Raw genomic sequence first — 72,089 nt, forward strand, 5'->3', positions numbered from 1 at the left:
TTGAACGAAGACGCAGAAGAAGAAGCCATCCTCCTCCTCCTCCTCCTCCTCCTCCTCCTCCTCCTCCTCCCTGTGGCTCACTGTGGCTATGACTTCCTGATTGGCCTCTCAGCTTTCTAGTTTATCCATCTTTCCTCAGCTTGCAGCTGGTGTGATTGCTTCAAAATGAGAAATTGTTAATGTCCCCTCCCCCATTTCCCTGCACGATCTCTTTGCATGGCTTTTTGTCACTCTTAAAATAGTTTCCAGCCCTGACTACAAAGGCGCATATTGTCTCCACCCCTGTCCAGTCTCACCTTGCCTCTCTCCTCCCATGTTCCTCATTCTTCTCTGCTGGTCTGCAGGACAGCTGGTTCTGGTGCTGTTCAATCCACAGGGACTTTGCACATGCTTGTCCTACTTCCAGATAACTCTCTACCACTTGCTCTGCTTCTATGTCCCTCAGTTAATTCTTACCCAACCAACAACTCTTAGCTCAGCCATCTCTTTCCACAGAAAGCTTTCTTGATGCCCCTCCCCACCGTCCTTAATAGTACTCATGTCATGTTTTAATTGCACACTATTTATATAATTTCTCCCTCCCACGTCTGCTCTCTCTTGGGGTGTGAGCTTCATGAGAGCAAGCACCAGGTCTGCTTTGCTCACCACTTATCTTCAGCTGGCAATAGAGCAGATACCCCAGACATACCTACTGTATAATTCATTGGAAAATCCTTAATCAATGGTAGCCAGGAGAGGGGATTTTGAGAGATGAATGTCTAGCTTTCGACAGGAAGGCTGTCCAGGATGCATCAGGGTCAGCTTACAGCTGCCAGTGATGCAGGAGGCCCTGGCATAGGAAAGCTCTTAACCTGGGAACTCTCACCTCTCTTCAGTGTAGGGTTTTGTGACCTGTTGGGGGTGGAGTTACATGTGAGAAAGGGTCAGACCTGGGGGCCAGACAGGAGTTCCAGAAGCTGCACAGCTTAAGTGGCTGTGGTCCTCCTGGGAAAGATGTTTACTGATTGATAACTTGAGCGAGTTTCTGCTCTTGCCCTAGCAGTCTTAACTATTTGTATAGTCATGCATTCCTTCATTTGTTTGGCCATTCATTATTTCATTTCTTCTTGGGCATCAATTATATGGCCAAGAGGGAAGATTTGTGTTCATTGAGTCAACTTCTCTACACATTATGTAAATTTGGATGAATATTCTTGTTTCCTTGTAAGAATGAAATAATAGTTTACCTTTTTGGAAGATGATTTGAAATGCAGTCATAATGAAAAACCAAACATCTTGCTAAACTGTCTTCCTTTTGCTTGAGAGCTGACATCTGGCTGACGGAAATATGGTCTCATCAGTTACCTGTCCTAAGATCTCAGGTTTATGCTGACTTGGCTGTCCTAAACCAGCTAAATGTTTAACACATGTCCAGTTCATTTTATCTCCTCAGTCCCATTACCATCTAATACCAACTTTCCTTCATTAAAGGGGTTTTCTTACAGTGCAGAATACTTGGGTGGACTAAGTTGTACAGAGCAGTGCTTCTCAACACTATCAGACCCAATATCTCCTTTGTAGACAGTATTTTGAAACATTCCTTTTACTATACTGAAATAAAATTCAAAGATAGAATGAATTACCCATACATATAATTTTTTAAAAAGTCAGTAAGCCCCAACCATAATAACTGTAGTAAAAAGGAGAAATAAAAGGAAAGCAATCTATAATAAAATGCTATGCATTATAATATGTAAATGTCAGACCCGACTCTATTTGAAAATATAATGAAGTTATCAGATGTTTGCACCTACCTAAAATGGATAAATGCGGACGAAGAGAAAGGAGATTTTATTGAAGATTTTTCTTTATGTTTGACATTTTGAAGTAAAGGATACAGAAGAATAGTTATATATGAAATGTACTTATTCACAGAATTGCTGTGACAGCCACAAATTCAGATGTATTTGGGTGTTCTGTGTTGGAGATGACTTATACACCTTGAAGGGCATTGCAGTTGATAGGATATTCCCCAAAGAGCAATTCTTCCCTCAAGTCACATGATCATCACATTTGAAAATTCATTGTGTATGAAACTGGGTAAATATACTTTTTGTCTGTATGATGTAAAGTTCAAGTAACAAACAGGTCTATCCCCTATTTGAATGTCCAGCAGCACATTTAAAAGGTTGGGACTTTCTCACGTACTGCAGAAGGGTCACCAATCATACGGATAACCCCAGGCACACCCAAAGTTCTAAAATCCTCCTAAGGAGCTGCAGCCCCCATGCATAGAACCACTGATGGCAAGAATGGATGTCAGTGTGGCCCAGAGGGAATGGTGCCGGGTTAGGATTTTGGCCTCTGCCTCTGTGTTGGCCCCAGAGGCTGTGAGACAACCACACCGGTAATAACAGTAATAGGACTCAGAGCACTCAGTGCCTGCTGGCCACTGTGGTAGCTGCTTCACCTACGTGATTAACCCACAACAACCCCTTCAAGTTGGTGCTATTATTCCCATTTTAAAGATAGAGACACTGAGACTCATGTTAGGCAACCTGCTTAAGGTCTTAATTCCTTACCTTTCTGATATATCAAAAGAGGAGAATGACCTCTATGTATTTTCAACAGAGAAGGAACAAAGGCAGTGGATATACATGTGTTCAACTCAATGGGCTATGGAAGTTCTAGTATAGGTCTTAAGCATGAAATAATTCAAGAGCAATTAATTAATTCCCTATTGTGTGTGGCTATAGGATATATCCCTGGTGATCAAGAGCATAAAGAGATGTGTTTCATATTACAACCAAGAATTGACTCTTGTAAGCATTTGGAGTTTAAAATATTCTTCCTGTTCTGACAGAAACAGAGACAGTGGAGGATGCCAATGGGCTGTGGAAGAGCAAACCCTTGGTTTGGAGAGACATGGAGTGGCAGCCTTGGGGAACCATCCTCTGACAGCACAGTACAGAGCTTGCTGGGGAAAACTGCCCTCCAAGAAACTGACTAACCTTTAGCACTCTATTTTGAGCAAGGGCATAGACAAAACCTAAGAAAGTTCTTTGAATTGTGATGAGGAAGCGAATTAAGAAGTAGATACTCAATAGGTCACCACTCACAGCACACTGGTAGCCAAAACACTCTTTGTTAACTAGTGCTGCTCTTTCTTTGGCAACTTCTGTTTAAATGTCCTCATCGTGTCTTTAGGGAAAGGGAACTGGAAACTGATATAAACTATAGAAACTCGTTGAATGTGTGTGTGTGTGTGTGTGAGAGAGAGAGAGAGAGAGAGAGAGAGAGAGAGAGAGAGAGAGAGAGAGAGAGAGAAGAAGAAGAAGAAGAAGAAGAAGAAGAAGAAGAAGAAGAAGAAGAAGAGAAGAAGAAGAAGAAGAAGAAGAAGAAGAAGAAGAAGAAGAAGAAGAAGAAGAAGAAGAAGAAGGAGAGAGAAGGAGGAGGAGGAGGAGGAAGAGGAGGAGGAGGAGAAGAAAAGAGAAGAGGGGGGAGGAGAAGGGGAGGGGAGGGAAGGGGAGAGGAGAGGAGAGGAGAGGAAGAGAGAGAAAATATTCTACTTGACTTAGTTGAGGAATCTCTTTGCTGGAAGGAAGATCTCTGTTAGTTGATGAGGTGTGTTTTTTTTTCTCTCCACTTACTCCTCTTTCAGTTCCAACCAAAGGAGCTATACACAAAAGATTCAAGACTAAATGGAAAAGCAAAAATATTTATTACCAGTTAGACAGTCCCCCACCCTCTGTATCTGCCTTCTGTTTCCCCAATGCACACACTTTGGTTAGCAGGCCCAGAGCACCAGGCTGGGTAGGACCCAGCCATGACAATATCCTGTGAAAAGGCAAATGTGAGAACTAAATCTGTCATATTGGAATCCCAGGCCCATCTGGATATGGGATACTGGGGCTGAGTGATGCCCTGAATGAAGGAATGTCCCCTCACAGCCTGAGGATCCCCTTCTGGGATTCGAGTGTACATGCACCCCAGGATGCACAGCAGCAGCAAAGTTTTGAGTCAGTCTGTATGAGGAGGCTTGGAGGAGGCCTGGGGTCTCAGTATATGCTTCTACATCTTACTCTGGGCCAGGTTAGGATAGCCAGGCTTTGACTTTTAGATGTAAGGGATCAGCCCTGATGTTCTGCTGTATCAAAGGAGGGGATTTTGAGATACTTTTTGACTGGGAGAGAAAATGAATAATAATTAATAATAATAATAATAATTTGAAAAGTAGATAGCCACAGTGTTTGGTTAGAAGTTGAAGTTTGGGAGGTCTGCCTGTCTCAAGCATCTTTGGAGATCTGTGATGTTGGCAGAGACCTCCTGATCACATGATGGCCTCAGAAATAAAGGCTGGCAAATCTCATCCCAGTTCATTGCCAAGGCTCTGGAATGATGATTTCACCTGACTTTCCACAAGGTGCATCTCTACTGTTCCTATGACAACAAACCAATGAAAACAATCAAATCTCATACACTCAAAAAGGGATGGGAAAATTTTCTCTTTTAAACTCCCCCATGTGCCTCAAGAAGCAGAGATGAAGCAGAGTTGCTTTTGATTTGCTGGTGAGAAGCAGGGATATTTTAAATGACTCTGAGCACAGATGTTTAGTGTATGACTAGGGATTCATGTATATGCACACATATTCAACAAGGACTTATCCTGCACTCATGTGGCCAGGCACTGTGTTAGGCAGTGCCTACCCCATTGAGAGACTATTCTCTGTGGGTCTCTCATATTTCTTGTGAGTGAGGCATGAGCTGACTTTTGTTCTGGGCAATCTTTTCTTGGATGTTTGTATAGCGAGCAGCCCTGGAAGATGCAGATAGTTCCTCCAGAGCAGAAGACAGGCACCTTACTGCCCATCAACCAAGACTCTGGTTCTCTTAGCTCAGGGCTTCTCTTCTGGAACTCAACCCACCATATGGGCAAACATCCACTCGGCCATCTAAGTTGCTCACTGGGACAAGGAGGATAGAAGCAAACATGCTGATGTCCATACGTGTGCTGTGCTGTGAGTGATAAAGCCCCTCTTCCTGAGCAAGATGTCCATATCTTTTGTCAGCATTCATGGAAAATGTCACAGGCTGACTTGTTAACTCGCAAGCAGGAAAAATCTCCATGCCTTCATAATTACTGACAAGCTTATATCCTTATTGAATTTTATACTCAAAACACCTTACAATTCAAAGATTTTATCTTCATTTTGTTCATTCTGTTTTCCGAAACAGAAAAGTTAGGCCACTCTTCCTAGGTCACAGAGCTAGTTTATGTCAGATGGGAGATTTTTGTTCAACTCTGTCCGATGCCAGAACCATTCTTTTTTCTATGACGTGTGGACATGTTAAATTGCAAACATGAAAGTGCCTGTAGTTCTATTTGTGGCGCTGGGCCGGCTAAAATCCTGTTCGTCCCAAAATCCTTGTTGCTATGATGATAAAAAACCTCAGGCAAAAAAAAAAAAAAAAAATGGAAAACATCTGAGCAGTGTCTCCTCCAAAGGAACATAAACAGGATGCAATCATCAGGAGTTCCTTCCACTGAGGAAAAGTTTCTTCTCTCATATTCACATGACAGTTGGCTCAAAGCCTGACCTACTACCTTGTTCTCTGGTGAAAGAATGAGGTCTCTTTCCCAGAAAGCAGGATGAGCTGGGTCATGTGAAATCTAGACTGACTAAAGGATGGGGAAGCTGGAGTAAGGGGTGTGCTCCACAACCAGATGTCTCCACCCCACACCATGATAAGCTTTTAGAAGCTCCCTTGTACACTTTCATAGTACATTTCCATCTTGAGTCCTGTTTAACTTGATCAGTGCATATCTTTATGACAGAGATTGACCCGTTCCTCCAGGGACTCCCTATGGCTTGTAAGGCAGTCTCATTTCTTAGTCAGGGGCCCAACAGACTTTGTGGTCAAGCCCTAGTCTGCTGTGAGATGACCCAGCCCTCCCTTCTTCTCTGAAGCCTCTCCTAAGTCCACCTTATCTCCCAAGTGGAATTGCCTCTCCCTCCTTGGTGTTCCACACTGATCTGTGACACTTCTCTCATAGCATCTATAATACTTTAGGGCTGTGTACTTCACATGTTTACCTTCTCATCAAGCACAGACCCCTTGAGACAGGGCCTGCTCTATTCAGCAAGATCATCCCTACATTTAGATTGGTACGTAATACATGTGTGTGGATTGCAGCTGTATAATCAGACACATAGGTACATGATCTATTTGTCTCTGGATCTGAAAATTCATTATTAAATATTGTTTTGGGATTGAGTACTTTGTTAAAGCACAGATCATCCAAGATGAGTCAGTACAGATATCCTGACATAATGTCATCTAGCTGATCATTTTCTTCTTTGATAATAATAATTGGGTGGCCAGCTTCCTGGGTGCTTGAGGTGTGGATGAGGTACGATTGATCTGAAAGCACTTGGCATTTTTATCCTGCTAACCATCCTGCTAAGGACCAATAACCCAGGACTCCACTTGGGCACCAACTCCCATCACTTAGAGCTGCCTCTGTTTCCTGACTAGCCCTCATGGAAATGGGCATGTTGGCACAGGAGCCCAGGTCACCACTGCCCAGGTCTTGATGGCAGAGACCTGGTCTGGGGTGCTCTGACCCGAGAATCGGGCCGGGCCATTCCAGCAGCCCTGAGTCCTGGTGCACCTGATCTGCTCCCATGAAGAGCTCCTGTGGATTCATCTCAGCCTGTGGAATGAAGAAGGCTCCTCTCTCCAACCTGCTAGTGTTTTGGGCCTAAGAAGCTGTGTGACTTCTAACAAGCCCTTCAGTCTTTGTAAGCCTCAGTTTCCACAAGTCTAAAGGGAGGATGAGGCCATCCACCTGTGAGAGTTACTGAAAGGATTAAAGGTGGAACCATGTACAAAGAGCTAGGATTTCACAGAGTGTGCTAGTTCCCCTTCCTTCTCCTTCCAGCCGCCTTCTCCCCGACTCTCTTTTTATCTTCCCCTCTTCCTTTCCTCTATACTTCCCTCCTTTCTCCTTCAGAGGTCTTGGAGATTTGATATGAGCATTGTTGTGCATGTGTGTCCCAGTCAACATCTGTTGTAGGCATGCTGAGAAAAACTTCAGAGCACTGTTGAGGAGGAATCAAAATGAGGAAAGTGTGCTCCTTGACCTGAGGGGAGGGGGCACCATTTACTTGCACATCAGTGTGTTTTGGATGCCTGTGTGTGTGTGTGCGTGCACGCACGTGCACGCATGCACACATAAGCATGCTCATGTATGGACATGCACATCATCTAAGTTGCTCTACTCATGGTAGAACAACTACCATGTGTGGTGGCCTTGCCTCTGCATTTAGCCTTTGCCAGCTCCCTTCCAGATGGCATCTGGACTGGCCACCTTGGACAACCTGACCTTGCAGCTTCCATGTCACAATGCATCTGACTCTGGCTTGGACTGGGGACCCAGTGGACTGGGAGCAGGCTGTGCTTCCATACAGTTTTCCAGGACACTGGATAGGCAAGAGGGTGAGGACCAGGGGATGTGAGGAAGACAAGGTGAGGGGCCAAGAAGCCCAGCTTCCATAAGCCAGTTTTCAGAAACTAGTCAGTTCAGAGGGCTGCTGGACCAGGTGAGGGAGGAAGGAATGACCAGTATTTCTCTTCCCCACAAAGGCACCAGCCCTCAAGGAGGCTCAGGGACTCTGGGGTGATTCTCTCCCAGGAGCCCTTTTAAAAGAAAGCTAGGCATGTCTGCTTGGGGGTTCTAGGTGCCTCCTCTGTGCCCACTGGACAGTGATCTGTGCTTACAATCCTTGAAGATGAAGCCATATACCCATATATTCTCAAAAACCTGAAGTTATATCAAAAAAGAAAGGAATGTTTGAAGTCTTTTAGTGCTTCCCAAATGTGTTATGAGGAACTATGGGCCCACAAATTTGAAGTAGGTATTCTTGAAAGAGAGGGGCTCTCTGGCCAAATACACTCGGGGAATGCTTCATTAATCTCCCTATCCCCACCCCTGAACTGCAGCACACACTGGAACACTAAAGGTGCTGGAAAGACTTGCATTGCTTTAACTTGGCTCAATATGTCATTTTCCAAACCTACTTGCACGTGGAACACCCTTTGTGTTTGGGCCGTTTATCACAATTTTGCTTAGCTGTGTTCTATGGATCAGAGTTTGGGGCATATGGATATAGCCAAACTCTTCATTTTAGACAGTGGAGAGTCAGTGAACTCGGGTTACCCAAGGAACGGTCTCACCTTTTGGCCAGGTTCTATCCCCTGTTTCTTTTCTTTTTCTCTCCCTCATGATAGCCCTATGGCTCCCGGCTCCTTTGGTTGGTGGCCATTCTTGACTGAGTTTGGATCTAATTTTCTGCCTAGGGAGAGGGACTAGGGATCTTTTTGCTGACTTCCAGCAACTTTCAGAAACCTGAGCTCTAGGGCAGCCAGGCTGCAGCCTTCACTCTTAGAGCTGATGGTCTCTGGGTGGTTGCTGAGCTGCTAGGGGTCTTAGAGAGATTCTCGTGAAAGAGGATGGTTAGTAAGTTCACCTTCCTTCTCTGCTCTTCATTTTAAATTATGGTTACTGCTCAGGAAACATATAGAAGTGGTGCAATGAGACACTTCTGTTAACCAACACATGGACACTATCTATCCCGAACCACTTATCAATGTCAGAAGACAGCAGTGAGCACTTGGCACATTAATTCCTGCAATCAACCCTGAGAGTTGGTACTATGAAGGCATATCCACTAGAGAGATAAGAATGTCAAGGCCAGACAGCTCAAGAAAGCTGACCAAGGTTCCAGAACCAGCAAAGGAGAGTCAAGGCCCAAATCAAGGGAGTGAGGCTCTGCAGTCTGTGCTCCAGTCACTGTCACGGAAAGGACAGGGTTCACTCATATTTGTTTAACAGGTCTTTGTTTTCTAATAACTGTGCATTAGAGAATCAATGCTTCAGACAGTGCCCTGGTAACTGGGGCAATCTATTTCTAGAGGGACATTCCACCTTTACATTTGTTTCATGAAGCTGGTGCCTGTGTGGGGAAAAAATTGCTGGTCACTGCTCCCTCCCCATCTTGGTGGGCCCAGGAGCCCTCAGTGCTGGGATCTGGCAGTAGAGCCAGAAGGGCCATCCCCCCACGCATGCGCACACACTATCAGAGACACACAGTCACATCAGTGAAAAGCCGGTCCTGGGAGGAGTTTATTCCTCCTGAGAGACAATTATAGTAGTGCTGTTTGACTCTGAGTGCTCAGTTACATTTCAAATTTATTTCCAATCACTTAGAGCTGGATCAACAAGAGACAAAGGTACCTTTAGCTCTGTCCCTTGCTATTCTTCCAAATGTCAAGGACTGACATTTGATGCCATTGTCCCCAGTCAGCCTACTGATGACTCACTTTCTTGCTTCCCCTGCTCCCAGGCCCACCTGCACCATTCACCCCCAGTAAGTACTTTCATATCATACTGACAACAAACCACTGCCCAGAAGGACACTTTCTCCCTCTGGCCAAGCAAACACTGGCCTCCTGGATGGTCACTGCATCCTTGGGTCCCTGGGAGAGGCCTCTCCTGGCTTTACTCCTCTATTCCTCCCAGCTCCCTGGCCTGGCACCTGGTGTTCCCAGGACTAGCGCCTATCTTGGGCTGAGAAGGGTGCTCTCGCAGTCTGCTTGGTGGGGCAGGTGGCAGAGTGAAGTCATGGAGTCAGAGGAGGCTTTGGGGATGGTGAGGCCTGGTGCCCTTTAGATAAAGTACTCCTTTCTGCTGTCATCACCGGTCTCTTGGAGGGATGGGTCACCCTGCAAGGCTGCATCTGCACTCTCAGCAAACTCCGTGCCCTTGGCCTCATTGGTGTGGTAAGTGCCTTTGTGCCTGTACATGTAGTGTATCATGAGAAGGAGGAGGCCGACCAGGACGATGGCCACAGCGGTGATCACACCTGCAGGCAGGAAGAAATGCACAGCTCTTTTTGGAACTGGAGCAGGGTTTCAGGACACACAGGGGTGGTGCCAGGACAGGCACGTTGCTACAACAAACACTAACTCCATACAGCTGGCTCATTCCTGCCGCTCTTCTCCCTGCCCTGTGTGTGCTCACCTCTCATCTGCACCCATCTGAGTTACCCCTTCTCTCCCCTTTTCTCTCCTCCTCCCCCCTTCACGCAACACTTTGCAGACTAAGGCTGGAATAGTCTCCCAGACTTGATCCCTCCTCAGGAGAAGGCACGCAGTGCATTGAGCAAGACAGAACTATGGACATGATTTCTAACTATGTGGGTATGCCTAAAATGAGGGGTTCAGCAGACCCAGAACTTCCATTTTTAAAACCTGAACAATCCTTACAGAGGAATTTCCTGGGGCATGGAACTTGAAGTGCTAAAACCAGAAAGGTGCTAGAAAATTAAGCAGAGTTGAGTGCCCTATTCAGGGGGAAATGCTAGGGTGATGGCCTGCACCTGAGCTGGGGCCACCTGGGACAGTTGAGAGAAGTATGGTTTCACTGCTCATGGCCCCAGCCCATCTCCTCTGTGGTCCTGGAAGGTGGGGTCTTCAAAGTCTGCAGAGGAGCAGGTGGTGACCAAGCAAAAATCTGGATGGAGGGGATCCTGGAGGATGTGTGTTAAGGGCATGGGGTGTGGGGAGCAGTTAGTCCTTAGTTTCTGTTTGAAGTTAGAAAGGGTCAGGAGGTGAGGCTTGAGGGCTGGTCAGTAGGACCAGGTCATTCAGGGCCTTGGGGTAATGGGTGAAGGGGGATGATTAGACAGTTTGAGTAGAGCTAATGGCCAGCCCTTGGAGGGGGCATTGTGAACTTAGGTATAGCTTTGAAGTTACAGAGCAAGCCCTCTGCCTTGACTTAAAATGTAGGTTTATTTGGGGGCTTGGGAGGCTGTTGGAGAATATGGGGAAGTTAAAAGTTTTCTCAAGTCCCCCTTTTGAGGAACAATTTCATAAACTTCCTGCTGCTCTCAGGAGAGCACTTCTGTTTGCATGATGTTAACAATCCTGTCTATGAACAAAAAGGGTTCAGTGGTCCAGTGAGCTGGAGAATTAAGAACACCAGGTTAAATAGAACTGAGCAGGAGTCTTTGAGGGCCTGCTTTTACTCATTTATATCTAATTATAAAGTACTCGAGCTGTTAATGAGCTAGGGAGACATGTGAATCTCAGGGGGAAACAGCAGCCTACACTCCCTATTGGGGTCACAATTGTGACCAGTGGGGCCAGTGTAGGGTTTAGAGCAAGGATAGAGAAGCATCACATTTCAAAACCACCCCTGAGAGAAGGAAAGCACTGGCCATATCCTGTCCCTGTGCCCGAGTCTTCAGGTGGCTTCTTCCCTGGGCATTTCCTCTGACCCTCTTGGCTGTTTGAAGGGTCCCTGGACAGCTCACCTGCGATTATGGTGATGTCTGTTGGGGTCCAGGCCATCCCAGCGTCAGACTCTATAAACAAAACAGAGGAGCCTAAGTTGAGACAGGAAGTTCCCCCACACTAGCAGCATCTCAGATGAACCTGCACTGTCTGCTCACATGTGAGCAGCTTTATCAATGGGCCCATAGTGCATAGTTGCATGGACAGGCCTCTGGCCAGGTGTGCACAGAGCTGAGTCCAGGTTTTGCTTGGCCACTGGAGAGCACAGTGTGAACCATCAGTGGGGCCAGACACAGTTATGGCACCTCTGGGACTACGCAAGTGTGTGAGGATTGGGCTCCCTGTTGTATCCTTGACTGAGAGTGGTGCTTACATCTGGTAGATGCTCGATAGACACCTGAAGTGGCATGAAAGTGGCCCCCGCTGTTGTGTTTAGTGTCTATCACCATCTGTCTTTCGGGCCTCAGTTTTTCTCACGATAATGGTAAAACCAGACCATTTGTGGGGTGTCCACACATGTCAGATGTTGGTTTATTGCCTTCCGTCTGTCGTATCACATGGTCTTCACAGCAATCCTATGACGTAGATGGTATTATTATCCCATTTCACAGATAGAACACTGAGGCTCAGAAAGTGACATGCCCATGGTCACACAGCTCGTTCAGTTGCAGCCGAGACTGAGCCTGCACCCTCACTTCTGGGGTGCATTCATTCTCTTTTGTCTCTCGAAGACCCTCCCAGAGGGCTCCCATCTGGAGGTCCCTCTTTGAGACCCCTCTACAGGTCTGTGCATCCAATCCTCTGTGGGAAAGGATACCTGTGGCACTCTGGAAGTTACTCAGGGCATTTTTCTGAAGCTTAGTGGTCTGGCCAGAGGCCTAGGATCTCGAGTAAAGCAGGAATCTGCCCATTACCTTGAGCTGCTGCACAGTGTGTCTCCTCTCTCTTTTGGGAGATAAGTGATAGGAAGGATTTAATAGACTATGGAATATCAATGTTAACATGGAAATCCCATGTTCCCATTACAACTACACATATTAAAACAGAGAGGGCTACTTCATAATAGTAGTCATTTCTGCTCAGATAATCACTTTAAATATAGTGCATAAAGGTCATTCTCCCCAGCACAGCTGACAGATGACTCTTTATGATAAAAAAGAGGCTGTTGGTGCCAGAAGGGACAGTGATGGGAGTGAAGCAGAGCTTCAGGCTGGAAGACCTCATGGAGACCCAAGCTAGGGACTCTGGGGCAAGCATGGAGCCTGGAGGTGGGAAGGATAAATAAGGCCTCAAGTCAGCAGAGAGAGAGAGCCGGCACACACCAGGAGTTGAGGCAGTGGGAAGGAGACACAGGCAGGAGGAAAGCTGGGCATTCAAAGCTCTGCACAGTCGTGAGACTCCAGGCAGTGGATGATGGACTCTGTGATCCAGGGTGGACAAGTGCAACATGTCATTTAGCATCAAACACATAGTAGGTAATAAATATTTACTAAAAGCATGATTGGAGGAATACATGCACACATGCAGGAATTAATGGACTCAGAGACTGCTGTTCTGGACTCTACTGAATCACTAAGCACCTCACAGTTCAGGAAGAAAGAACAGCACTTACTTAAGTGAGCATGGGTGGTTACACAAGCCCAAATACCCAGGATGCCATTAGGAATTTTGAAAAAGAGACTTTTTTTTTTATGATCAGATCTGCATTTATTTACTAAAATTTATTTTCAGTTACAGTTGACATACAATATTGTATATTTCAGGTGTATAATATAGCGATTAGACATTTATATACCTTATGAAGTGATCACCTGGAAAAGTCTGGTATCCTTCTAACCCCAGTTATTACAATATTATTATTCCCTATGCTGTATTTTACACCTCTGTGACTATTTTTATAACTGGCGATCTGTACTTCTTAATCCCTTTCACCTTTTCACCCTTACCTCCAACTCCTGTCCCATCTTGTGTGGACCAATTTTTTTCTGTATCTATGAGTTTATTTCTATTTTGTTTGTTCGTTTATTTTCCTTTTTAGATTCTGCATATAAGTAAAATCACATGGTATTTGTCTTTCTCTGACTTATTTCACTTAGCATAATACCCTCTAGATTGTAAAGGATAAAATATCATTCTATTTTATGGTGGAGTAATATTCCTTTGTATATATGTACCACCTTATCTTCATCCATTCACATATAGATGGGCACTTAGGTTGCTTCCATATGTTGGCTATTGTAAATAATGATGCAATGAACAGAGGGGTGCCTATGTCTTTTGAATTAGTGTTTTGGATTTCTTCAGATAAATACACAGAAGTGGAATGCTGAATGATAAAGTAGCTCTATTTTTAATTTTTTGAGGAACCTTTGTAGTGTTTTCCATAGGGATCGTACTAATTTACAATCCCATTAACAGTGCACCAGGGTTCCCTTTTCTTCACATTCTCCACAACACTTGTTTGTTGATTTATCGATGACAGCCATTCTGACAGGTGTGAGGTAATATTTCATTATGGTTTTAATTTGCATTTACCTGATGATTAGTGATGTTGAGCATCTTTTCATATGTTTATTAGCCGTTTTTACGACCTCTTTAAAGAAATGTCTATTCAGTTCCTCTGCCAATTTTTTAATTGGATTGTTAATTTTATTGGTGTTGTTGTATGTTTTTTTTTATATGTTTTGGACATTAACCCCTTATTGGATGTATCATTGGCAAATATCTTCTCCCATTTAGTAGGCTGTCTTTTCATTTTTTTTGAGGTTGCTTTTGATGTGCAAAATCTTTTTAGTTTGATGTAGTCCCATTCGTTAATTTTTTTCTTGTTTCCCTTGCCTAAGGAAACATATCCAAAAAAATTGTACTAAGACCACTGTCAAACAGTTTGCTGCCTATGTTTTCTTCTAGGAGTTTTATGGTTTCAGGTTTTGCATTTAAGTCTTTAAATCCATTTTGAGTTTATTCCTGTATATGATGTAAGATAATGGTTTGATTTCATTTCTTTGCATGTGTCTGTCCAGTTTTCCCAACATTATTTATTGAAAAGACTGTCTTTACCGCATTGTATATTCTTCCTTCCTTTGTCATAGATTAATTAACCATATAGGTGTGGGTTTATTTACGGTCTCTTCTGTTCCATTGATCTATGTATCTGTTTTCATGCTGGAGCCATGCTGTTTTGATTATTATACCTTGTAGTATAGTTTGATATCAGTTAGCATGACACCTCCAACTTTGTTCTTTCTCAATATTACTTTGACTATTCATGCTTTTTTGTGGTTCTATATAATTTTATTTCTGTGAAAATGCCATTGGCATTTTGATAGCATTGAATCTGTAGATTGCTTTGGGTAACTTGGATATTTTAACAATATTAATTCTTCCTATCCATGAGCATGCTATAGCCTTCCGTTTATTTGTATCATCTTCTAGTTCTTATTTTAATGTCTTAATAGTTTTCTGAGTAATTTTACATCCTTGGTTAAATTTATTCCTAAGTATTTTATTTTTTCATGCAATTGTAAATGGAACTGTTTTCTTAATTTCTCTCTCCAATAGTTTATTTGTGTATAAACATGCAATGTGCTTTCTGAATATTAATTTTGTATCCTGCTACTGAATTCATTTATCAGTCTTAATGGTTTTTGGGTGGATTCTTTAGAGTTCTCTCTATGTAATATCATGTTATCTATAAATAATGACAGTTTATTTTTTCCTTTCCAATTTGGATGCTTTTTATTTATCTTTCTTGCCTGATTGCTGTGGCTAGGCTTCTCATACTATGTTGAACAAAAGTGGTGAAAATGGACATGTTTGTTTTGGTCCCGGTTTTTTTTTAAAGTTTTCAGTTTTTTGCCATTGCATGTGATGTTAGCTGTAGGTTTGTCATATGTGGCCATTAGTATGTTGAAGTATGTTCCCTCTATCCACACTTTGCTGACAGTGTTTATCATAAATGAATGTTGAGTTTTGTCAAACATTATTTTTGCATTTATTGCTGTGATCAAATGATTTATATCCTTCATTTTATTTATGTGGTGAATCATGTTAATTGATTTGCTGATATTGAACCAACTTTGCATTCCAGGAATAAATCCCACTTGATCATGGTGTATGATCTTTTTAATGTATTGCTGAATTAGTTTTTTAAAATAATTTGTTGAGAATTTTTTTTCACATATGTTCATCAGAGTTATTGACCTATAATTTTCTCTTTGTTTGGTTTTGGTATCAGGCTAAATCTGGCCTCATAAAATGAGTTTGAGAACATTCCCTCCACTTATGTTATTTGGAATAGTTTGAGAAGGATAGGTATTAATTCTTCTTTGAATGTTTGGTAAAATTCACCTCTGAAGCCAGGAGTTTTGTTTATGGAGAGTTTCTTGATTACCAATTTGATTTCATTAGTAGTCATCAGTCTATTTAGATTTTGTTTCCTCCTGATTCAGTCTTAGAAGTTTGTATGTTTCTAGCAATTTATCTATTTCTCCCAGGTTGTCCAATTTGTTGGCATGTAGTTGTTTGTAGTGTTTTCTAATAATCCTTTGTATTTTGTGGTGTCAGTTGTCACGTCTCTTCATTTCTTGTTTAAATGTTTGTTTAAAATTGAAGAGACCCTATACCCAAACCTATACAATGGCATACTGGAAGCACTCTGAAGACCAACCAGGCTGGAGGCAGATGGGACCTGGGACCTTTGAGGGATCATCAGTTGAGCCTCCCAACAAGACCTCCTCTAAGCTCATGTCCACCAAGGGGCATAGTGGAGAGAAAAGCTGCTATCCATGCCCCAAACTCCTCTAATTTTTGCTCAAGTTGCACAATGTGATTGATTCTAGGGTAGTGATGCTTCAGCATGACCAGAACTGCCACATAGATCAGAATTGGCACAGAAGCTCTGGCCTGTCTGGGAAGGCGGGGATGATATAAGACATCAGTTCTCAAAGTGTAGTCCCTAGAACAACAGCATTTCCTGGGAGGCTGTTAGAAATGCAAATTCTCAGGTTCCACCTCAGACCTACTGTATCAGAAATGCTGGGGCTGGGGCCTAGCAATCTATTGTAACAGGCCTCCAGGTGGTTCTGGTATATGCTCAGTGTTGAGAGATACTCGCATAAGAGAAGCCACATCAGAAGGGAACTATCAGGATCAGCCCTTGAAAGATAAACAGGAGTTTGCTACAGACAACAATGTGAACTTTCCAGGCAGAGACACTCTAGTGCTCGCCTTTTCCTAGTTCTCAATTTTCTCTCCAAATGTCTGCTCACCATCCAAGACACTGAAGTTCTATAGCCTGGATTTTTATATCTTGCCTCTGGAGATGGTAAGATAAGCACCCTCACTGGTTACATCCCTTTGTGCTGTTTTAGCCAGCAGAAGTTATACTGGATATTTGGAAAGGCTATTGGGAATAAGCTCAGATTCCACCCAGGAAGTTGACAGGTTAGTGTGTGATTGAATTAGGAGCCTAGAATGGAAGTTAATCTCTGGCTGGGGTTGAATAGTAAGTATGTGCTTGGGATTAGAATGATACTGAGCTCAGGAACTTGGCCGGGTGGGTGAAGGTGGGTCAGTTGGCAGCAAAAGGGGTATGTTTATAGCAAAGCAAGGTGTTATTTATGGTCAAGTGTAAGTCTGAGATCAGAATTAGACAACTGTCTATCCCGACATTGGACAGGCATGAGGGGCATCTACACTTTTTGTAGAAACCCAAAATTGCTCATAAAACTATTAAGACATTAGCTCTCTTTAAGATTGCAATGCCCCTGACAGAGAGAAGCTCTACCAGTCCCAGAACCACATGGAGCTCACAGCCCCATGTCCAGCATTGCACTGTGTGCCTGGCACTGAATGTCAGTTGTTGAATGTTACTTGAAAGCCTGGACCCTTCTAGGGAATTGAGAATCAAACTGTACCTTGCACTGTCCACATTATTGTGATGACAGCTTTGGTTAAAATCCTGGTTTGACCATTTAATAGCAATATAATCAGCAAAATGTTTGTTAACTTTAGTTTCTGCATGAATAAAACAAAGATAATAGTACCCACCTTGAGGAAGGGATTAGAAATAATAAATATATATACAATGTAGATAATAACTACAAGGCACATAGCTTGGAATAGGTGTTTACTAAGTTGTAGCCACTGTTTTGATTCTGATTCTTATTATTATTCCTTTTTGCATGTAATTCAATGCTGATCACCTAAGCGACCAATTGACAGATGTTGTGAGCTCATGCAGAGGATGGACACTAGTTATGGGTTTCTAGCATTGTTCAGCTGACTAAGAAACAACACCTACGTGCCTAGTGTCTCTGTGTTCCCACATTGTTGCAGGGATCAGGGGAAGTTCCAAAAAATGAAGAGTGAGTCTTTGACCTTAGGGGCTTATGGTGTCTCTGGGAAATGTGACTGTGACATATAAGTTCTATTTAGAGCAATGTTTGTCAAACAGTAAGTCCCAACTCACTGGTGGGTCTTAGTTTGTGTGTGTGTGTGTGTGTGTGTGTGTGTGTGTGTGTGTGTGTGTCTGTTTGTGTGGAGAGAGAGAGAGGGGGGAGAGAGAGAGAGACAGAGAGACAGAGAGACAGAGACAGAGACAGAGACAGAGAGAAAATGAGAGAATAGCTTAGAAAGTATCAGCAGCTTTCATACACAGGGTACTGTTTGGCAGAGCTTTGATATATGCACACACTCCACAAGGAAAAGGTCCTAAGTCACAATGTAAAGGGTCTTTCTTACTAAGGGTTGCACTCATCATCATGTTCAGGACCATGATTTACAATAACAGTATAAGAGGGAATAAACCAAATCCTTAGTCCTACAGTGTTTTGTTAAGGGAAGCCCAATGAAGAGATCGAACAATGAGCAGGCAGATAGAGAACAAAGCCCAGCTTCATGCAGAGGAAAGCTGATATGGGTGATGGCAGGAAAGTGGCTAAGCTGTGGAACAACTCTAGGCTTCTGAACTTCCGATGTGGCCACCCAGCTGCAGGCCTCTCCACAAGGTCAGGTCCATGGCCACATGGCTAAGTGCAGGGAAAACAGATGCTTCCCCTGAGATGGTGGATCCTGAGAGAGAGAGAGAGGAAAGGGAAGTGCTGTCCTGCTCTTTGACTCACCACTTCCCATAGGGGGCAGTGGAGTGCAAGGATGCAGGCCGGCACAGTCATGGAGGCCCCTGGGAAATGCCAGCTGTGGGAAAAACATTCCTGGACTTTGGAAGTGACAGTACGTGTCCTGGGGGCAGAGAAGAAAGCACTGCATTTGTTCTCTGTGCATTTAGTCGGTGAAGGCGCTGGCCGTGGCTGCCACTTATGCTCCCTTATTTAATCCTATAGCAAGCCAACAAAAGGGAATGGGTTCTTTTTTCTTTAAGTTACAGATAATAAAATACATGCCCAAAGAGGTCAAGTAATTTGTTGAAATCTCACAGCCCTAAAGGGCAGAGCTTGTGTTTTAACCTGGGATTTCCTAGCACAAAATATCCACTGCCAGGGCTGGGAATGGCTTTTCTCTGGTGCAATCTGCAGTTTGGCTGAAGTCCAATCTCTGCTGATGCTACAGGTCCACAGGGTGGCCAGACGCCTGTCCTCTGGTCAAAGGCAACAGTCCCTGGGAGGCATCAGGGTGCATGGGTACTGCCCTCCACGTAGGCTGACATTCTCCGCTCCAGCTGGCAGCTTGGGCTCAGCTGACAGGATGCAGGAATTCGGCAGCAGCTGGGTCCTGGGGGAGAGGGGAAGTGGTGCTTCTCAGATGCTGACAGAGCAGTGGTCAAGTGCTGGCTCCAGGGACAAAAACTGACCCTCCTCTGTGGCCATGAAGACCCTCCCTTCTCCTTTGTTTTCTGATGAAGCTGTGCTTGGAAGTGCTCTTCTTTCTTGCAAGGCTCTAACTTCATACCTCCCACCCACAGCTAATGGCTTTTCCTTCTGCCTCAGGGTGGTGGAGAGAGTACACACATCCTGTTTCCCATCACCCACATAGTCCAGCAAAATTGAGGAATTCAGGCATGGGGCAGAGGACTCAGGGGAGTGAGCTCCTCTAGCGGAAAGTGAGAATGGTTTTAGACTAGGAGGCCTGGGCATTCTGGAAAAAGAGAAATTATTCTAGCCTTAAATCATGAAGGGAAACAGGTTTGTCATAGCATCCTTTGAGAGTTCCTCACAAGACACAGTGTCCATGACAGCTGTGCAGTGGCAGCCACATCTATTTCTTGATGATTTGCCAAGCTCTGTGCTACTCACCGAGAGCATGCTAGTTCAAGGAACTTAAAGATTTGCTCAGAAAAGTCACTTTACCAACTTCTCTCAGGTGGAGATGCCTTGGAGTGAGTCTGATTTAGGTTCTGTAGGAAGACAGCTACTGGGACAGGGTCAGGAAGAGTTCTTGGCTCACATTAGAGTTTCTTGTTTCTGCTCTAGATTCTGGCTTCAAAGTCCTCATGCAAGTGAAATAGAAATCACTTGACATTTGAAGTTTATTGAAGAGATTTTCTTTCTGGTAGGAAAAAGGTCAAATACATTTACTTTTCTTTGATGGTTTGTTGTTATCATGCTTGAAAAGATAAAGCATTCAAGCTACAACTAGGAAAGAACTCAGGATATAAGTGCTCAAAGAAATAAATGAATAGCTTATTATTATCCATCCATCCACTTCTCTTGTAAGCCATCAGTGCTGGCTGAGCAGTGAACACTTGCCTAACCCTAGACTCGAAGGGAAGTGGAGAGGATGGGGTTTGTCCTCCGGAAGCTTATGACTTGGGTGAGGAGATGCGACATATTTGTATGAAAGGTTAAACCTCTGTGTGATAAAGTGTCAAAATTAGCAATACAGATGTACCTGGGGTGTTAGTGGGGGACTCGACCATTAGCTCCAGTCCCAGGAAGACGCTCGTGATTCTGTTTGCTCATTACTTCCTTCAGCAGGCTTTTCCCAGCACTTACTACATTCCAGCAATGTGCTTCTTAAGGATAAGACAAGGATCCTAACTTCAAGGAGTTTACTATATAGTAGACAGAGACAAATGCATCTGTGGGTAAGTTCAGAAGGTGTAGTTCTCTCTTGTTCTCAGGAAAGGCTTCCTTGAGGAGGAGGTCCCCAGGCTGGCCTATTGAAATCTCACAGCCCTAAAGGGCAGAGCTTGTGTTTTAACCTGGGATTAAAACACAGAGCTGGGGTCCAGCAATGCCAACATGAGAACTGGGCACAGTATTAAGCAAAGGACGTGAGAGAAAGTTCATGTTGGAGTGATCAGCAGGACTTCTGGGCCTACCTGCCATGATGCCTGGCCATTGTCTGTCAGGGGCTGGGCACCAGGCGGTGGCTGGTTGTATGCTGGAAGACTTAACCTACTTGCATCCTCCACCCTTCCTATCTGTGCAAAAAGCATGCACCCATTTACCTGGTTTGCAGACTGGATTCACAGGACAAAGTGGTACCTGGCCAGGCAAGGCTGATGTGAATTTGATAACCTTGGTCAGGATGTGCCTGCCAGTCTGAAAGTCAGTGATTGTCCTTGTTGTCTCTGAGTATCACCTTATAAACAACTTCCCCATTCCCAGAGCCACCAAAATGCTATGAAATGTAATGATGGTGCTCTGACACCCATAAAACGATCCAACTACACTTTCTTCCTCCAAGCCATGTTCCTGTCTTCCCGGTTGTTCCAGTATCTGCTGCTACTGTATGAAAACTGGGATGGATGTCTGGCAGGTACTGAAGCCTTGCAGGCTGCAACACACTCACCACATCAAAACACTACATGGTAGTTAAAGTGCTGAGGCCTTCCAGGCCAGGAGGCAAGGAGACGTGGCCTCTCTACTCCAGAGAATAAGTGTTTCATATCCAGGCATTTGTTTTTGGGGTGTGCTCACTGGAGGGGACTGGAAAGATAGGTGAGGAAGTCATGACTCACAATCCAAAGTATCTGATTCCAGAGTTTTTCCACTGATAGCTCCTTGCTTTCATCCCTAATGTTTTTCTAACAGAGCCTTATTTGAACAAAATGACAAGTCTGCCTCGGTTAAGCCATGGGGTCTAAGTAATAGGAAAGAATGCTTTGTCTCCATTCTTGGGCCAGAGTACAAAAAAAAAAAAAAAAAAAGAGTATGACAACATTCATAGGACTGTGCTAAATTATGGATAAGAAGAAAACAGATTAATGTATTTACTATCACTGAGTACAAAACACAGGCCCTTAGGAGCAAGGAATTAAATACCCTCAGGAGACTGATTAGTTTTCTCAAGTGGCACTGTGTTCCACCTTCTCAACTTGAGGTGAGAGTATACCTACAGTGTCAGATGGAATTTCTCAGGCAAGTGACCTCAACTCTGGATCCTCCTTTTCCTCATCTGCAAAATGGAGACAATAAAACCCCAGCCTAATAGGGTTCCTGTGGGTTGACAGCTATAGCACTAGCTCTCAAACTTGAGTATGCATAAGAATTGTCTTGAGATTTCTTACACCACAGAACACCAAACCACTGTCCCCACAGATCCAGATTCTGAGTCAGCAGGTCTGGGTGGGCCCAAGAATGTGCATTTCTAACACATTCCCAGGTGATACTGCTCATCCAGGAGTCCCCTTCTGGAGAACCACTGAGCTTGTGACTGTAAGAGTAGATACAGTCCCCGTAGCTCTGTTCAAATGCTATTACACAGCACCCTTTTGCATAAACTAGGAGGCCTGGTACTGGCTCAGCAATGTAACTAAAAAGTGACAGTCATAACTGCCCTCGCCAAAACTCTGAACTCAGTGTCTTTTCTTCAAGAGTCAGCTAATATAGTTGGAGAGCTGGCACAGTAAATTCTGAGCATTTGCCACTTCTGCCAACTCCCCTGCCTTTGCTGACCCCAGAATGATCAGGGTGAGGGTCAAGGAGCTTTGTGCCAGGGTCAGGTAGGAGCACATGACCTCTGATCAATGACTGACCAATGGCTGCAGTTGTCGCTGGGCTATCATCTAAAAAACTGTAATGTTTCTCAATACCTAAGCTATGTAATCAGCTATGCTTGTTTATAGGAACTGAAAAAGATTTCCAACCACAAAGAACAAGGTGGTGAAGGGGCATCTGAACAAAGAGGATGGTGCGCAAAAGGGCAGAGTGCAACAGGAGAATAACCAGACATGCCTAAGAGCTTAATCACTCCACGCCATAGCCTATAAATTCAGAAGCCTCCTCCAAGTTGGGAGGAAAGTGCCATTACAGCATGGACTCACATTTCTCTATTCCTTAATCAAAAAATAAAGTTTCTGCTCTGCTTTATTGAACTTAGTTTCCTTCTATTGGAGTGAATGGCACTAGGCAGAGAAGGACCTTAGTGTGGGTCCCTAACCCAGAAGAGTCAGTAGCAAAGTTTGGTGACTATGGAAGAACTGGCCTTGGCCCACTGGCATGACCCACTCCTCACACCCTGGGGTTTTGTCCAGCTCCTACGGGAAAAGCAGTGAACAGTGGCAGTTCGTCTCAGGCTAATTCTCCCATGTTTCTGAGCAGCCTTGGGGAGCAAGTAAGGAGGGCCCATGGACAGAGAGGGACCATGGCAGTTCTGTCTGTTATCCAGCTGTCAGAATCATGCCACTGACTATCATGATTAGGCAACTGTGGCCGCACCGGGGGCACTTGTTCTCTGCCACTTCGTGAGGGTTTGCAACACACTGGTTCCATGAGCTGATTAAAAAATTACTTTTGGTTTAGCATCAGAAAGGATATAGGGCAAAAGAAGCCCTCACTGAGGTTCTAGATCCAGTCTAGATGGGATGGGTTAAGGGAGGGGAGAAGCCCCTCCAGAGAGGAGAAAACCCTTGAGAGGAACTGACTCCATCCAGTGCGGATGAGTCAAGGAGAAAGACAAGCTTATTGTAAAATAACTCGTTCAGTTCAGTGGGGACGAATTAAGGAAAGGGATGCCTGACCCAAACAGGGAAGCATCAGGGACGCCTGACTACAAGTATAAGATAAGAACAACCAGTCAAAGGGTCTTTTGTTTCTTCCTGCTTGCCATTCTGGCATCTCCTTTGTGTCCTGTTTGTTCCTTTCCCTTCAAATCAGGAGGGCTCTGGGAGGTCCTCTTCTCTCAACAACACCTACTGAAAGTACAGTCTTCTCTGAATGGAGAGACAACCTACCCAATGGACCTGGTCAGAACTCCTTGGGAGTCTCGTCTCTCACTAGTCCTTGTCTGGTGAAGGGCCAGTGACCTCAGGTTCACCAACCAGGGCCAAGGACTTTCTGACCAGATCCATTCCCTAAAAGAGATTACCAGCAGAATATTAGGTTTAGAAATCGGGTGATTAAATCAAATTCAGCCTGAAATTATCCCTTCCTCCTTCCTCTGGGACACCTTATGCATGAAAGGCATCAACATCTCAGATGTGGGGGTATGTGGCAGAAGAAGTTTGTTTCTAGAAATCCCTAACAGGCAATCCAGCAATCCCTGGTTCTTACGTCTGTTGTCTGGATTCAGTCCCAACATCCACACTCCATTTGGGATGAACCTCAGGCTTTGTGGGTAGGTATCCTTATTTGGGTTAGGCCATGTGCCATCTGCATACCCACAGATCATAAGAACCTTCTTGTAGGGAGTTGGAGGCAAATCCAAAACAAAAGATCTAAGGTATAAGGTATCTTCAGGTGTCAGTCACCTGAAAGAGCAACCCCTGGGCTGCATCCTAAAACCCTGGAAACTATTCAGTTATTATCCATTAACTAAAAAACAATTTGTCTTTTTCTGTAACATGGTCTGGTCCTAATCTAAACTGGAAGACAGGGAAAACATCGCCCACTAAAGGGTCTCTAAATTATAATACAATCCTCCATTTAGGCTTGTTTTGCCAAAGAACAAAGAAATGGGACAAAATTCCTTACATTCAGGTTATTATGGCTCTCTATTAAAATAAGGACCTACAAAATCAATGCAAATTAGAGTTCACTACTGTCATCCCTAAAGAAAAGGAGTCTGTCTTGCCAGTATTAGATTCTCTAGCCAAGGATCTTATAGACTGTCTTCTGCCCGCATGACTGTGATCACCCCCTGCCAGTCCAGGTACTTCCACTAATTCCTCCTCTATTGCCACCTCTCCCTCATCACAGTCGGGAACCCTGTGTCCTGGTCCTATATTATATCCACCTTTGCCTAAACTTTCTACCCCATGGCCTACTGCCCCTCGCCTTGATGAGTCCCTGCTGGGTCTACCCCAACTCAGACCCCATCAGGCCAATACTAGGAGTGGAACCAATTATCGGCCTGGGGAAGAACCAATTGCACCCCTATGGGGAAGTTCCAAAACAGCTAACTGGCTTATAGTCATATAAGTGGAACCTGCCTCCTGGTGCTCCCAAGTAAGACATTTGTCCTGATATACCAATACAGACCTTGACTTTAATGAGCCTGTTAGTGATTTCACCTGCCATCCCTATTACATAAAAGGTTGCATGGAATGTACAAATTGCCAACCTTTAGTAGCCAGTAAAACAGGATTTGGTGATCGCTGCCAAGTAAGCACTGCAATGAGTTGTGATTTCGAGAAATGGGATAGACAGGCTAAATAGGCAGCCTGGTACCACGGAGAACACTACATTTGGACTTGAATCCTGAGGTGCCTTGGACATGGCCCCTAGGACTCAGCTTTGTGGCATTAGTCCAGTGGGGACGAATTTGTAGGTTCCTTGTGAGTAGGTGAGTGCCTAGTGCAGCGCCTGCATAGATTGGCTATTTAAATATTACTTCTTATCATTGTTGACCATGTTGACATGGCCTTAAACAAACTGGGAATCTCAAAAATGAGCACCTTTAATGCTGCTGTACACTATTGGGCAAATGTGTCACCCTGAGAATCAAAAACTCCATTTCTAGTAATTGATCCTACAGAAAAAATCTGAAATGGAAACAAAAATTCATGCTCAGGAAAGTGTATTGCAGTATGGTTTAAAGTGGAAAGTGAAAAAAGAGAACAATTTAAATGTTCCAAGTTAGAGATTTGGTTATGTAAATTACGATACGCCCATGTGATTGACTATTATGCAGCTATTGAAGTGAAATATGGAAATTCTTACTGACAAGAGTAAATGCTTACAGTATGATCTAAGGGAAAGGAATAGGATTGGTAAATGTAAATATTGTTAATTACTTTGAAAAGTTTTAGAAAAAACAATGAAAGGAAATACATTTGAGATGTTGAGGTGGTGGCTTCTGGGTAGTGAATGGGTGTTTGTGCTCCTCTACAGTGTCTCCCAACAAGTCACCTGGGCCATCATCGGACAGCAGGACTGTGGCCACATTCTCTGAGTGACCTGAGTCTTGTGTTCCCACACCCCTTTCATTGCCTTAACTGGGAAAGTAATGCTTTAAGTAGACATTTTGATTCCAGTCATGAAGTGCGCAGTAGGGAAAGAGCTGGTGCACTCAGTGATCAGAGCTCCTCCCTTGCTTCTTCACGGCTGCGCTTGTGGATGAGGAATTGGGCTGAGGCCTGACTCGAGAAGTCCTCACATGGATGCTTGTTTCTGTAGGTGGAGACCAAGGGAGGCTCTGGCCTCTCGGGGATCAGGTCCAAGGTGTGTGTTAGAAATCACAGGGCTGTTGGCTATACGTTTGCTTCTCTGGAACTCTTTGAGGTCACCATGGAGTCCTGCTCAGCTGGCTTCTTCAGGATCCCCAGGTTTGAGTATCTTCCTACAGAAATTGGAAAGGTTTCGCTCACTTCCTAGACTGTCTGAGAGTCCTCTGGCCAGAATTCTGGGGAGGCCTTCACTATCCTTTTGATTTCAGTCTCAGGGCATAGAATCTTATGCACAGACTCAGTTTTTCCTCTTGGCCTCCTGTTTCTTTATCTCCTCCATCTCTTCCTTCTTCTTTATCTGTTGCCAACTTCAATCTCTTCATCCTCATCTATGTAAGGGTTCAGAACTAGTCACTCCAAGATATGCCTTTATGCTATGCAGATTGTTTTTGAGCTAAAGGCAACTGAGACTCTGCGGGCTCAACAAAAACTTCTGCCTCCTTAACTACCTGGAGGAATTTAAATTAGAGGCCTTGCCCATAATAAGAGATTATCAGAGGTAATCTTTTTTGACCTATCTTTGGGGCAGAGCAAACTACTGAACATCTGCTCAGTAATTGCAATGATTTCCTACCCTCTGAAGCCCAAGCTACCTTATCTCAGACTGTCATATATACTTCTTTTTCCCTTTCTGTCTCTGAACCTCTCATGTATGTGATGCTTCTGACTCTCTCATGTATGTAGGGTTCCCATATATACATGTGTAATTAAATTCGTTTTGTCTCTTGTTAATTTGTTTCATATAGATTTAATTATTAGACTAGACTTAAGAACCTTGACAGGTGGAGAAAAGTTTCCTCTTCCCCTACATAAATATCCTTTCATTTTCAAGGTATAATGAATTTCCTAACAATGATTTTGTCCTACACTTTTGGAATCTGTGTTTATTTCCATATTTATCAAGAAGTAGTTGGGTTTGCCCTCCCAAAGCGGTAACCTCTGGGCGTGCCTACAGATTGGTGCACTAAGCCGAGTGGGCATCAGAGAACATAGGCTGGAAAGATCCTTATCTTCTTTGAAAGCCAATCATTGTAACCTCAAGATTGTTGGGATTGTACCTCAAGGTCAAAGAATGTCTCCTCTTTTACAATCACAGGGGAGTAGAGTAGGCTTAGAGAAGTCAAAATGATCTAAGTAACAGTGTAGTGAGCATGGGTTTATCAGTGGCTGGGATCATAGCAACTTTTAGTTGGAAATGACCTTGGACACTCATCCTGGCCATCCTGGCCTGGTCCTTCCATTGCTCTACAGTCTCCTTGCCACAGCCTTCTACCATGTCCACAGATTCCTCAGTCCCTGATTCTAGATCTTTCCAACCATGCTGGGTGGCTCTGTGCCCCTGGGACCCACTCCTTCCTCTGGCCCTTGTCTTAATTACATTATCTGTCTGCCGAGCTCAACACACTGGCCTGGGGCAGCCATCACTCACTACTTTTCATGCTGCTTTTGAGTAAAATGTTATACAAATGGACTATAACAAGGCTTTGTTAGCAAGTAAATTTTGCACACCTCCTCACCAAGTTAAGTACATGGGGTGTCAAAGCAACTACTTGTTTATAATTTTATTTCTATCCTGGTCTCCTACAATCATGCCAATCGCAGAGAGGTGCTGAGATGAGCAGGAGCAGAGAGGAGGGAAGGCAACTGAGGAAGAGGACGAGGCCCTGTAATGGGGGCACAGCTTCTCCCCTCCCCTCACCACTGTCAGAGCACGTTCTGTGTGTCTGTCCCTGGCATGGTGTGTGGATTCTATCACTTTCCAGTCCCTTCCAGGGAGAGAAAAATCTAGTCAAAGCAAAAGTTTTGGTCTCACATCCATTTTATAGCTCCTAAGCAAAATAAGCTAGGCATAGAAAAACAAATGCTGCATGATTCCACCCATGTGAGAAATCTGGAATAATCAAAGTCATAGAATCAAAGATTGGAATGGCGGTGGTCGGGGGCTGGGGACAGGGGAGTTGCTAATCAAGGGGCATGAAGTTTCAGTTAAGCAAGATGAATAAGTGTTCTCAGCACAATAAAATAGTAATAAAAAAAAAGAGCCCCCACACCAACTTGTGCTCAGCCTTCCCAATAGGGGAAAGTGCCCTCCCAGCTTGCTTTCCTTTCCATACCCCTCCTTCCTGGCCAACTCTGAGCTAGGGCCCTTTCTGAGCTGCAGGGGGAAGAGGATGCCAGGAAAGCGGGAAACTTCTTTCTGCTTAACTGGTGGTATGGTTGTTTCATCTTGGTGGGAGGCCTCTGGTGTGCAGGCCCTTTCCAAGGGCATAGTGATGACCACAGGCTTGAGGTGGAAAGAGACTCAGAGTAATTTGGAGAGGCAGGAACAATGTTGTATTGTCTTCTCCCACAACTGCCCTCAGGGATACCCTGGGTGGCATTTGTCTAGAGACAATAGTTTATGGCTGGTACACATTCAACTTAGGATGTGACTAGTGTATGTTTTGACTGTGAGGGTACTTATTACTCATTTTCCTCTGCTTTAAGTCTTTCATTGAATTCTTACAGTAGAAGAGACCCATTTTGCATTTTGTTTATACACAGAAATACACATGTACACACACACATATGTCCATGCACACAGACACACACTGACTTTTGTGTTGTGCAGCCTTGGCAATGGCCACCCTGGGTTGAAGCAAGTGCTTCTCCAAGGCCTAGCCTGGCACTCATGGCAGGACTGTGAGCATCTTGGGTCTGTGACTATTGTGTCACAGCATAGTGTCAAGCATGTTGCATGGTGGGCAAGACTCAGGCGTGATGCGAAGATACTTCTGTAAGGATCAGCTGAGCCTCTTAGTGAGATGTGGAGGTCCAGAAGGACTGCTTGACCTGGAGATGCGCTAGCGGTGCTTTCCCCAGTACTGAGTTCAGGGTGGGGAAGAACATGGGGACAAAGGACCTGATTTCTCTAGCCTAAGATAGAACAGAGGCCAGTGTTATAAGGTCTCTCCCTGAGGGGGCTCTGAACATCTGGCTGCCTCTGAAGCTTTATCCAAAGAGAATGTTACCTCTCTCAGGCTCCCCTGAAAGCAGGACCCTGCCCTCTCGGTTGTCTGCGTGGCCTTTGTTTGCTCTCCCATTCATACTCTGAGGCCTGGGCCACCCCTCTGGCCTCCACTTCCCAGTGACCCCTACTGCCTGAGGCGCTCTCTTCCCACTGAAACTCTCCTTTCCTGGCGTGGATAATGATGTAATGCCACCATTTTGGGGCTCACTTTACAATTGCATGTATGTTTTCAATTTTTCTCACAAGAATCATTGAGATGGATATTGTAATGCCTTTTGCTTCATAGTTGAGGAAACTAAGGCCCAAATAGGTTGGGTAACTTGACAGAGGTCGCACAGTGGTTTGGGGTGGAATTCGAATGGAGTCTGATTCCGAAGCTCATTCCAGAATCATCCATTCAATAAAAGTTTGCCAAAGGCCAATTGTGTTCCCATTTTAGAGCCTTAAGATCTAACAGTGGACAATGCAAAGCCCTGCCCTCAGGGGCTTCCATTTTAGAGAAAGGAGTGGGTGACAGTGAGTCAAAAATGTGGATCCATGAAGTAAGGCCAAATGGTGATAAATGCTATGAAGATATTAAGAAAAGAAAAGGGGAGAGAGGGCATGCCTTTTCAGAGAGGGTGGTCCTAGAGGCCTCTCAGAGGAGCTCTCATCCGGACTGTATTATAGAGTGTATTCTCCCAAGTCTCACATGTTGAAACTTAACCTCCAATGTGATGGAGTTAGAAGGTTATTGAGAGGTCATTAGGCTGAGGGTAGAGTCCTCATGAACGGATTTCTGACCTTAGAAAAGAGACTTTAGAGAGCTTCCTCAGCTCTTCCACCACATTAGGATACAATGAGAAGATGGCCATCTATGCATCAGGAAGAGGCCCCTCGCCAGGTACTGAATCTGCTGATGCTTTGATCTGGGACTTCCTAGTCTCCAGAGCTATAAGAAATAAATGTCTGTCATTTAAGCCACCCAGACTATAGTATTCTGTTGCAGTAGCAACAAAAGACGAATAGTGTCTGAAATAAGGGAGGGAATGAGCCCTGCAGATATCTGAAAGGAGTGTTCTGGGAAGACATAAGCCAGTAGGAAGGCCAGACTGGGGCAGGCTGGTGTTCCTGGTGAGTCAGAAGATCACGTAGCCAGAGCAGAGCAAACAAAGGGCACGACGGACTAGATGGTGTGGGCCTCCAGCCACAGTGAGAAGCAAGGTCTTCCTCTGAGAGGGATGAGGGGTCAGGGATAATCTCCAGCAAGAGCTGTATAAACTGTGTAAGTTTGAGAAGCATCACTCTGGCTGCTACGGGTAAAGATGGGAGAGACAATGGCCATGGTCCAGCAGAGTGCTTGAACTAAGACTGTGGTGGTGCCAGTGACGAGAACAGTAAGATTGAAGATGAACCTGAAATGTGAGGCCAACAGGATTTGCTGATGGATTAGATGTGAAATGTGCAACAAAAAGTGTCAGGTTTAGACCTGATCGAGATGGATGAGGTTGCTTGGGGGAAAAGGTCTGATGGGGGTGAGGATCACTGTTGGGTGCAGGACATGTCATGCTCAGGAGGAGCCTATTAGAGGGGAAGCACAGGTGCAGTGTAAGCCACTGGACATAGGGCCTTGAGCTCAGGGGAGAAGTAGGGGCTGGAGACCTGGCTGAGGGGTCTCCAGCATCTTGATGGCTTTCACAGCCATGGGTGGGGACAAAATCCCAGCAAGTGTGAATGGAGAAGAAGAGGAGCAAGAGCTGAGCCCTGGGCCTTAGACAAGTGGGGCCTGGAGAGTAGGAGGGCTGAGCATCTGAGACTGAGAAGAAACAGTGAGCCAGAAGGACACCAGAGAGAGCGGTGTCTGGGGGCCTGTGCTGTGCATCAGGGAGCACTAGGTGGCCCAGTCACAGACTTTCCACTATCCATGGCTGCCCTGTGCCCCTCAAGACCTCCGTGTGTGCCCTAGACTCCACCTCCTCTCACAGACTCATAAAGCTCACCACTGAGGTCTCCCCTCTCTCCTGTACCAACAAATTGTCTCCCTCTGGAGGATCACCTAAACTTAAAGAAAAACTTCTCCTGACACTGTCTCCCTTCACCTCCTGTTCCTTTTCTCTACTCCCCTTTAGAGCAAAACTCCTTTAAAAATGTCCATACTTGCTATTGTTTCAAATACTTCTCTTTCAGTGAAATAAGCTGAATTAAAGCCTTCCTTGGAATACCAGTGCCTGGAGAGAAGGGAGTGGGAGAAGGAATTGAGTAGAGAGAGGTGGTGACTTGCTGGATAGTGCGTTTGGGTTTGTGATCATGGCACCAAGGTGGGACCAGTCAGGATGAGTGTGTGTGAGTGTGTGCGTGTGTGAGTGGGGTGCATTTCCAGCTATGGTCAGCTGTTTGACTTCAGGTATACAGGAGGGAAGAGAGCTGTATTTATTTATCCATGCCCGGGCCATTAGGGGAGGAGAAATGGTTAGAGAGGTCATCTATTCACTCAACTAAAAAAACACCTGGAGGTACAGCAAAAACAAAAGAGCTGAAAGTTTTGGTGCCCCTAGAAGTTACAATCTAGGGAAGGGATACAGACAATAAAAAAGAGAAGTAAATAACCTATGTGGTATGTTAGACAGTGCTAAGACAAATTAATGGCAAAGAACAAAGGACAGGGACTGTGTGTAGGAGTTGTAGAGTCACGAAGAAGAGAGCATTTAATAAGACCTGAGGAAGGCAATGGAGGGAAGTATGTAGATGTCTGGGGAAGAACATTCCAGACAGAGAGAAGAGCAAATGCGAAGGCCCTGGGGTGGGAGTAACCCAGTGTATTTACAGAGCAAACAGAGGCCAGTATGGCAGAGTGAAGTGAGCATGGCGAGCTGTAGAAGACACAGAGAATTAACAGAGACCATATCATGAGGGTCTTGAATGCACTGTCCACACTCAGCACTTACTCTGAGCTGCAAATGTGCCATAGGAAGGATTCTAAGCACATGTTGACAGGATTATCCTGCCTGCTGTGCAGAGGAAGAAGACGAGCTGGGGGCTCATGGTAAAGTCCAGAGGAAAGAGAATGGACTTCAGTGGAAGAGATGGGAAATGGTGGGATTTGACTATATTTTCTAGGGATTGCTGACAGGTGTTGGGGACATATGAGGGACCGTAACACTGGACTCTGGAATCTAAGATGCACAGGGGAGGAAGTGAGGAAATGCAGGGTGGGAGACAGTGGGAAGTGGTCAGGTCACTGAATCTGAGGTACCCCTGAGGAACTGCCAGAGTGGAGATGTGGAGTCAATGGGGGCGTGTGCTAGAAATGGCGGAGGTGGTCAGAGAGCAGGATGATCGAAATGAAGACTGTGGAAGTCACGGGTAACATCCTGTTCTAGTGTGTGACTGCAGGAATTGGTGGTTGGTGGCAAACGGAAGAACTGAGATAAGTTCACTGTATGTCTTGACAGCATAGGATGATGATGGAGAGAGATGGTACAGACGATGTCTCAAGAAGAACAACACAATGTGTGCTTTCGGAAGGAAGGTACTTTTAGGTGAAAGGAGTAACAAACACTGTCTTAGAAGTGGCCACCATCTTCACTTTGTGCCCAGTGGTATCAGAGCGTGGGAATTGGCCTGGCCACCATCTCAGAGAGTCAGCAGCGTCCTCAGATAGCCAGGCTTCCACCACCAGCAGAGGGTGAAGGGTGTTCAGAGGATGCAGCAAGGTGGTTTAGCAATGAGGTCTGTGGTCTTTGTTGTCAGAGCTTTTAGGGGGCTGAGACTGGATCACCTGGGGATGAGCCGATCTATAAAAGAGAGGTCTGGGAATGGGAATGGCTGGAAGGCTTGGGTATCTAGGCATCTTTGGCCTTTGTGTGTCAGAGGCATGGAGCACTCTTATAGTTACCCGTGTGCCCTTCTCTTCCATATCATTTGGCCCCCAGAACAGATCCTCCGGTGAGTCAAGGCCTAAGATCACTGCCATCGAGGCCACAAAGGGCCTGAGACCTTGAGTTGTCTTCCTCCCCACTGCCTCGCTGTCTGGGGGCATGCCAGCCATGCCTGACCAGATGGCTGCTGGCCCTTCTGCTAAAGATCTGGTCCAAGTTCCACTCCTCACATTTTAGAACCTCAGAACTCTCATAGCCCTCATTTCAAGTATCCTCTAAATTGGTCTTTTGTCATTGTTTCTTACATATTTGCCAGCTGACTGGAAAGAAGCTCCTGTGAGGAGGAGGTGCTGCACTTGCTATAAAGACTCGGGGCCTTTACAAACTCCTGCTCGGCCATGGAGTTAGGTCATGTCACCTCCTCCAAGAAGCCATCCCTAACTTGTGCACAGGTGTGTGTGCTCCTTCCAATATTTCTACAGGAACAGCAAGCTCTAGCTTTCTCACAATATTTTAGGCTTTGCAGGCCACATGTGTTTTCTGTTGCACATTCTTCTCTGTTAATTGTTTGTCTGTCTGGTTTTTTTTTTTTTTTTTTTACAACTCTTTAAAAATGTTAAGACCATTCTTAGCTAGTTGACTATACCAAAACAGGCCGCAGGCTGGATTTAGTCTGCAGTCTGTAGTTTGCTGAACAACTTGTTCAATTTACCATTAAAATACTTTGCACACTAATTTTTGAGCTACTAGGAGGCAAAGATTGAATTTTATACCTCAATGTTTGACATAATGCTAGGTGAATAAATAAGTGATGTTGAATAAAAAATCTTGACAAGTCCCAACTAACTCTTTTATCAACCTTTTTTCTAGACACCTGCATCTCACATGTTAAATAAATAACCTCCCTAAGACTGAAGTCATCTATTAAACAGTCACTCCACAGAGGTACTCTAAGCTTCCAATGATATTAATGGCTGTCATTTATTAAGTCCCTGGTATGCAGCAGGCCTTTGTAGAGTCCCAGGGACACAGAGGTAAAGCCGGCATCCTGTGTGTGTGTTGCATGTGTGTGTGTGTGTGTGTGTGTGTGTGTGGGTATGTATGTGCATACATCTCTGCCTGTGCATGCATGCATGTGCATGTGTGCTCACACGTGTGGTTCAAGCATACACCACTTGACACCTGTGAAGCCAGGGTCACAATGACATGCCCTCCGTGGCCCCTGCTCTTCAGCTGGATCATGTACATTAATCCCTACCACCTCTCTGGAGGACTTAATTCACTTAAACAATCATATAATTGCATTTTCAGCATAATTAGGTACCTAATTACATGACTAAATGTCCTCGATCAGGCTGCATGTGTAAGTAATGATGATTTAGTTAGCCACGCTTTGTTATTAGGTTTCCAGAAGGCTCATCAGTTGGCGAACAGGAGGCAGAAAATGTTTTTCTCCTTCCTTCATTGGGTTTGACAGGCAGAAACTGCAGAGTCCCATGTCCTGTTGGGAAAGCCAGCAGGATGGTGAGGACAGCAGGAGGTGGCAGGGGACTTGTGCAGCCTCAGATACCAGTTCAAAGCCTCAGGTAGAGCTTGTCAGGTAAGGACATTTAGTGCTTGCATTCTAAAGACAGACAGAAGTACTTCCCCACAGGACATACTAAGGGGAGGTCAGAGTGACCCAGAGACAATGAAACCCCCAGTTTAGGGATGGAAAAGGCAAAGATGCCATGAAGGATTCTTGCAGGACGGAGCACCACAGGAGCAGGAAGCACGTGTCCTTCCTCCTCTTCCCAGCCAGTGCGGAGCCACACCAGGTGCTGTCTTCTCCTGCCCTGGATGGAGGGTGCTGAGCCTCACTATTCCTACGCGTGCAATGGGACCATGAGAGAACCCACATCACAGGGCGATTGTGAGGATGACATGAGATGATACGTATAGTCTGTGTGGTGTGAGTTCATACGCAACACACGTTAGATGATATTGTGAGGGATACCACTGTAATTTTGTTTTCTGCTGGAGCTGTGGTCGAAAAGCGTGCTAGGAAAAAGAGGGGTCATTTTGATTTATGTATTGGGAGAAAACTGCTGAGGTGGTAGTGACAGTAGGGCAGAAGTACATCAATAAACTGCTCTTTACAGAAATCGTCTTAAAGTGCTTCCAGAGGAATCCTGATACACCGCGTGGGAAGTCTGGGTTGTGATGCCAGAAATGCAGTGTAAGCCTCGACTCCCTGAGACCCTCTCTAACCTTCAGCTCACTCATCTGTAGAGAGGATGCACCTGTATGGCTCCCAGGGGGCAGTGCCCAACGCACAGAAGCTCCTCCTATCATTCTCATTTATTTAAGAATAGTTCACACACACACACACACACACACACACACACACACACACACACACACACCCCCCCACACATAGTGGATGCAAGGTCCCTGGTGGGGAGGCTCAGGGGACCAGTTTCTGTGACTTGGGGAGAGGAAGTGCTTGTTTATCTTCTGGAACGGTTGGGCTTCCTGAGCACTTCCCTCTGTGCTGTTAACCCTCCTTTCTCCTCAGGGATTCAGGACAGGAAAGGGGCTTCAGGAAGTCATCAATTCGCCTCATTTTGCAGCAGGCAACAGAGCCAGGAAGTTGCCCACTTCTGGTTCAAGCCCTTATGCTGTCTTTGTGCTTGGGGAGGAATGTCATTTTCTTCACTAGTTCCCCGCACCCTCAACCTCTCCACTTCACCCTCCCCTGTTTTTGTGGTTGACGGAGATACTCTATATAGGTCCCAATTCATCACCCTAGCACACTGCTGCTCCATCTCCCCAGCCCCCGACCCAGTTCAGGTCTTGTGATTGATATTTCCCAAATATTAATATTTCAAAAGCAAAGAAGCCATAAACACATACATAACTCTTCAGTCAGTTGAAATCCCATGACACAAATCAACTGTCATCTAAATTAAATGTTACTTTCATAGAAAGTGATAAATGCCCTGGAGACTAATCAAAGAAAGCCAACAAACTTAGCAACTTGTTTCACATTAGAATTTTGTAGGTTGCCTGGTTAAAGTCTGACAACTGGTTAGTGTTTAATGACTAACAGGAATGGTGAAATGGTGAATTCCTGCCAAAATGGGATGCTTTGCCTGTCTTCCTTATCAGTGATTTTAGCACTTCAAAAGCGGATTTGAAATCTAACACATAATTTTAGGGGAAGAAGGGTAAGTACAAACACAACTTTTTATTCTGTTATACTGGTATACTAAGTTCTTAAGCAAACTAAGTAACAGAATGAAAACAGAGTTAACAAAAAAGACATTTGCCAGCTGCCGAGTTGGGTCCGTTTGAAGGATCAGGATTAAGGACTCCCAGATAAACCAGATAGTCTAACAAATTTCAAATAATTTTATTCTTTTCAGTATGGATAATTTTATATTGAAACAAATGCAGTTTTTTTAAAAAAATTTTACACCTTCCACATAACTATTTTGAATTGTATTTAGGGATATATAAAAGCTATGGTTTTAGGAGAAGGAAGAAAAAATGAATAACTAAATTCAGTATATATCTTGAATATGTACTGAATTTGTTTTTCGAGTTCGTTTATTTCCCTCTATTTTCCTTGTCTTATTATTTCTTTTACCATCTCTACCACATTTAATATCACTTTATTATTCATCCACTTGGTGAGTAACGGGCAATTAAGTGTCTTAAAGATTAGGTTAGAGAAGCTGAGTTTTATCTTGTGAACATTGAGCAGGTAAGAGATTACAGAAAAAGAGATTCTCCAGAAACTCTGAAATAATACAGGGATGAAGAGAAGGCGAGGCTTCTCTCTTCCAAGTTTAGGAGAGCATTTGGGAGGTACCAAGAAAGGATCAACATGACACAATGAGAGACCCATGGGGCCGAGAGTATTGGACATGCAGAAGGAGGTATGTGTGTGAGGTGGGAGCCCCAGGAACTCAACAGACAAGGCTGGGAGTCTTGAGGGTTAGAGAATTTGAGTTTCTGGCAAGAGTGTAATCAGTAGTTGATGAAGGAGACATCAGTGTGATGGGAGTGACAGGAGAGTTATGAATGATGATTTATTATTTTCTATTGAAATATACCCAGTTATCGAATCACTTCCACAATTATATTATTTAAGGTAATTTTAAAACTTTAAACATTAAGATGTGTTTCAGCTTTTAAAATGTACATAGAAAAATAGGTTTTCCACCATTGAGGAAGGCATCCATGCAATGGGTGGAAAGGATGAGTGAGAAGGAAATCTTGAAAGCTTTTCTGAAGATTTTTAAGGCTAGGAATGCTCCATCTGTTCATAAGTCTTTGCAGTTGGGGACCTGGCCTGGGACTTGAGTGGGTGGGCTCACTCATGGCAGCAGCAGGAGCCTCTTGCTCATGGTTCTCAGCACTGGCTGTACATTAGAATCACTTGATACCCAGATTCCATCCTTCTAGGGTTGCCAGATAAAATGTAGGACACCAGTTATAGCTGAATTTTAGATTAAAAACTTTTTTTTTTAAAGTATAAGTATGTCCCAAAAATTGCATGCTGGCTCCACAGACTGTTCAGTTCTTTGTCAGCTCACCAGAAAGACTGAGGGTTTCCTCTAGGTCTATGCGGGGACATTTCCAGAGGACAGCACTGGGGTTTCCCAGACCTAGGCCAAAGCCACAGGCACAGACAGACTGAATTCCACATTTCATCTCACATGTTCATTCCACATTTCATCTCACATGTTAACAACCTTCTGTCCCATGGGAGCCCCTAGTAGGTCATGTGGACTCCAACTCTATTTCACATTCTCCAGTTCTGGCTCATGCTGTTCCTTTTGCCTGAAATACTCACTCCTGGCCTGTCTGGTGAATGTCCACACATCAGTCCACATTGGTCCAGCTCCACCCACAAGGGATGTCTGTTCTAACCTCCCAGGAGGAGTGACCTCCTGTCACTGCAGACAGACTCATAAAACATGTCAGAATGGCTCCAGGGTGCAGAAGAGGTGGTATCATCTTCCTCTTGGTGTCCCAGCATGTTGCAAGGTGGCCAGCACACAGTAGGTGATGTGGGCGTCTTTGGGTTCATCTTTTTGGGGGCTCTCTGAGCTTCCTGGGGTTGTGTGTCTATTTCCTTCACTAGGCGAGAGAAATTTTCCAAAATTATTTCTTCAACTAGCTCTTCAGTGTCTTTGTTCCTTCTGGTACCCCTATGTCATGGATATTTTTACATTTAATAGTGTCCCATAGGCTCTTTAATTTATTTTTATGGTCTTGGCTTCTTTTTTCTTGCCATCCTGATTGAGGGTCCTTGGCTCCTCGTCCTCTATATCAGTGGTCCAATCCTCTACTTTATCCACTCTGTTTATCCCATCTAATATATTCTTTATCTCAGATAATGTGTTCTTCATTTCTGAATGGTTTCCTTTAATAATTTCCATTTCCATTTTTATGTTTTTTATCTCTTTGTTGAAGTTCTCACTGAATTCATCTACATTTCCCCTGGGAAATAGACATACAATCCCAGGAAGCTCAGAGAGTCCCCAAAAAGATGAACCTTAAGAGGCCCACACCAAGACACATCATAATTTAAATGCCAAAGGTTAAATATAAAGAGGGAATCTTAAAAGCAGCAAGAGAAAGCAGTTAGTTACCTGCAAGGGAGCATCCAGAAGACTGACAGCTGATTTCTCAAAAGAAACTATGCAGAACAGAAGGGCTTGGCACAAAATATCTGACATGATGAAGACCCAGGACCTACTACCAAGAATAATTTATCTAGCAAAGCTATCATTTAGAGTTGAAGGACAGATAAAGAGCTTTCCAGACAGAAATAAGCTAAAGGAATTTATCACCACCAAGCCAGTATTACAGGAAATGTTGGAGGGACTCTTTTAAGAAGAAAAAAACATGTATCAAAAACAGAAATAAAGAATGGTAATAATTACATTCCTATCAATAACTACCTCAAATGAAAAAGAATTAAGTGCTCCAACCAAAAGCTAGGGAGGCCGAATGGATAAGAAAATAAGACCCTTACATATGCTGTCTACAAGAGACTCGCTTTAGATTAAAAAGACATACACAGACTAAAAGGAAGGGGATGGAAAAAGATATTGCCTTGGTGGACCTAGAGGGTATGAATGAAATGGATCAGATAGAGAAAAATAAATATCACATGCTTTCATGTATATATGGAATCTAAAGAACAAAATAAACAACAGCAACAAAAGTGGAAATAAACTTAGAGATACAGCGAATATTTTGAGGGCTACTAGATAGGAGGGCATTTGGGGGATGGCAAAAAGGCAAAGGGATTAAGAGGTACAAATGGATAGTTGCAGAATAGACATAGAGATGTAGAGTATAGCATGGGGAAGGTGGCAAATAATATAATAAATATGTATGGGGAAGAAGAGTACTATATTTAGTGGAGTGATCACTTTGTGAGTTATGTGGATCTCTTTTCACTATGCTGTACAACTGAAACTGGTAATTATTGTACACCAACTATATATGACAAAAAAACACCCCTCATTGAATTGTATAATGTAAATATGAGCAACTAATTGTCTACTATGTTTCAGTAAAGTGGGGGGAGGGGGTACTTACTAAGTGAAAGCTCCTCTCAGCAGTCCAGTGGAATACAGCAGGAAAAATTACCAGATGAGTAGTTATGAAAGCAGGCATTTCCAGTCATTGCTAAATCATCTGACTTGAGCAGTTAAGAGGTGCTAGGTAATAAAATCCACCTCCTTCATTTATCTCCCCACACTGCTGAGAACTGTCACATATATGAGTCTTGTGACTCTAATGATGACCGTGATGCTCTGACTGATTCCAGGCAAGGGATATGAGAAGCCTCCCTCGTGCCTTTCCCAGACACCAATTCACCTGAGCAGCCACCCTGGCTGGCCCTCCTGCCCTTTCCTTCGGTCTGCCCTTTCTCTGGCTTCAGCGTTTATCTGCCTTGGTGTCTGAAAGAGGCTCCTTTCTCGATATTTCAGGATATTCCAGTTGTAATCCGAGGCCTGGAGCTCAGTCCTCATCTCAGGGTAGACCATCTACACCACCCTATTTGGGTATTTGAGTCAGGAGCTGCTCTCCCTGTCCTTGTTGCCAGGCTTAGCATAATGTCTGCTCTGAGAAGCTACTTTAGCCCTCCTGCAGGTCCTCTGAAGGTGGGCTTCACTCCTCTGCACCCTTCTTGCAGGCCATCTCACGGTGGCAGCACCTCTGGGGAGGCTCCTGTCACTGAGCCAGGGTGCCCCACAGCACTGCCTGACCCACCCTATGGGGATGCTGCTGTCTCGGCCTTGTCTGGAAGGCCCTTGCCCTCTCTGAATCTGAGTGCCTAAGTCCTTGGGTGGAGGGCAGTCAGGAAGTCACCAGACTCATGCTGGCTGGTTTTTACAGGTCTGCTCCATGTTGGGGCTTTCCCTGCATCTTTTCACACTGATGATGCTTCTCATCAAAACTAGTTCTCATGGGACAGCCACACATCTGTCATACCTCTCACTAGTTTAAATCCCCAAACAACCCTTCCAGCAGGACTTCCCTCCCTGCTTTTATACAGGAAAAAATTCAGCCTCAGAGATATCATTACTTGCCAAGGACATAGTCAGGATTCACATCCAGACCTGGACCCAAAGGTTCATTGATGTCTCACTGCTGCCCCTGGCCCTAACCTGCCTCTTAGGGTGGGGCTGAGCTGGTGACAGAGTCCTGGTGGCCAGCAGTGGCGATGTGCTCTCCACATGTGGAGTCCTGTGGTTCCTTGGGGGCACTGGGCACAGCAGCTCTGTGAGGCAGAGACGACCAGCCCATTTTACAGACTGGATAAGTAAGGGCAGAGAGGCAAGGTCACTTGCTCAAAAACATAGACTGTTAACCTTGTCTGTCCTACCCTAAAGAGAGAAAGTTTAGCAGTGACCTAAGCTGAAAATAAAAGGAGTTAACTTTTGAAGGCAGAATTTCTGTCTTCAAATGGGGTGTGTGTGTGCGTGTGCGCATATGTGTGTGTGTGTGTGTGTGTGTGTGTGTGTGTGTGTGTGTGTGTGAGCTTTTTGATTTCCTTCCGGTCAGAGCTCTCAGGAGGGAGGAAGGCAGCTGTGCTTTGGTGGCCGGCAAACCTGGCTTCAAACCTGATCACACGTTAGACAAAACCCCTTAACACCTTCCCTTGCTGAGTCTCAGTGTCCTACTCATAAAATGGGATCAGTACTGCAAGCCTCACAGGGAATTTTGGGCAGGCTCAAATGACACACATAGTCCTGATATACCCGTGGGAAGCACAGTTTCCACTGCCATGTTCAGAGTCATAAGGCTTTTCTAGAGTCCCCTTCTCCATCAACTATCCTTGTCAAATCTTTGTTCCCAGGTCCAATTGCTGGTAGCCAACAGAAACCCACTTTGGTATGTAAGAAAGAAAAGAAGCTCCTTGTATCTCATTGTCTCTATTCTGGGGATTGGGCCCCGGGGACAGGTTTGAGAAAGCAGCTGGTGAGCGGCTGGGCCCAGGCCCACTTTATCAGCACAAAGCCCGCCCAGTGTGAGCACCAGGTCCTCCTGCAACTGTCTGATAAGGGGCTCAGCTCTGCTTGGGAGACTTATCAGGGGCAAGCCTGGGTGAAGGAGCCATTTCCATCAGCGTAAATGAAGGGGAGGGAAAAAGGGTTCCCAGGAGAAGTATAATTCCCTTGCACTCAGACACAGCCAAGATGGCTACCTGCCTGTGAGGTAAACATCTGCACACAGCTGGTGCAGACAGGGCTCAGGACAAGGCATCTAAGCATCCCCCTCAGGAGCAAATGGAGACCCCCCAGATATGAGTCTGAAGCTCATAAAGGCCTGAGCTGAAATCAGGCTAGTTCTCTAAGGGCACTGACATTCCAGTCTCTTCGACATGTGCATATGGTGTTGGTGGTGGTGGGGGTGGGTGGGGCAGGCAGTGTTTAAGCATGAAGCCATTTGTCTCCTTAAAACTGTAGCACATAAAGCACATGGCATCATCAAGAGGAGGGCACTAGCTGTCTGTAGGTGAGCCTGTGGGGCACAGAGGCTGTGGAATCAAAAGATGCCTGAATTGCAGTGCTGGCTCTGCTATTTGCTATTGGTGTGGCCTTGGGACAGTTACCTATACCTTTCCCAGGAACACTCAGGACACCCAGCTGTAGGAGGGCCCGGAACCTCTTCTCAACAGGTGTGCAATAGCACGCTCCTCCTGGTGGGCTGCAGGGAGGACCAAGTGAGATCAGAAGTGTAAATGTGAGTGAGACACTCCAAGTACAAACAGATGCCCAGGCAGCTAGACTTCCAGCAGGGCCTTCGAGTGGAGGTGACAAGTCATTCACTTAAGTAGCAACTGGAATCCCACACTGGGATCATGTTATCTGCAGGGAGGAGACACTCAGGATGAGCTGCTGTGCTGTGTTTAAGTGGCTTTGGATTTCCTCAGACTAAGCATAATGGTATGCAAATATGAAACAAGTGAAAACACTCTCCCAATACCCTTCAGTATGATGAACCTATTGATTGTCACCTCTGACATGGGTGGGTTGGGGAGAGACTGGGGTGATAGCATCCTGGGTTCTAACCTGATCTGTAGGAGCCTGGACTGGTCTCATCACCTCTCTGATTTTGGGAGATGCCTATATTTCTAGGCTGTGCTTTCATTCTGCGAGGGAAGACTGGGTGAAGCTGAGCATGGTGCAGAGACTTCCCTCTCTGGGCAGATGGCAGCTTGGATCTCAGAAGCAGCAGCAGCTCAAGACCACCTACGTCCACACCCTTTCCAGGTTCTCTTCTCCATGCCTGCTGGGCCAGCCCCTGCACTCAGGGGGAGAAGGCCTCTGCTCTGGGCTCTCTGCTGGGCTAGCACCCCCACCTTACATGGGTCCAGAATATGGGTGAAGGACCAATGCATATTCCTCCAGCCCTTGTGGGCTTGCTCATGTGTCCTCATCACACTCCTAGCTGCTCCCCGAGGGTCCTGAGTGTCCTGAAGAGTACAGGTTCTGGGGGCCAGGGGCATTGCATGCACACTCATTCCCTGTAGAGCCAAGCACTGTCCTGCAGAAAAGCTTCAGTCAGAGGTACAATTAGCAATATCAGAGAGGCTTCTGAAAGCCAGCCTGAGTGTGTGTGTGTGTGTGTGTGTGTGTGTGTGTGTGTGTGTGTGTGTATAAAACTAAAGCATCTTTCAGGAGCATCGAGAATAAACTGGGCCATTGGCGAAGTCCTTCCTGCCCCTCTCCTGTGTTTTAGGCACTCCTCAGGAGCTTCCACCATCTCCTTCCTTCCCTCTCAGCTCCCACCACAAGCAACACTGTCCCAGGGCCCTCCTCTCAGCCCCTTGCTAGAGATGCTGAGATGCTGAAAAATTCTCCTCTCAGGGTCATGAGCATCCTAGCAGGGGGCTTGGAGGCCCCAGGACTCAGGATAATGGTGGAATTCCAGCATCTAAAACAGGTGCTGAGAGATAGTCTCGTTGTCTTCTGGAACTTCATCTCCTAGTTTACCTTTCCAACCCTTCTCTCCCAGCCACACTGGCCTCCTGGCTATTCCTGATCAGCTGAGTCTCCTTCTGCTTCAGAGCCTTTGAACTTGCTATGTGCTCTGTCTTCTACATATTCTCTTAGATATTCCTGTGTTTCCTTTAGGTTTTTGGGTTTCCTTTAGGTCTTTCTCCAACATCATCTCCCCCAGTGGAGACTTCTCTGGTCATGCTCTTTAAATGGCACCCCTTCTCACCCTTTGACCTTCTCTATCTCTCATTCTGGCTTGAATGTCTACCATAGCATTTAGCACTGTCTGACAACTGAACATTTTACTCATGTGTCTTATGTTCATTTGTCCATCCTCACTGGAATGTAAGCTCCCCTTTCAGATTTTGCTGTTGGTTTGTCTACTGTCACATCCTCAGGGCCTCTGCCAGGGCCTGACACATGGTAGGTGTTCAATACCTGTACATGGAATGTAACTCCAAGACTAACAGCTTGCTAAACCCACCATTTTATAACTAGCCAAATGGGACACACTTCTTCCCCAGAATCTTCATTTCCAAACCTGAGAAGAGGGGAGAGGCCTCAACAGGTCAGGTGCAGTACACCTGGCCTGACACTGGGTGTGGAGTGGTGTGTCCCTTGGCTTGGGCTCTGGGTGACAAGCGCTGTTCTTTGAAGATGGGGGTGAACTGGCTGGCCTTCCAGCTGTAGGTTCAAGGAGAGTCTGTCTGAGATGTAGTTGTTCTTTCTACCCCCGTCCCGTTGAGGTAAGGACTGTCTGCTGGGAAGCAGCAGGACCCCGAGAGTGTGTTTTTACAGAGGGAGTGATGAGAGGACAAGAGAAGGAAAAGACTACAAAGGAGACCCTCCCTTTGTAGCCTGGGAAGATCAGGTCACAAGAATCAAGGGACTTCATGTGTGCTCCAGTTAGCCAGGTCTGGTCCGAGCGGGTCTCACTGGCTGCTGCATCTTGGCTACAGGTGTTTCTTCCATCCATGAAACTGTGGTGTCCTCAGAGAAAGGTACAATGGAGGCCTGGTGGACCCTAAGCCTAGATGTTAAGCCATGGGAGATTTACCTGCTGGTTTAAGTCAGAAGTTGGCAAACTTTTTTGATAAAGGGCCACATAGTAAATAGTTCAGGCTTTGTGGGCCATGTAGTCTTTGTTACAACTCTGCCACTGCTGCACAAAAGCAGCCATGGACACATGCAAACAAATGGGTGCAGCTGTATCGCAACAAAACTTTATTCATAAAAGCAAGCTGCAGGTTAAACTGAGCCTGTAGGCCTTAGTTTGCAGGTCTTGGTTTAAGTCTCTGTGTCACTTAGTCTCTCTCTTCCCTTTCAGACTAATATTTGCTGAGTGCCTGCCCCATGCTTGGCCTGGGACTTCATCTACACCTTTCTCACTCAAGGTGCCTGTGGGGTCAGAGCCACTGAGTGACCTACCTGCACCTTGAACATAGCTGTCATACCTGAAACCTGTACTTTCAATCCATGTGATGCTCAGCTGTTGGAACAGACACACTGTCCACGGCCGTGACCTCCTTTACGGATTATAGAACCTGGCTGTACCCAAGCTCACTGCATCCTGAACACCTTGTGAGGTTGTGAGGACATAGGCACCAGGGTCATGGAGGTCAACATGGCTGAAATCACTATCCTGAGGTCACCCTCACTGGTTAGCAGTGGAGTCAACACAGCAGGTGGTGAGGCGGCCTGGGTGAGTCCTGCCTCTGATTTAAACCTTATGCAGGGTTGAGGCCATCTCTGTCAGTGAGGGCTGTGACCTGGACCTCTTTTACTTCTCTGGCTGATCACACTGATGGGTGAGGATCTGTCACAGAAGGATTCTCCAGGAAATCCTGAGCTCTGGGATGTCAGGTCCATGAACAGAACAAGTGGCCTACCCAAGTGGCCATAGCCTGGTTATCCTGAAGGCTTGGTTCAGGAAGGCTGGGGGAGATCTGAGCAGCAACCTGAGGCAGTACGAGGGTCTCTGAGTGATGGTTGTTGGCTCAGAAAAGACATCCTGAGTTGAGGCTGAGGAGAATGCTACCCTATGCTCATTTCTTGGAGATGGCCCCAATCACAGGAACTCAAAGAAACACCAGGACTCAGGGGCAGGAGGCAGGGCAGGGAGAGGTCAGCCTTTTAGCCACCCAGACAGTAAGCCTCTGTTCTCACAGCCAAGGGGCAAGGAGGGCAAGACATGACCAGGAACTCAGATAATTGTGCCTCTGGGCAGTGCAACCTCAGAGGCTTTTACCAAAGGCACTACCCTGGAAACAGAGAGAGAGAAGGACAGTGAAAAATTGGGTGGCAGAGATCAAAGCCTCAGGAAATGAATGGCCCAGAAGTATTCCTGAGTGGGAAACAGAGTCTCATAGGGCATCTGAACTTTGAAGGAAACCACAGATTTCATCTGCCTTTGACTACAATGTCCTCAAAGATATATTTTGATTTTCTCCAGCATTGTTTGTTTTCTAGAGGAGTGACAAACATTATTTCACTCAAATGAGTTGTTTTAAAATAGCATGTTCCAGATGTCTTTTCAGAAACTCCATGATTCTTAAATAGGAAATGACCTAGGGCTAATTACCAAAGCCTGTGATAATAAATACAGTTAAAAAGCCTATTGGAACCAATTTTCTTTCACTGCTCTTGTGAAAGAAAACTTTGTTTTCCTTTGAAACTCCCCATTTCCTGTGTGTATGAAAAGTGAGGATGTGAGGGGTTAAAAGATGGCCAAAGGGTTGGACCACTTGGGTTCAAATCACAGCCCTGCAACTCACAACTGAATCCTGTGTGCTAAAGGTGGAGGTGCAACCTGAAGACTTACCTCACAGTGACAGAGGACAGCTAGTGTGAATGACTGCTGCTGGCTAGCTAACATTTCCTTGGCACATGTGACAGGCCAAACCATTCCTGTACATAGTGGGTCCCTGTACAGGTATGCTACTCTGTTTTTACACCCTTCCTTGCAACTTGTCCCTACTTAAGTCATTCCCAGTTTCTCGAAAATTGGCATTGATCACTGACAACTTCATCACAAAATCTTAGTTCAGCAAGACAAAACTATTGTTAAGCAGAAATTCACCATAAATTTAATATTAGCTATCAATATTAGCTAACTTATACTTGGGGGTTATACCTGAAGTTATTCTTCAAACATTTGGATATTGATTTAGCTGTTTCAGTGAATAATCACAAGACACAGGCAATTTGATCTGAAACTTGAAATCTTTTGACAAGAAATTTCTCACTACGAGGACTGAGTACTTTTTTTTCCTGTCATGGTGTGTATTCTGCTGTCTCAAGAGCCCACCATGCTTTGAGGGTGGGAATCTTGTATATGTTGCTTGTCTCCTCTTCAATTCCTAGAGCAGAGGACAGGATACGGACATTTCTATTGATAAACCAGGGATGGGATGTATATGATGGTTAGTAAACATTTGTGGATAAACTGGTTTCGGAATTTTCCATCCAATTTGCTTTCCAATATTTCAGATTTTTTTCATGGAATCTGAATGTTCTGAAGTTTGATAAGAACTTTTCTCATGGAATTCACTGGTAAAGCGATTGACAGCTCTTTGTACATTGCAGTCTGGCTATAGGCAAATATTTAACCGCACTGAGAGCATTTGATGGCTTCATGTGATGTAAATGTCTAGTATGGAAAGATCTTCTGAGATCCAAGCCCTAGTGTGCATCAGTGGCAACAAAACAAAATATGATTGGGCATCAGTTAACCATTCCAGAAGGTGCCAAACAGAAGTTTACAAACTTGGTTACATGAAACCTTCAGCATCCAGAGATGTCTTGAGAGTGAACCATCAAACGGGTACCTTAGAGTGTGGTCACCAGGCCTCTTATCTCTAGCACAACTGCAGCTGATGGGCTCTATCTCTTACATATTCAGACTTCATCTAAGAATTTATTTTGTAGAAATGTCATTTCTGATAAAAATAATAGCAGTAGAAATTTGTAGCTGTGAGATTTTTGTGTATGCCTTCCAGGGTGGGAACCCTAGGTGGGAAGCCACTTCTTATGGAGGTTCATGGATACATGGCCTTCATTCTAGAGGGGACCAGAACCATTTCCTGTACCTAAGCCAAGTGTAGCTGTTGGCCTGGGGGGCCCAATGGCTCTGAATGGTGTTTTAACTATTTCGCCCTCTCGGGTGTTACCCCACTCCCCAATAAGGCTGAAGACCCATTGAAGACAAGGTCTCTGTCCCCTGTCTACTGTGCAGCCCTTGCCCAAAGGAGGGGCTCTCTGGCTAAAATCAAAGTGCATAACTTATTCATGGTAATCCCAATGTGGCACTCTGAACAGAAAGCTGAAGGCTTGTGGCTTGTGTCACATGCTACCCAAAGGGTCGCTGAAGACATGACACTTATAAAAGGACCTCAGGTCATGTAACAGGCTGGGAGTGAAGAGGGGTGCATATAGATTTGAATCTGGGAACTGGCCCAAATTTGATTTTGGTACATGATTGTGTGGCTCAGATAACCTACCAGAGGGAAGATTTCCTTTATTAATAGACTCATTAAAAGATTCCTGTCTTTGTTAATAGACTTGGACTTGGTTCAAGAAGGGAAAGCATGGGAGAAGCAGTGCTGAACTCAACCCCCAAAAAACCCTAAACCACCTTGCCGAATTCTCCAAAACTGTGTGCCTCTGTTTGCCATGTGGGATTTAAAGGGTCTGGCCTGAACACCACACTGACCTCAGGGGAGATCATCGACAGAGGGGCTTTGAGAGGCAGAACCCAGTGCGATAGCTGGGTGCACTGCAGCCATTCCAGACTGAGGCACAGAGATGGGAAAGGTGTTTGAAAAATGATGGTGTAAAAAACGGTTTTAAAAGCACACCAAAGGCCAAAGATGCTGTAGGCAACAGTTTTTCCATATGTTTTCAGTTATCTCTGGGAAGTCAGAAGAACCCATGGATCTATTTGCCCTGCCCCAGATTGAACCAGCCCCCTGAGAGTGCCCCTCTGCCTTGAACCTGGGGGGAGACACCAGTCTGTTGCTGAGAAATGCAAGGAAGTAGTGTGTGTGTGTGGGGGGGGGGGGTGGGCAGGGAGGGGAGAGCAAGCTACAGGGTAAGGTAGGGTCAGCGTCAACAGTTTCTTCCTTTTGGTAACGATGCAGTCTCAGCATCCTCAACATCACACACATCCTCACCACCCCGCCCCCCCCCCCCCGAAGAACATGGTGAATGAGTTTCTGTGGTGCAAACAGTGAGCTTTACGAGGTTGACACATGTACTAGTCTTGTTCCATCTCCTACACCTGGCTGTGTGAAATCTCTCAAGTCACTTAACTTCTCTGAGCTTCACTTTATTTCCCTGTTGAAGAGGAGGAGTAGTATCTCTTGAAGAAGAAAGGATACAGATTCGAAAGTGCCTAGCGAAGTATAACATACATTGCAGTAATAGTCCCACAGCTTGTGATATTTCAACAAAAGACAAAGCCTCCAGCCGAAGGGTGGCTCTGTGATGGAGGCATTCCAGGAATTGGTGGGGGCATTATTCTCTCCTAGTGCCCTTGTAGTGACCCTGAAAGGCAGCTGCCCACTGCTTCCCGGGGAGAGTGGGACCTATACGTAGGTTGGCCTCAGTTGGCAGGACTCTCACAGTCACAACCGGGTCCTTGTGTGCCACTATGAGTGTTTCATTAGCAGCTGTTGGGCTACCAGGTGGGGGCTGGCAGAAGAGGGCTGAGCCAGCACAAGTGGCCTGGGGTAAGGGTGGATAAAGAAAAGCCTTCTCTCCTGAGGCAGGGTGAGTGACCTCAGGGCTACATGGAGCTGGGCACACAGGCAAGGCGGCATGGGCAAGCCTCTCCCAGCATGGTGGCTGCTGGAAACAAACATTTTTGTGGGTCTCTAAAAGCACTGCGGACCCTAAGCACTGCATCTAATGTTCAAGTTGAGCCTGGCTGAGCCCTTCCCAGAAAAACTTGCTGTATGTGAGTATGGGCATGAGGGGTTGACCGTGGCTCTCAGCAAGTAGCATTACCTCTCAAGCTTTGGAATCATCACAATCAAAATGGAGATAAAATGCCTCCCTAAGGGCTGCTGGGGGTGAAATGAAATAACTTATTTCAGGTGAAGCTTTGAGTCAGTGAGAGAGTCACCATAAGAGGAGAATGGGTCAGGATAATTTATAGAATTTGTAGAAAAGGAAAAAAAGAGATCATGAAATTAACAACAACAACAACAACAAAAGGACCAATCCATATTTCCAGCCATAGATGAGAACTTAAGGAGGGCAATTCAATGACAAGTTAGTCTCAGGGCACAATCACAAAAAGCATGGCCCAGATTCCCCAAAGGAGCTTAGGCATGCAGTGCAGGCTGGGAATGGGGGAGAGGTACCCCTTCCAGGAGGGGGTGACTGCATTAAAGAGCTGCTGAGAGTGTCCCTGCTGTGAACTCGGTCAATGACAACACCAAGGAAAAGAAAGACGTAACTGTGAGAGAAGACGTTGAAAGGTAGAGCATTTGAGGAGCCAGGTGAGAAGGGAATGGGGCTTCATATGGGCACAGGTTAGGGTGCACAAGGAGTGCTGGGCAGGGAGAGGTCAGTGGGATAAGCCAAGGGGAATCCAGACCACTGCAGGCCACCGAGGGGTGAGTCTTTCACTGGACTGGGAAGGGATGCTGGTGAATTTGGGACCCACAGTGCTCTGTGTAGATCAGGATTTATCTACATTGGTTGGAACTTCAAATTCATTCATTCATTCATTCATTCATTTAATGTTTTTAAAGAACCTTCTCTTCCCCATGGAGAACGAGGCAGTGAGATCCCTTTTGCTAAGGGGCTGATATTCAGGTGAGGCTGGAGAGCAAGGAAGGCCCTCCCAGGGTACCACATAATAAACCTGAGCTGCTGGGCCCTCACGTGTTTTCTGGGCTGCTCTCCACAATCTGATAGAAACACAAAGGGGCAGACATGTTGGAGGCAGCTCTCACAGCTAAGGAGGGAGCAGCTGCCCCATAGGTCGGAGGGCCTTTCTTGGGCTCTAGGACCTGGATAGACTGTGCCATCCTGTCTGTGGGTATTATTTTCCGTGGTAAATGGACAAACAGATAAGACCTGGGAATAAGGAAGAGCTAGACAGTGGGAGGGAGCCAGCATTCATTTAAGACACATTCAAGACTAAGTGAGTAGCACTGATGAATGTATACCAGACACTATGCTAGGAACTTTATCTATAACACATTTAATTTTGAGAACAAATCCTGAGGTAAAAATAATCATCATCTCCATTTACCCGCTCAAGACCAGCTTTAGAATTTGTGTGGGTCAGTGCAAAATGAAAATGTAGGGTCTGGAATTCAAAATTAAGAATTTCAAGATGGCAGCAGTGGAGTATTGAACATAGTGAATGTGGGCCGTCTCAGGGCAGGGCCCTGCATGACTGCACAGGTTGCATGCCCATGAAACCAGCCTTGCCCTGGATGTGAACTGAGACACACAGAGGCCGGGCAGCATGTGTTCAATGCCATAGCCAGGTCCGAGCTGGTCCACGCTTAAACTCAAATCCTTGAACTCCAAAGCTGGTGTTCTAACCTTCTCATCACTAGCAAATCAATGCAAAGTGTATTTGGGTTAAATTGTTAAAAAAAGGATAGAAGAGGGACCTGAACTTGAAGCCTCTACTTGTTAAAGGCTGTGTGTAAAGTTCTAGAGAGAGTGTTTGCTGAGCACCACAAGAGAAAGTGTCATTCCACAGCTAGTGGACTTTGCTGTCCAGTGAACACAGAAGCCACAGACTGGGGCTTAATACAAAAGGCAGGCATGAATGCTTTACCTGGTTTTAATCTGGCAAACCATATTTTCCTTCTTTTTAAGACTCTGCTGAGAATGAGTGTGCATACAGCTACTGTTAAAATGTGAATGAAGATTCTCCTTTCCAGAGTCCAAGGGAGAAAAAACGGGTAGCAGGCAGCTTGCACAGTTGAACCCCTCATAAAAACGTGCATTGCATGCAGAAGTGGGGCAAGACGGCTATGCTCTCTACAAGTGATGCGCCAGGCACATTCAAAATTGAGATAAAATGCCTACATCAGGGTGTGACGGGCGCAGTGAGATGACAGGGCAGCCTTGCCCAGGGCTCGCCCCACACAAGTGCCCGGAAATTCCAGCTCCCTTCAGCTCTACATAGTATGTTGGCCACAATGTTTTGGCAATAAGAGAAGGGAGGTGTGGCTAAAGAAACAAGAGAGAATGTAACAAAGTGTCATAAGGAGTTATTCATCATAGTTGTTTTAAATTCTGTCCAATAATTCCAACATTCCTGCCATGTCTGCTTCTGAGCCTTGTTCTGTCTCTTCAAGTTATGTTTTCTTTTCGCCTTTGGTATGCCTTGAAAATTTTATTGACGGCCAGAGATGATGTACTGGGTAAAAGGAACTGTTGTGATGTGGTGGAGAGGTGGGGAAGGGGACGTACTCAACAGTCCTGTGATCAGGTCTCTCTCTGTCACAAGTATTTCTCAGTTTTTGTCTCTCCCTTTATGTGGGGCAGATGGCTAGAGGGGGCTGGAGTTGGGTGTTTCTCTTCCCAGGTCTGTTAGGCTCTGATAACACCACACCCTAGCAGGTTAGGCTCTGGGGACTAGATTTCCTGAGGGCAGGATTTGTTAAGAACAGCTGTCCTGGTGTAATTCCAAATGGTTCCTTTCCCCATCCACTGCTGGAACTGCAGTGTGTGGAGAGATCTTTCTGTGATATTTACCATGGGGACCTGGTTGAGTTCCAGGAGGTAAATCTCACAATATTGTGGAGCCCCCATGACTGGGTCCCCTGGAGTTTTAACTCTCAGAGTCGTCTACACTGAGCCTCCTGCAATGTATCAATCTTAAAAGAGTCATTAATGAGAACTACTGAAGATGTCCGTCCAGAGGAAGGGCAGGGCTTCAGAGCTAAGCAGGTGGCAGCGAGTCCTGCTCAGCTGCTGTCCCCAGGCAAGGCAGACCCATCTGTTGGCTCATCTGTGAGGTGGTGATAACCACACAGGCTCTCTGTGGCTGCAAGCGCGGGTGAGGGGAGCTGTGTACGGGCCTTGCTCAACCCGCCTGGCCTGTGACGGACCCAGTGTCCTGGGCATGAGAGGAAACTGGCTTTTGTCAGCATCTGCTATGCTAAGATTTTGCACATTGACATTTCTTCTGGAAGAATTTATGGAAGTTAAAATTTATAGTAACTAAGGGCAAAAGCCAGCATTCCCTCAGAAGTTCAGATTACGTAAAGATCTGAAGAAAACCTTAGGCAAAGAGGGGGGTGGTGGGGAGGCAGGGAGAGGAAGGGGAGGGAGGGAGAATATAAAATGGGACTCAATGCTGAGTGGGAAGGAAAACTAGGTGCTGACTGCTGGAGCCCATCAGTTGTGTTCCCAGAATCTGTTTTGGTATGACTTTCTGTCTGTTTTAATTTATTATGTATTGCCATCCATGTATATGCCAAGTTCTGAATGAGAAGCTATTGAGCATATAATTTTTTAAAAGGCGTTTTTGGCCTTTGTAATGGACATAGGCCTGGGAGCAGTGGCCTTCAGGTCATGTGTGCAGTCATCCATCCATTTCTGAGTCACTTCCTGGGCACCTCTCTGTGCCAGGCCCCAGGAGCGGACCAAGTAGGGTCACGGAGACCTTTGGGGGGGTCAGAAGTCCATTAAGGGAAGCAAATGCAGTAATCTGTTGGGGCTGAGAAGTGTCCCCAGGGCCATGGTGGGTGTTTTTCTAGTGTCAGGAGGGTCCTGGGAGGTGGCAGTGCATAAACTAGGCCTAAACTGACAAGCAGGTGTGAGCCAGTCAGACAGTGCATGTGTGCATCTGCGCGCACACGCGCACGTGTGTGTGTGTGTGTGTGTGTGTGTGTGTGTGTGTGTGTGTCTTTGGAGGGGAGGGTGTTATCCAGAGAGTCCAGAGGGTGAAGCTGGATAGGCAGAGTGGTCTGGACATGAGGAGGGGCCGTGAGAGGAGGCTCTAGGGCAGCCTGAGATGGCTGTGGAAGGCAGCATGGGCAGAAGCAGCTGGCCCAGTGTGGGTTAGGTCTGACCACAGAAAAGGGAGTGATGGCAGGCAGTGGTGGACCGAAGTTGGACCTCAGGCATGGCTTAAAAGCCATGGGTTTGGGGGCAGGTTCTAAGTGTCTATGACACACGCAGTCCCTCTATGTGCAAAACCACAGCACCGACTTCCCGGTCAGCTCCCACGGTGGGAGGGCAACAGAGCTCAGCAACAGCAGGCCCGCACGCACCCTAATGTCTCCCTCAGGGTGGCCTTTGTAGCTCTGGGGTCTGCAGTCTGTGTCCACAGCCTGGTTGAGGCCTCAGTCCTTGGTAGCCCTGGGGTAGGTCATCGCCCTGAGCCTCCAGCGTTTCATCTCTGTAATGGGTAAGAAACAGCCTGTGAGTACAGGCTGCGAAGGGTGGCCTGTGTGAGGCCCACTGCAGCGTTGGGCATACAGGTGCTGCTATTGCTGCCGTTACATTATCTGAAGCCAAACTGCAGCTGTTTGCAAGGGAAACTCGGGAGATTACCAGCACATGCAGGCCAGGTTTGCGCTGATACAGCTACAGCAGCCATAGATACCACTACTGCTGGGCATGGTGCCAAACCTTTATTCTCTTGTTCATCATGTGATTCCCATGAAGTAGCTGTTATCACTCCTACATACAGATGAGAAAACTGAGGCTCTTAGGTATTACCTCTCCAAAGCCAGTAAACGTTGGAGGTGGCATCAACCCCAGGGCTGACTCCACAGCATGTGTGGGACTCCGGTTCCCGCTCTGCCTCTAGCTTGCCACGAAAGGGAGGGATGCGTCATTAACTTCTAGGGCATGTTTCCTCATAGGGGGCAGGAATCTGACAGGAAATAGGCATAAGCCATAAAGAGGCATTTCCCAGAAAAAGAAATACACTATCTTCTGGGGGTATGAAAACTTGCACAGCCTCACTTGTAATTACAAAAGCACATTCAAAATTGACAGTGTGTTTTTTTGATCAGATTGGCAAAGATAAAAACTGCACAGTGTGAGTAGGCAAATGGCAACTTTCACTTCCTGTTGGTGAGTGTTAGAGATCATGCGACCTTTTGGAAGGCACATTTTCACTATCTATTAACGTTTTAAATGTACACACTCTTTGTCCCAGAAATTAAATTCTGGAGGGAATTTATCCAGAAATGATGTAAACACATGCAGGTAAAACTCTATTTACAAAGGTTTTCATGGCAGCACTGTGTCACTGGTTAGAAAAAAAAAATCAAAGACAGTATACAACCCAGAAGTCCATTCAAGGAGGAAAAAAATAACCAATTCATTTGTATATTCATAAATCCAAACTATGCCCTGAGAAGAAGTTACTCTACATATGGTGGTAAGGTATAATCTTTAAGATATATTCTTAAGAAAAAAGTAGGATGGAGTAGAAGACATAAAAGTTTCATTTTGTAAAATAAAAAGTATTGTGTATACCAACAATACTTGGAGAAAGATTCTCATAAATCAATAAAGTACTTGCCCTTGAGGTAGGTGGAAGGTGTCTTCCTCTTTCCTATTATTAATTCTTCAATCAGTGTTCAAATTTATTTATTTTGTTTTAAGCTTGTGTTTGTTGGGCCCATTGAGTTTGCTCAGTCTCTAGAAGATGTTTTGGTTGAGGCTCGAGAATGGCATTTGCCATCCAAAGAGGCAAAACAGACTTTACTTGCCAACCTCCTCCCGCTGGTGACGGCCTCTCCCTACTTATTGCAGATGGACTGATGTGCTCCCACTGAAAATACAAGATGCCTCTTACCCCACAGGACTCTTTCACAGGGTGTTCTACAAGTCCCCAGAAATAAATGCCCAGCCATAGCACCTTAAACAGGCCCAGTCACTGACTAGAACTCCCTTCTCGACCGATATCTGGAGAGGTTTAGCAATGGCTCAGATGTAATTTCTTTTGGCACTGGATGCAATTCTTTCTGCTCTGCCAGAGGTGATGAATTCTATACAAAGCTGCCAGACCTGGCCATCTCCTCACTGAGTGTTGACCTCTTCCATCCAAGGGCAAGGCAATGGATTTCTGCACATGATTCATTCGAAATAACTGGCATTAGGGCTTATGGGAGTTGGCTGAGCCCAGCTGGGTAGGGCAGGCCTGGCAGGGAGTGTAATAGCAGTTCCTCTCCATTCTAACCTCTGGTTCTGAGGAATAGTGATGTAAACTGAGAGACATCCTGCCTGAGTTAGCAGCAAGAAATAGGGCCCCATGGTTCTCCCATAGCAGAGATCCTGCCATAAATCAAGTCCTAAGGGTAATCTGGAATGGTATGTAAGTAATGGCTGCATCTTGTCAGTTCCAGAGAGCTGTGTTTGCAGTCATTGGTCAAGATCTGAAACTTGAACCCAGAGAACTGTGGTGTGGCTGGAAAGGAAGGGGCAGGGACAAGGCTCTGAGGCTGACAAGCCTGGCCTCTCCAGAATGAGAATGGCTACAGGCCTGTACTTCCTAAGTACCTGAACTGCAATGATTACAGTGGATCTGTCCTTTCAACCTTGGCCCTATACACAAACACATACCCCACCCCACCCCTACACACACATGAGCTCACTAGTGTCTTGATTCACACATACAGATGCACACATGTAAACACACCAACCATACAAGCTAACAGAGCCACAGTCTCACGTAAAATGAACAAAGATGCCTGACATTTATCTAGTACTTAGTATGTGTCGATCTCTGTGCTGAGCCATTTACACACACTTAGTTCTCACAACCCAAGGAGGAATATCCTACTATTACCTTTTGCTGATGATGAAACTGCAGTTAATAGAGGTTGGCTTGCCTCAGGGCCTTGGCTAAGAAGAGGTATACATGATCCCAGTGTGGGCAGCGTGGCCCTCACTCTGACTCCTGTCTGTGCACACTCAGATCCGGCTGAGCCATGTGCACACAGGCACACAATATACTGATCCAGACCTGGCCACACTCGCTCGATTTCACCCCTAAGGCCTCACAACCACCTGGATTTTAAAGACTTATATAAAACGACCGGGTGTCTCCATACCCATATCATTACCATATTAATTGTTTAACATGATTAGATTACAGGCTCAGAATGTCTCCTCTCTCACGGTTTCTAACGACTTAGCCAGTGTGGGGATAAGAGGAATAAACATTCATTTTTTAAAAAATAAATTTTAGTTTTTGATTGCAAAGCCCAACAAGGGCGAAGGGGTGGGGGCAGGGCAGCAATGTTTCTGAACATCCTCCCAACGAATCTCAGGGTTGTATGATTTCCTGTCAGCCAGAAAACAACAAAAAGAGCGGGTTTCCAAAAGAAAAAAAAAAAACAGACTCTGAGGAATTACAGGCCCTCAATGGTCAATGCGAGCGCCCCCTCCAGCATCTGTGCGGCCCTTCGAACACCAGACGGGGCCTGAGAACAAGTACCGGGATGATGGAGTCGATCTAAAGTTTTCTCCGAAAACACCCCATGTACCCTGCCTAGGAGGCCTGGAAACAGCTTTTGAGTTCTTTCTGGGCTGCTTAACGCTCTGCTTCTCCTAGTAGGTCCTTTTTTTATTCACTTAGGGGAAAGTTCTTGCCACAGATACTTCCCGACCAACACGCAAAGAAACAACGAGCAGACGCGGGGGTGGAAGTGCTCTGGGGACGCTCCAGGCCCAGGGCGCTCATCCAGCACGCCCGGGTCGGGGCGCAGAGAGCGGACCCGGCGCGCCAGGATGCGGAGCACACAGCTCCAGCGTCAGGGTCAGCGGGCGCAGAGCCCGCGCGCCAGGGTCTGGAAGCGCAGACCTTAACTCCAGGGTCGGTGGTGGAGCAGCACGGGGTCCTTCCAACGCCATACTGGCATCCCGCGCGACCGAGGCGCACCAAGACATGGGACAGTGTTGGTGTCCCGTTCTGAGCCCGGCATACCCCGGTTCACAGAGCCAGGGCACGGCCGGAGCCCGGCGGCTCGGCTAGGCGGTGGCTCGGCCGCTGCGCCCCTGTTCGGCCCCGCGGACTCCTCCCCGACGAGTACTCACGGTGGGGGGTTGGCGACGTTGCGTTGAGGTTGCTCATCGCCGACGGTGCCGGGCGCGGCCAAGCAGTGGGCCGAGGGGCCGCGCGGAGCGGTGCGAGGGTCGCACGGGCCTGCTCCTGACCCTCACCAGCTGGAGGAAGAGGCCCCTGGGTCACACTCCTCTGCGCGGGCCGAAGGGAGGGGCTCTAGCACCAGATAGGCAGACTTCATTTATTTATTTATTTTTTTTGCAGACTTGGCTGGTGGGGTTTCCACCCCTCCTCCCCCTTTTTTTAAACACGCCCGCCCACTTCTAAACTCTTTTATGCTCCAACTTCCCTGCGCAAGAATCACATTTTTCTAACTGTGTTTTTGTGTCCATCTGCGGCTACCAGATACAGAGGTTGTGGCTGAGAATTCCCCTGTGTGGACTGAAAAATTGCCAGATATGACATGACAGCCTGCCAAGGCAGTGTCCGGGACTGTGACCAAGTAGGGACAGACCTGCGTTTGAATCTTGGCTGGCTGTTCTGCCACTCAAGTGGTGTTGCCTCTCAGAACCAAGGGCATTTGTGGCCTGGGAAGGCGCTCCTGCCTTGCTGGCCCCTGGGAGGTGGGTGACCGGGAGCACTGTCCCAATTTATGGGTTAATGTTTGGGAAAGATTCTTAGAAAAAAGAATTGCTGGACAAAGGCCATGTGATTTATTTGGATCACTTTTGTCTGAGACTTCCAGACATAGTGGGGTTTGTGGAGAATTCTCTTTCCTTAGAGAACTAAACATTCAACTTGGATTTTACACTCTCTGTTTAGTTAAATGGAGTCTATCTGCATCCCCCCACAAAGAATGTTGTGTGAAATGTAGCATTATATGCGCTCCTCCCCAACCCCAGAGAAAGGCAGGGAGTTTAGACCATGTTACCCTTATATTAAATCGCAGCCCCAGGAGACACCCTGTACTCTTCACATCTGATGGCTGATCCTCCTTGTGGGGCTTTGCATTGTGGTTTACCTGACAGTCTCAGTGTACTGCCAGGGACAACCCCCCTCCTTTCCCTTCCCCCATTAAGGCTGCTCTGCTGTAACCCTGGGGCACTTTTGCAGCTCTTTCCATAAGGTGTATGTGGATGGCAGTACCATCCACATTTAACACAGTCTGATACTGTCCCTGGAGGTGTGCAGTGTGGATGCCCTCCCCAGCTCCTCTTGGGCTGGATGAACTCCAGGCATATCATTATTAGGACTGCTTGTCTGACACGATGGGAAAGTGCTCTTAATTTTCTTTAGTTTGATAACGAAGAACCTCACATTGCTTATAAATATTTAGTAAAATGTCCATATTGACTATATATATATATATATATATATATATATATATGTTGACTTCAAGTGAACTATTCATAGAATGCCTTTGGCTGGGTGTGGACACTTTTGAGTCTTGATTTTCCCATCCATATCTTGGAGACAAAAACGCTTACATCCTAGAGTTTTATAGAGGCAGTGTGTCTAAAGTAACAGTGGGCAGAAAAACCATTTAATAGAAGTTAGCGATGATTACTGTAACAGTTCAACGTTTTGTTTTGTAATACATGTAGGCCTGTGTTGGATAACAGTACCCTGTGTCAGAGTTCACAAATTAAACAACTTCGATTCTCTGAAATGTAGCTGTGGAGATGAAAGGAAGCCAAAAGACCGACCAGGTGAGCAAAGGACAAGTTCCCAGGTCATCTCACCTCACTTATGGGAGGACTTTTCAGAGGCTCACTTATAGCCTTTAGACATAATCAGAAGACATTTGCTTACTTAATTTCTCAGGTTAGAATAGCTTAAAAGCACTGAAATATAACAAGAATTCCTTAGAGGAAGCCAAAAAACAAATTAACTAAACAACCAAGGTAGAAAGCTCAACAAACTTTAAAGGTCAACTATAAGAGCAAAAGTAGCATTTATCATATAACCAAAGCATCTGGGCTCCAGCTAGGAGTGGCGGCTGTGATGGCACCAGGGCAGTCAAAGAACCAGGGCTCTAGGGCTCCATCTGTGTTTGCTTGCATCTTCACTGTCTTCTAGCTGGGGAACTTTTAGCATTTTACTTAACTTTTCTGAGCTATGAAATTGGAGCAATCTTCAAAATTTTATTGTTGCGAGTAATACATTAAATAGTTAATAATTAATGGGATAACACCCAACACATCAGAGTTAATGATATCATATCAGTTCCTTTTCCCCTCAGCGGCACTCTTGGTTCATAGTAAGCACTCCAAGCCATTCGGAAAAGAAGACAAGTAATGTTTAATAAAATAATGAGTAGTTATTTAATTAGCAAGGAAACATTTGATATATTTTAGAAGATTTAAGCATGGAGATATCTAATTTTAAGGAAACGAACCTTTAAGGAATCTTCTTATTTTAAGAAGGTAAAATAATTACATGAAAAATTAGATTATATTTTTCTGATATTAACTTACAGGAATGCATTATTAGTGTTTCTATGTGTTGGATATTTATGAATGGAGTAGAAAGAACTCAGGTATATTTTACAATAAAACTGTTATCTCATTTAATTCTCATAAATATCTTCAAAGAGGATATTTTCAAGGACCCATTTTAAAAGTGAGGAAACCAAGGGTGGGAGCACTGACGAGAACTTGTCCAAGGGAGTACAGCCAGGATTGAGACTCGGTTCTGACAGGCTGTGTGGTGCCTGTAGGAGGCAGCTGATATAAGCTGCTGAGCCCTCCATGGGATGAGAAGTGTGATGGAGTCCTGTAGGGGAACTTTCTCCTTTTTAGCACTGTATAGGGCAGGAGCCGCCCATGGGACGGGACCCCTACCTTTCTTGTCCCCACCCCAAACTAACACAGTGCTGCCCCCTTTTTGGGAGGGGGCTCAGAGGTCCCCCTGCTCCAGTCTCTCTGTATTCTGGCTGTGAGTTTTTATAGGCTGAGGTGGGCCTATTTTACTTGGGTCCTCTAAAATTTCTAATTAAAAGTTTTGCCCTTTAGGCTTCCAGTCAAGATGGAGGTAAACACTGTGCCTGCTTCCTCTCATGTACATAAGTAAATCACAACTAAACTACAGAACAACCATCATGGAGAATCACCTGAAGTCTAGCTGAACAGAAGTCCTACAACTGGGGACACACAGAAGAGGCCACCTGGAGACTGGTAGAAGGGATGGAGACACAGGATGGGCTGGTTCTCCAACTGCGCATGGCACTTGAGAATCAGGAGGAAATCCTGGCTACGGAGATTCATCTGGAGGAGCTAGAGGTCCCTATCCCACGCCAGGTTCCTCAGCCCAGAATCTAGTGCAGAGTGGAGAAGTCCTTACAACAGCTGGCTGTGAAAAACTAGAAGTGGAGATGTTGGCTGAGTGAGATGCAGGGCTACCTCTTTAGGGGCCATGCTCTGACATAGTCACTGAGCTCCACACTGGGGCAGCAGCTTGAAAGGTGCCAGGGACATATGGGGAGGAACTGAGTTGTCTAGCTCCAGGGCGAGGGCTGGAGGAGCAGCTATCTCCCAGACAGAAGTGCTGGCAGAAGCCATTGTTCTTTTGTAATACCTTCCCCCTTCTCAGTGAATAGATGCAGGAAGCCACCATATCCAAGTCTCCATCAACCTGGCTAACACAGTTTGCTCTGTCCAAGTGATTCCTTGAGACCCTGTTCCAACTTGCAGGCCCACCCAAGCTGCCTCCAGTGGCTTTTCTATATAAATGGCCTATCTCGGCTGATGCTGCAGACTTTTTCCTAAAATCTCTCATAGGCTCACAAAACCCAAGAAAGCAGCATCTGGCCTCAGTGTGCCCCGTATGTCTTGCTGAGCATCCTCAAGTCTGGCTCTAACAAAAGCAGCCCTCAGTTTGTGGTTTGGCTTCTTGAGGCACATCCAAGCCCAGCGCAGGTGGCAGCCATCTGCGGATTGCTTGGTGGTTCATGCCAGGTGGGCCTGGGCAGGGCACAGTCTATGGCTGAACTTGGCTTGCAGCAGTGCACCTCCCAGGAGGCCCAGGCCTGCATATCTAGTGGCTGGCTTCAGTCTCAGCTGGAGCATCACCAGGGCCACATCTGAAGATAACGTGCCCAAAGGGCACACTGGGCAGGCATAAGAGCCCTGCTGAAGCAAATCCTACTCCACAGGGTCAGCCCCTGAACAATAGCTTCTCCACATGTAGTCATGGCCAGTCCTCTCAACCAAACAGCCTGAGGGTCAATCCTTCCCACTGACACGCAAACAGCAACCATAGCTCAAATATAATAGGAGGACACACACAACCCATAAAAGGGACACACCTGGAGCACCTGGCTCAAGTGACCAGGGACACTCTGTCACTGGGCCCCACAGGATACCTACTACATAAGGCCACTTTACTAAGACTGGGAGACATCACAGCTCTACCTAATTCATAGAAGCAAACATGCGGAGGCAGCCATAGTAGGGAAACAAAGAAACATGTCCAAAATGAAAGAACAGAACAAAGTTCCAGAAAAATAACAAAATATCAGATGTAGAGTTCAAAACACTGGTTATATGATGCTTAATGAACTTATGGGAAGAGTAGATGAACTCAGCGAGAACTTTTACAAAGCGATAGAAAACATAAAAAAAGGACCAGTGAGAAATGAAGAATACAATAATTGAAGAATACTTTAAGAGCAATCAACAGTAGATTAGATGAAGCAGAGGCTAGAATTAGCGATTTAGAGAATAAGGCAGCAGAAAACATCTAACCAGAGCAGCAACAAGAAAAAAAATCCTCCCTCCTCCCAAATGAGGATAGTTTAAGGGGCCGTTGGGACAACATCAAGAGTACCAACATTCACATCATAGGGGTACCAGAGGGAGAAGAGAAAAGACAAAGAATCGAAAACTTATTTGAAGAAATAATGACGGAAATCTTCCCTAATCTGGTGAAGGAAATATGACCCCAGGAAAGGTAGACAATCCCAAACAAGATGAACCCAAAGAAGTCCACACTAAGACACATCATAATTAAAATGCCAAAGGTTAAAGACAAAGAGAGAATCTTAAAAGCAGCAAGAGTAAAAGCAGTTAGTTACCTACAAAGGAGCTCCCATTATACTGTCAGCTGATTTCTCAACAGAAAATTTGTAAGCTAGAAGGGCTTAGCATGAAAATACTCAAAGTAATGAAAAGTAAAGACCTGCAATACAACCAAGATTACTCTCCCCAGCAAAGCTATCATTTAGAATCAAAGGAGAAAAAAAGAGCTTCCCAGACAAGAAAAAACTAAAGGAATTCATCACCATCAAGCCAGTATTATAGGAAATGTTGAAGGGAGTTCTTTGAGAAGAAATAGAAAAAATAATAAAAAATATAAATAATGAAATGGCAGTAATACATATTTATCAACAATTACTTTACATGTAGATGGATTAAATGCTCTAGTCAAAAGATATAGAGTGGCTGAACAAATAAGAAAACAAGAACCACTAACGAGCAGCCTGTAAGAGACTCACTTTAGTTTGAAAGACGGGCTGAAGATGAAGGGATGGAAGAAGATATTTCAATAAAATGGAAACAAACAAACAACAAAGCTGTGATAGCGATATGTATAATAGACAAAACAGACTTTAAAATAGAGGCTGTAGCAATAGACAAAGAAGGACCCAGTAATCCTGCTTCTGGGTATTTAACTGAAGAAACCCAAAATACTACTTTGAAGGAACATGTACATCCATATATTCATTGCTGTATTATTTAGAATAGCCAAGATATGGAGGCAACCTGGGTGTCCGTCAATTGATAAATGGATAAAGAAGAGGTGGTACATATATACAATGGACTATTACTCAGCCATAAAAAAGAATTAAATCTTGCCATTTGCAACAACATTGTTGGACCTCAAGAGTATTGTGCTGAGTAGAGTAGGTCAGAGAAAGACAAATATCATATGATTTCATTTACATGTGGAATCTAAAGAACAAATCAAACAAACAAACAAACAAAACAGAAACAAACACATGGATACAGAGAACATTTTGATGGTTGCCAGATGGGTAAGGGGTTTGGGAGTGAGTGAAAAAGGAGAAGAGATTAAGAAGTACAGATTGGTAGTTACAAAGTATTTATGGGGATGTAAAGTATAGCACAAGGAATATAGTTAATAATATTGTAACAACTATGTATGGTGTCATATGAGTATTAGATTTATCAGGGTGATCACTTCGTCTAGTCATTATGTTGCACACCTGAAAATAATATAATATTGTATGCCGACTACAATTTAAAAAATTTTAATTATTAGAAAAATAAATAAAAATAAAAATATAAAAACATAAGGATGAATAGGGAAGTTTTTCTCTTTATCAAAGTAATAAATGCTCTTTGTGTAAAAAAAAGAAAATTAAGTGGGAAGAAAAAACTTAAACCGTAAGAATTGCTTATAATCTCTAGTGCATTAAGGTACATATTTATTTCTAGTTTGTTTTATGCATTTTGGACATTTGCGTTGTACTATTGATGTTTAACCAAATGTGTGATTTTGAGTGCTGAGTTTTTGCTGTAAAATACTATGGCACAATTATTTCCCCATATAAAAGTAAAAGCTTTTTAATTTGATTTAATTACTAAGTTGTTTTCTATTCTTTGCTAGTTAATTAGTGCTTTAATAAACCATGTGAACATAATTATCTACATTTCATACTTTTTTCTTAGCTTGTGTTCCAACAATAGAATTACTGGATCAAAGGTTAGGAGTGTGTTTAAGGCTTGGATACATTCATGAGTTGTGGCTGCAACAATCTATATTCTTTCCAATCAATGATGAGATATACCAGTGCTCAAGTCAGAGCTCCTGCTAGAATCAAGCATTAAATTTTAAATCAATAATAATTTCGTAGATGATAAACATTTGTAGTTATTTGAGTTTGCGGTTTCTTGATTACTAGTGAGGATGAATATACTGTTAGATGCTTATTTATAAATTTTGCATTTTTTAGGTGGATATTTTGTTCATGCTGTTTCCTCTTTCAGAGAGATGGTTAATGTTTTTCTTATTGATTTACTTGAACTCTTTATACACAAAAGACAACACTTTTTAATGTGTATTGAAAATATAGTCTCCTTAGATTTTTTTCTCATTCTTATGCATTAGCACAGAAACATAGTTTGACTTATCTGATTGGCAAGTTGGCAGCTTTTAAGAAAACCAAACCATGGCTATGCATATTTTAAGAGGAGTGTGGAGAAGAAACAGGCTGTCACATGCTGTGAGTGAGGAGGCCAGAGTGGGGAGTGGGGAGAATGATGTCCAGGGAAGTACGGAGAGATCCATGGCATGGGCTCTGCATTCCTGGCCAAGAAGAACCTCTGTCCTTTCCCTCAGCGCACAGGTCTTTCTAAGGAGAATCTATAAGTGAGGAGGTTTGAAGGCTGAGAGGCAGAAGACCTACTGTTGCCTTCTAGGACTGAGCCGCTAGGCCCTCTTCCACCTAGAATTTGCTACAGGCTGGCTCTTAGCATGCCAGGCACATGGGAAGGTGCCCAAAGTTGATGATGCTGTGAGAACCAGAGGTACAGCCTAGGCCTCTAACTTACAAAGGCACCTTGCCCGCGGGTAGATCTGTAACAATCCAGAATGGCCTGCCTCACTAAGTTTCCTAACCAACTGTATCCCTAAGGAAAGAGGAACAGCATAGAAACCCAGCAGGAGCAGGTGGTCTGGGATAGTTTGAAGTGACCCAAGGTAAAATCTCATGTGTTGTTAACAGTTCCAAAAGCCAACCCATTATGGACTAGAGTAGAGAAAAGTAAGGATGGTTGAGAATGGAAAAGAATGAAAGAAAGAAAGAGAGAGAAAGAGAAGAAAGGAAGGAAGGGAGGAAGGAAGGGAGGGAGGGAGAGAGGGAAGGAGGGAGGGAGAGAGGGAGGGAGGAAGAAATGTCTGGGATGGGGCTGGCTTGAATCTCAGGCAGAGAAGAGGAGTCAGTCAGGAAAATGGACACAGCATATTGGTCAGCCTGGGTGGTTCTGACAATTTAGGATATGTATGATTTTCCAGAGGAACACGCCCCAGCAGGTGTTGGATTATACAGACAGTGACAATTTCTTGAGTAACTGGAATGTGGCAGGCTTGGTGCTCTGCTGGCTTTCTTACATGTTGTTATTACTGATGCCATAACATTATATTACAGAGTAGATATTCGTTGTTGGTTTGGTTTTTCTTTTCCCTCTTCTTCATTTTATAAAAAAGGAAACTGAGGAAGAGAGAGGAGAAATAATTGCTCATGCTCACATGGCTACACAGTGACAGCTAGAATTTCAACCAGGTTTGTCCATCCCTAAAATAATGTTAGGAAGTGCTACCAGTTTACTCTGCTTAGTGCCCCTCCTGCAAAACTTGGTGGCTCTGGTGGAGTCTTGTGTCCCTGGAATATCCTGGTGTTCCTGGTGGATCCAAGTATCCCTGCTATATATAGGTGTCCTTGGTGGACCTCAGTGTCCCTGGTGGACCCAGTGTTCCTGATGGACTTTCTAGAGTTACTGCTAAGATTGATGGGACTATGCATGTGAGAGGCCCTGAGACACAAAAAAGGGTGGCAAGGGGTTGCTGAGCAAGTTTCAGTGTTCCCATCAGAACATGTAGAAATGGAATTCTCTCAGCAAGTAAAGAGTGGATTAGTAACTTCCAGGCAGCCTTTGTTGGGTCACAGCCCTTTCTGTTTGTTGGTGTGAAACTGAACTAAAATTTGCATCCCCAGCTGCTTCCAACTGAGCTCTGAGCCCTCCAAGGAAGCAGGCAACTTCCTCCTTCAACCTTCTGTTGTGGGTTTTATCCTCTTTCCAAGAGGAGGGAGGAAGTCAGGATATGTTTCACTGTTACAAAGAAGGGGGAAGTAGAATGGTAATTACGTTTGCCAAACTTCTGCTGTGAGCTCCACATATTTGATCTCATTTAGTCCCCCAAACAATCTCATGAACAAGAAAAAGAGAAATTAGAATGTGGCCAAATTTTCTCATATGCAAAATGGGGTTAATGACATTTATATCTGATGTGCTCTGCAGGGGTTGATAAAGACAAAGGCTTCATAGCCCTGTAGAAAAATGTGAAAATATGTGAAACACACGCATATGTGATCACAACTAGATGTAACTATGTCCACCTATAGATAGGAATGATCATGCCAAGGCCACAGAGACATGGATGACTATCTACTTCTCTCATCTATAAGTTTCTTTAAGGATATAGCTGAAGACAATAGTGTTAGCATATTTTGTATTCTCTGCCTTTCGATAACCCGTTATAATTATATTAAAGGGATATATACTAAAAGAAATAAGCTCTCAGAGTGAAGAGGCTCTAAGGGGATCTTTCAAAATGTGTGAGATTTCAAGAATTCTGGGTAGTTGAATAGATTGTGGAGCATATTGAAGATAAGAAATAGAGAGATGAAGGCTCCAGCCTTGAGGAAGCCCAGTGGAGGTATAGGGTAGCCATGGTGGGTGTGTGTATGTGTGTGTAGGGGGTGGTAAGCCTGTCAGAGCCACAGGGATATGGGCTCAGAGAAGGCAGGCTGTGGGGGAGGGTTGGAAGTAGAGATGAATATAAGGAGATTGTGTATTTGGTGTGGAGTTGGTGCTTCCCATTTCCTGACCTTTGGGTATGAGATGTCAGGCCAGCCACAGAAGTTTGCTCCTAGGGACAAAAACAAGTGGATGTTTCTTACAAAACTGTGTAAGAGAATCAAGGCTGCTAATGCTGGAAGGAGCCTCTTCAGAAAAACCTTCCTGTTTCTGGGATTTGGGGCTCGTAGCCTGTCAGGAAGCTTCTCCTACACTCACACTAAAGTAGAGACCATATAATCCGGAAACACAGATCTCTCAGCTGAGTTTTTTCCACAAGAAGAAAGGCTGATTAGGAAACAGATGGATTCAGGCAATAGAAGAGGAAACTCTCACAATCCTTTGGAATAATCAGTCTGGTCTTTCATTTTTAAAAATTGACAGACAGCTATATATGACAACCAAGTCACATACAAGAAACAGAACATGGAAGAAAAAGGCCATGTTGAACAAAAGGGCAAACTAACCTCAGTAAAAGAAACAGAGATAGTTAAGGAGAGAACTTAAAGGAACTTTAATATGCTAAAAGATGTGAGAATATATTAAAACCATAAAATAAGAATAGTGTGCTATGATAAAGAAAAAACAAATAATAAGAAAGAATTTCTGAAATGGTACAATGGCCAAAATGAAAATTCAATTAAAGAGTTGAAAGTTAAAGCTAAAGAAATTGTCCTAGACTGAGAGCAAAACAAGAGGAAATGGAGAGAAAAAAATGAGAGCTGATAGGGAAGTTCAAACTAATATGAATTTCTCAAAGAGTGAAGAGAAAAAAATAGAAGAGAGAAAATTAAATAGAAATTATATGAAGAAGACAAAGAATAAAAAAGAAGAGAAGGAGGAGGAAACAACTAAAGAAGAATGCAGGTCTTCGTCAGACAAAAAAGGGCTGAATTTAAAAAATATGTATACTTCTATATTGTGTAATTTCAGAACAACAGTAATAAAGAGAAGACTTTTTAAAAAGCTTCCAGACACTGGTGGGTGGGGAGAGGGTGGCAGGGTGACTTCTGCAGAAGGACAAAGTCAGACTGGCATCAGCATTCTCATCACTTGTACAAATGCTGAGACGAGAGTGGTGCTTTCTAAGTCCAGGGCGTGCAGGTGGCTTTGAACTTTAAATCATGCCTGACCAAAAGATCGATTGGCTGTGAGAGAAGAATAAAGACATCTTTAGGTATGTAAAGACTCAAAAAGTTTACTTCTTACACAGAAGAAAGCTGTTGGAGAATAAAATCTGTCAGAACAAAGGAGAATGCCTAGCCAGAGGAGACCCACAATCCAGGGACAGTGGGTGTGGCTGGAGGAGGGCAGGGCAGGGAGGTTCCAGGGCCTTCCTTTAGTTCTGGAGGACGGTGAACTTCAGGAGGGATAATATGCTACAGGAGACAAGACAGCTGAGCCAATGGATTCACTTGAAAATGTGTTTGGAAAAAATGTTGGCTAACAACCCAGAAAAACAAACAAAAAACTATACAATAAGTCATGGTTCTAATATGAAGCTAACTAAAATATGACATTATTTCGGGCCATCGATAAAGTATGTGAAAAGATCATTCACTTTACAAGTATGGGAGCACTTTCCTTAGGTCAATGGAGGCCCCAAGAACAGGAAATGCAAACTTCCCACACCACTGGGCTCTGCAGTGGAGATAGTTCCACAGTGACCACACACAATCACTGTTAATTGGTATTTGGGTTCAGATTAAGCCTATGGAAAACAAACAAACCCAGACAATATTAATCAGGGTCACTGAATAGACTGTAGGTTTTGATAACATTGATATTTTGCAAGTCCAGGTCCATGGTGACAGGGGGAACGGGGAAGGTGTGGGGAGGAGGAATGTGGAAGGAAGGGGAAGACTGTTGATATTCTCATTTCACACAGAGGGCATTGAGATGCATATGGCATCAAGTTACAGGGACAATCAACCAAGAGAAGAACCAAATATAGTAACAACTCTACCACATTTGGAGAAAGGAGGAAGGAAGTAGAGGTGCCAAATGCTAACATACCATTATTTCTTGTGAGGGTAAATCAGTCAGGATCCTGGAGTGACAATGATGAACCCATCATAGGGGATGAAGTAAAGAGAGTTTTGAGGGGCTGGGGCCTTGTGTCCCAGAGTGAACACTCAGGCCTCAAAGGGTGGGGGGAACAGTGTTGTGAGAACTGGGCCTGGGCGGGGGCTTGTGTGGGGGCCTCCCAAGAGTTGTGGCTTTAGAGAAGCCACTGACCAGAGCTAGGAAGGGAGGCTGGCAGCAGGGTGGGCCATGGAGTGGTTACCCGACTTCTCGCTCCACCTGTCTTATGCTGAGGCCTTCTTTGGCCTAACCTAACTGGATGTTCTGCTGATGAAGCTCTTACCAGATGGGGTAAATGAAGAGCACCTGGCAGGGGAAGTCAATACACATTGTCTAAAGTTGACAAGTCAAAACTAAAATATCAAAAAGACTTGGCTGAGAAAATGTACTTGACTTAGCAAGATAAATTTAGCAGCAGTTCATTTAACCCCCTGACATTGTTTCAAGAAAATGATACCTCAAAACAACAATAACAACAACAAAAGATACCCCATCTTCTCCCAATATACCACACAGAATACTACCATTGTGCTTTCCTTTCACTTGAGTCATCACCCAGAGTTCAAGCTTCCTAGTCCTTTCACAAACCCAGCTCTTAAGTCCTTAATGGGAGTCTATCACCCCTTCCTTCCCACTCTCCAAAACCTCTGCAGGTGCTCCAAAACTCACAATGCTTCCAGCAAATTTCTCTGTATTCTACTTAATAGGTTATTGTATTTTTATTTCTGGAATGTTCATATAATTTTTTATAGTTTCCTGAGAAAATTCTCCAATTTGTCAGCTAATTCCTTGGATATATTTTTATGGAGTTCATGTCTAATCAATCCAATACCTGAATTTTCTGTGGGTCTGTTTGTGTTGTCTTATATGCTATTTTTAAAATGTTTAGCTAGATTATAACTAATATACAGAAAAATGCACAAATCTTAAACGTACAACTCTATGGGTATATAGACATAATAGTTATCAATAATATATAAAGAGTTCTGACAAATTAATAAGAACAGAGACACTCACCATAAAGGAAAATGGACAAAGGATCTAAACATGCAATTCACAAAGAGAACACAAACATGCTATACAAAAATAGATCTGATAGATGTACAGGCTCACCTTTAACCAAGAAAGTTCAAATTAAAATAGTGATAAAGATACTATTTTTCATACATTTCATTAAAAGTTACAGATTAATACAATGTATCATTGATTTATGGTGGTGAAACTAAGACTTTCGTATCTACAGAAGTGGGAATGAAAATTGTTCATCTCTCTGTTTTAAATTTATCTGCACTTTGATTTAGCAATTCCACTGTTAAGATTCTGTCATTCAGAAATTTTCATAAAAGCAAAGCTATCTTATATCAGCTAATAATGTTAACATTTGCTGACACCTCACTATTTGCAGATACTGCTCTTAGTGCCTTATGTGTATGAACTCAAATAATTCTAAAAATGACATTGAATCAATAGACATAGCAATCTGAATGGTAGTCAAAGTAGGAAACGAAAGCTAAAAAATGAACATAATGTGCTTGCTTTTCCTCAAATAATAGGTGGAAGAGGCATTTTTAATGGCTGAATGGAGGACAACAGGCATAGATCAGATAGTGTTATCCAGGTGGGTCAAGGGGTTATGACATAGAACCAAGTGCATAAAGCCACAAGGCTGGTCAGGCCAGGCCCCTAAAATTTGATAGCCATGGGAGAAGATTTTGCTAACTCCATGCCACAATCTTCAATCACCTGCCATCTCTATGTGCTCCACTGTGCCAACTGCTATGGGCTGAAGTAAGAACTACAAGACTTAGTCTTTGTCTCTCATCATCTAGACATCATGTGGGAACACTGTGCACTGTGCCTCAGGCTTCCAGAATAGGAGCCCTGCCCAGAAATAGAGGTAGCATCTCCAGGACTATGTAGGGATTTTCTGTCAAGTGTTTCTCTCCCTTGCTTGTCTCTGCTCTTCCTGATGACAAATTTATATCTGACTCACCTATGTATCCTCTATACCTCACACAATGTCTGGCTTACACTGGACAGCTAGTGAGTGGTTATTGAATAGATGAATGACTGGATCCATGGATGGGTAAATAAATAGGCTAGTGAATGGGCAGACGGAAGAGTAAGTAAATGCCTCATATCTAGTATTAACCCTTTCCTTATATGTAGATAAGGATTGTACTAGATAAGGTCTAAAGTTTACTGTCCTGTAAATATTTATATTCCGATATAGCTTATTTCCATCCTTCAAGATTCCAATTTTGTGGAATTTATTTCCACCCTTTAAACTCCACCAGTGCAGGGAAAACTATAACTTAAATGATGCTGTTTTCTCTAGCTGCTTTTTCTCTTTTCAAAGCAGAAAGATCTTTTGTACTTATTGTTTCGTATTTCTGAGAAAACAAACACTAACAGCTTCAGAGATTAAAATGTAGAGTATCTGTTCACTGTCATATTAAGTCTTATCTCCAAATAAAATCTATTTCATGTTTATTATTTTTTATTTTTTATCATTTCCAGGTTCACTGAAATCCTAATATGTTACAGATTGTCATGGCCGGCAGTTCTCAGTGTAGTCATATACAGCTGAATCAAGGCATCAAGATGGAACAGTAAGAGCCAATGAGGCTTCCAGCAGTGTGACTCAGCTAAAGAAGCAGCGGCTCCCTGGGGCAAGGTCTTCCCATAGTGGAGGGCTGGAGTCCAAGAGGCCAAGCCAAACCATGCTAGCACATTCCAAGTCTCTGTTGGGATGGGGATGAGGTCATGTCCACTCACATTCCATTGGCCAAAACAAATCTTATGTTCAAGTCTGGAATTCACAAGGCAGGACCATACACTGTTCTCCAGCTGGTGAAGGGAAAGGTAAGCATTTGTTGGATGATAATACAAGTTATCACAGGGGTCATTCAAAAGTTAACCCTCAGAAGTTAACCGTTGATAGGTAAAGATAATAAGAAAATAAGTACCATTTGTGGCATGGAGTTAGCAAAATCTTCTCCCATGGTTATCAAATTTTAGGGGCCTGGCCTGACCAGCCTTGTGGCTTTATGCACTTGGTTCCATGTCATAACCCCTTGACCCACCTGGATAACACTATCTGATCTATG

The 72,089-nt window shown here is 44.7% G+C and overlaps 1 protein-coding gene across 1 annotated transcript; it reads right to left on the bottom strand.

The window, feature by feature from the left end:
• Window positions 1–9,138: 9,138 nt before the first annotated feature.
• On the bottom strand, window positions 9,139–57,589 carry GYPC (glycophorin C (Gerbich blood group)). Its single transcript, XM_016154628.2, has 3 exons — window positions 57,328–57,589; window positions 11,358–11,408; window positions 9,139–9,905 (listed from the first exon to the last, which is right to left on the bottom strand). Exons 1-3 carry the CDS (start codon window positions 57,362–57,364, stop codon window positions 9,709–9,711), a joined length of 285 nt encoding a protein of 94 aa, XP_016010114.1. The 5' UTR covers window positions 57,365–57,589; the 3' UTR covers window positions 9,139–9,708.
• Between the last annotated feature and the right edge of the window lie 14,500 nt (window positions 57,590–72,089).

The sequence above is a fragment of the Rousettus aegyptiacus genome, unplaced genomic scaffold, assembly GCF_014176215.1.
Source record: "Rousettus aegyptiacus isolate mRouAeg1 unplaced genomic scaffold, mRouAeg1.p scaffold_m13_p_2, whole genome shotgun sequence".
NCBI lineage: Eukaryota > Metazoa > Chordata > Mammalia > Chiroptera > Pteropodidae > Rousettus > Rousettus aegyptiacus.

Coding starts and splice junctions, on each gene's coding strand:
- GYPC (XM_016154628.2), bottom strand. CDS start 57,364: ATGAGCAACCTCAACGCAACGTCGCCAACCCCCCACC. Junction 11,409..57,327: donor AACGTCGCCAACCCCCCACC/GTGAGTACTCGT, acceptor TTTTGTTTATAG/AGTCTGACGCTGGGATGGCC. Junction 9,906..11,357: donor AGACATCACCATAATCGCAG/GTGAGCTGTCCA, acceptor TCCTGCCTGCAG/GTGTGATCACCGCTGTGGCC.